This window comes from Haliotis rubra, unplaced genomic scaffold (genome assembly GCF_003918875.1).
Source record: "Haliotis rubra isolate DU_JTF1 unplaced genomic scaffold, ASM391887v1 Scf1688, whole genome shotgun sequence".
Classification (NCBI taxonomy): domain Eukaryota; kingdom Metazoa; phylum Mollusca; class Gastropoda; order Lepetellida; family Haliotidae; genus Haliotis; species Haliotis rubra.
This window is the reverse complement of record NW_025765656.1, coordinates 58,703-128,246: the sequence shown is the minus strand read 5'-3', so window position 1 is coordinate 128,246 and position 69,544 is coordinate 58,703. Positions and strand designations below refer to the sequence as shown.

The following is a 69,544-nucleotide window of genomic DNA, read 5'->3' as shown; positions in this document are numbered from 1 at the left end:
GAAAAAAGAGAAGCAAAGGTTATGTTTTTGGGGGATGTAAGGAATTGTGGCCTCCAACTACAAAAAAATATCCCCAAAATAATCATGAGTACAAACGTTTTTTGTTAGTTATCTGTCTGGCGTGAGTGTGTGAGTAAACACAGTTTAATGCACAGTGAGTGAGTGAGTTTAGTTTTACACACGCTTTTTTTTAGCAATATTCCAGTAATATCACTGCGAGGAAGACATCAGAAAATGGGCTTCAAGGTTCTGGATCACAGGTAATGATTGAAAAAAAGCAAAGGATTATGTTTGGGGGATATGAAATTGTGTGCCTCAACTACAAAAATATCCCCAAAATAATCCCATGAGTACAAGCGTTTTGTTAGTTATCTGTCTGGCGTGAGTGTGTGAGTAAACACAGTTTAATGCACAGTGGTGGTAGTGAGTTTAGTTTTACACAGCTTTTAGCAATATTCCAGTAATATCACTCGCGAGGAAGACATCAGAAATGGGCTTCAAAGACTGTGCCCCATGTGGGGAATCAAACCTGGGTCTTGACTACGAGAAGAAGCGAGCGTTTAACCACTAAGCTACCTCTTTAATGCACAGTGGGTATATACACGCTATTTTGCAATGTCATAATAGATTGATTACCAAGTAATTCCATAGCATTTGATTGCAAAATCTAAATACACAGTAAAGTTTTACATTGGTTTACAGAGTGTAAAGCACACCGTAAATACATTTGGCTCCACATAAAACAAATGCTCCCGAAGTCAATATAACAAGAAGACAAAGTCATCAATATCCCCACTTAACAACCAAAGAAATTTACTCTTTATGAATGTATGCTACTAATTATGATTATGTCAAATGTTTTTGGGTGTATATAGCAGCTAGTGGAAGGAGGTATTAAAAAGGTTTTTAAGATCTGCTTCCAGAAAAGAGCACTACCACCAAATTCAGTTGAAGCCTAACTTGTTGTCATGGAAAGGCAACAAGACTGACATCATCATATACAGCCTAAGTCCGCGTTCCATGGAAACAGCAAAAATAAATATTCATATCTGCGAGTCCTTTCCACATCTAGGGATCGTGGTTGACATGTGTACCAAGTTTGGTTCCGACCTCCACGAATAGGGTTAGGAGATTATGCTTGGACAAAAGTGTGGTGCGGACGCGGATTGGCGAACTCGATTTCCTATATCACCGCCTTGCTTTGTTAGAGGGGATAAAAATATATGGATTTGTGTATGTATTAAGCTGAATGAGTGGCTGATCACAGGCGATGCTTGAGTCATGATGAGGTGAAATTACCATTCATTAATAACAAGACATACAGAGCAGCTCCAGCCAATCCTTATTGTGAGAGTAAGTAACTGAATATTGGATAAGTCAAGTTAACACCTGCAGTTGCAGTATATACAACAGTGATAATGAACTCAATGAAACCACTACTTCTAGTTTGTTATACATAAATCTAAAACAAGTGGCCTGATTCTTATATCCACTGGTTTATTATAAGGTTGTTTGTTACCGTATATGATCGTCTATAAGGCGACCCCCATGGATAAAGACGACCCCCAAACTTGACCCTTAAAATCAGGGTCAAAATGGTATGTTTCATGCATAAGTCAATCCCCAGCGATGGGGTCCTAATCATGACAAACACTGAACCACAGACAACTGGCAGTTACCAATAATTATAACTTTGGTCCACATTATTCAAAGAATTCACTGTCATATATATATTGTGTCTACTCACGCGGATCGAAGCGAAAGTGCCAGACAGAAAATGCATAATATATTTTGCTTCTCTAAATATCATATTTATTGTAGCAACAAACTGGCTTGCTTATTTTACCCCACATTCAACAATCAGACTGATTACCACCTCATTTTCCATTGACTGCTAGTTTACAGTAACATCGGTAAAAATGTGTGAATTTAAATGGCTTCGTATTTTACCCCATTCCATGTGCTTACCACGTTCATGAGGTCCATTATAACCTTAGTGTTGATTATATATATTTTACATAAAACTGTAAATAAAATTACACAATGCTAGGATATATTTCTTTGGGTTAAATAATAGTATTCTGTATTATATTTTACTGGCGACTCTAAGGCCAGAATTCATCCCATTATATTATTGTGCATGTTTGAACTTGTTCACCAGGAAACGTGTGCACAGTTGGATTGCTATTTCCGGCTCAAATGCAAACATAGTTTACTGTACTTCAGTTATGTCATGGCCGTTTTGAGGTGACCTCCCACAAGTTAGACGTCCCAAAAGTTAGACGTGCTAAAACAACAAAGGTTATGGTTGGTTGCACTGAGGTTCACTACACTGTTTCCTTCGTTAATTAATGGACTACTCCAAACATACTAATCCAAACACAAAGAGAAGAGATTAAGGATAATGACAATGACTTTATTTGACATGAAACAAAACAATTTGATTGTATTTTTTTGTTAATATGTTGCTTTACAACCCACCTATGTTTAAAAACATAATTATTAAGTGAATAATGATGAACATAATAAAAGGTTAAAAATGAGTTAAAGTTAAAAGAACATATATACATATTTATAACAATTTTAAAATGGTAAAAGTGGAATTATTGTATTATTGTGTTTTTGTTTCTAGATTGTTTGATATAATTTTGTATGAATAAGATATGTGTAGTGATAGTTTTAATTAATTTGGGCTTTGTAAGAATGTTGAGATCAGAAGAGTTAGCATTGTTGAGGTACTGTTTTAAAGCATTGGTAAATGGGGTTCTTTGTATATTATATTTTTGAGCAGTTAAAGATAGTGTGGGCTATTGTTTCAGGAATTTAGCAAGTGATACATTTGCCGTTTGGATGAAGGTTGATCTTGTGCAGATAGTGTTGAATTTGGTAGAGTGGATAATGTTTTCCTATTATTTGCCAGTTATAATTGAATGTTAACCATACACCCTGTACTTCTTTCTATATTTTATTTGTTTATGCTGGAAAAACAATGCTAGGAAGGAAGTAACTCCTTTAAGTTAATGGAAACTTAACAACATATTGTGAACATTAGAAAACACATTTGAGAACCCAGTGATTGAGTAAACCAGTCAACATTAGCATTCTGATCAAAGTATTTCTGTACAAATGTGAAAACCATCTTGTTAGTGTATGGGGCAGGTTCATTATATGAGTGGGTAAGACAAGGTTGTATTCACAGTCACACCTGATTAATTTGTCTGACTTTTGGGACGTCTAACTTTTGGGAGTAAACCGTTTTGGCAGCTCAGGAGGAAGGACTGAAGTGGATCAGAAGAGGTGAAATTGATTTAACATTTTGTTCAGGATATGTCGTATGTGTGAATGTGTGTGTGGATGTGTGCATGCATTGGAGTGTGTGAGTGTGTGTGCCTGTGTGCCTGTACGTCTGCTTGTCCTAGTGTTGGGAATTGGTGTAAATCTCATATTTGATGATTGGTTCATTACAACCCGATCAATCATCGAAAATAATTGGTTAGCGTCATTTTATCAAATTTTCCTGGTTATGTTTGTTAATGCACAAAAATAAAGAAAAAACATGTAGTTCTCTCGGGTTTTCACAAATTGCACAAAATGCAATTGCAAATTTCACATCTTTAAAGGATAACTAGTGTGTTAGGAACATACATTTCCTGGAGTTGTTAAGATAAATTTAATCATGACTTGGAACGAGCTTGTAGTGCTTATGCAATGTAGAGACAAAATCAACCTTTTGCAATTTATATTGTTATTGCAAACAAGTGTTCCAAAATCGTTTGTGTTCGATTATGAGAAAAAATGATCGATTGCTTGGTCGTTTTGTCATTATTTTTGTCTTCGATTATTTCCAGTTAATCGGACCACCACTAGCTTGTCCTGACAAACACACAGGTTGTATAGTACATGAACTTCACACTACTTGCCTGCTGAGATACCAAAGCCACAGTTTGACTCTCAGCCTTCAAGACCTTGTTTTATCCCTTTAAGCCAACATTAGGCCGAGTCACAACAAGTACAACCATTCAGCATCTTTACACAGGACACAGCCAGGGATTGAACCACTGACCTGAAGATACACAAGATGTATATATCGACCACTTGGTGAATATCCGGTGCATTTCCAAATCACCAACCCGTGAAGATCCGGGTTAGAATATTGATCTTCAGTAACCCATGCTTGTTGTCAGAGCAGACTAACAGGATCAGGTGATCAGGCTCGCCGACTTGGTTGACACATGTCATTGATTCCCAAGTCGCGCAGATCAATGCTCATGCTGTTGATCACTGGATTGTCTGGTCCAGACTCAATTACTTACAGACCTCCGCCATATAGCTGGAATATTGCTGAGTCGCGGTGTAAACTAAACTCACTCACTCCAAATCACCAAGGGTCATAATCATACACTTGGCATCCAGTCCACTAAGAGGTTCAACTAGGAGCACAGTTAGCACAGTTCTGCAAAAGACTCCGCAACCCTATTATCAGAGGATGTTATGTCATACTACGCCCACTGTCTACAAATGGGATGCCACTACATACAATATGACAGGGTAGCAGGGATCAGCTTGTGTTCGGTCAGTGTTACTGAGAGTCTGCCAGTGTTGCAATAGTAACTGGCCTATTGACCATGTTGACATCACACTGAGGACAACACAAAGGAAGAAGATCCGTTTACTGATGTTCCCCTGACAGCCATACCTTATTGGCTCCAGTCACAACAGATTACTTTAACAAAATGGTTTAGGGTCAAGCTTCATTAAGTCTGGTAGGCAGCATGTCTTACATTGATTTGTAAGAATTGAATTCCAGCACAGTTAAGCTGACTAAGAATAGATTCACTGTTTTATGTTTCAAGGTGATAAGCAGAGTGAGTGAGTGAGTGAGTGAGTGGTGAGTGGGTGGGTGGGTGGGTGAGTGAGTGAGTGAGTGAGTGAGTGAGTGAGTGGAGTGAGTGAGTGAGTGAGTGAGTGAGTGAGTGAGTGAGTGAGTGAGTGAGTGAGTGTAAATGATTAATCCAAAGAAGCGGTATTCTCCAGGTCAAAATATATATCGCTTGTCCTGTCATCGCCAGGCTACACACTGTCCAGTACTTTCAAGTATTACAAGCACATATCAATACAGGCTCTTAAAAGCCATTACCGCCTTGCCATGATACCCTGTACCTGCGTGTCACTATCACTACCCTTCCCCACTGACCAGTATGTACCTCTATCCTGCTGGTCAACACTCCATCAAGTGGTCAAACAAAGGCTATACTTATCACATATACCTATCATCGGACCATCCTAACCTTGTAGAATTCTCTGTCCTGTTAAAGCAAGGTGCGAGTGTGATCCCCTAGAGAAGGTCGGTAATCCAGGGGCTCGGGTGCATTGGCTTGGATCAACAGAGCTAATACCCTGGGTGGGAGAGTGGATTTGAGGTGATTGAGACCAGGGTGTGGGATTGTTCAATGGAGAGTTGTCAGATGTGTTTGTTGTAGGAGGTTGGAACACAAACAATACTCACAAGGTGGACGGGAAATTACCATTTCCAATTTTCAGGGGTAGGCTACACAATGAAGTGTGCAATATCCAGATATATCCAACACCTAATATAGGATCCTGAGGGATTATAAGTAGCTTTTATGACTGGTACTTTGGCATGTGAATCAGTGTATCACTGACATGTGAATCAGTGTATCATGTTCCGTCAATTGCTACACAGAAGTTGGTGTGATCCATTTTAAAACTCAACCACCAGGTATATTTTAAGTCCCGTTATACAGACAAGAGTCTACTCGTCATGTGAATCACTTAATCTGTTATGTGAATCACTGTACCATTAATCATGTGAATCAGTATACCACTGTCAGTAATCAGAGTATCCACCACCAGCTGTTATTAGCCCCTGTATACATACATTCCTCGCTCCCTCCGACACACCTATTCTACACTGTTCAGTCACCTATTTACACTCAAGTGTAATAAATCATGTCACTTCAGCCCTACAGTGTTGCCTTCTTTTCTTCAAAACGCACAGTCTTGTCATAAATCATAAAGTCCCCACATCAGAATAGCCATAAACTTCTAATATGCTCCAATCTCACACAGGCTTCTAGTTAACTTTCTTCACAATGGCAAACAAGGTCATTCAACAGAACAATTTATTGTCAGATGCCTATTGTGCCTCCTATGTTGAAGTGTTCTCTCCACAGGCCTGCATTATGTCATTGGTAATAAATCCTCTATGCACACAATCCCTGGATAACAAATACACAAATGTTTTCTCTTTATAATATCATAAAGCTGTTGTTTGCACAATCCCTCCATAGCGTGGAGCCGCCGACCGACGGTGATCTGTAATTATGTATTCCCCTTACAAGTGCACAGCTGACTGATCACTCAATGGAGTATATCGAATCACCACAATTTCCCTTTTATTGCTCCACAGTTATGAATATGTCCTAGAGATTTAAATTCAATGAGTATTCAGAGTACATATAATAAATGCATTTCTTCCTACACAGGACATACAATAATATATCAAACAAACATTTACTTCAAACATTCAGATTCTGCATTTTAAATTGTGACAAGACTAAAAGTAGCCTCCAAGATCATTATTAACTATCATGACCATAGATATGCAACTGATTTTATCTGTTGGAAACAGTCAATTATAAAATACAAAACTTGTTATTTTGTTTTTAAATGTCTACACACCTGTATCTAAACTTAAGCGTCAGTTCACTGTAGCTGTCAGTGTTAATAATGTACAAGTCCTCTTCGTTCAGATAACACTATGAGGTGATACAATGTAATTGTTTTTAATAACGTGTAGAAGAACATCAACACAAATCCATGTAATGATCTCACACACTACAGTATTATGGATCATACTGATGGATGACACACAGGTCAAATACTATGTGTGTGTCATTAGTAAGATCATGTGGCACAATACACGTTATTATTAATTTGATTCCAGAAGAATGTTTTTTTCAAGAAGTTTGTTTCTTTGTTGAATGCTGCACTCAGCAATGTTTCCACAATCTAGAGAGAGATATAGGCATACTCAAGTCTTTGCCAGACAATCTAGTGATTCACATCATGAACACTGATCTACAGAATTGCAATATGATGACAAGCATTAACCATAGCAGCAGTAAGTGTGAAACCCAATCCCATTATAGACATCTGACCACAGTCAAGGGATGTGAAGAAGTATGTGCAATAAAATATAAAGGAAAGACACTGATGTAGGTGTCATAAGATAAGAAAATCTTAAAAATGTTTAACCTTTTAAAACTACAAGTACGTGATGATGCTTTAAATTTAGATATATTATAAAATGGCAGCAAGAACTTATCATTAAAGCAATACAGCATTACACATTAAATAGCAAGCATTTTTCTTGAATACTGTAAATATTTTCATATGTCTTAATAACTGTCTCCATACATAGGTCTCTACCATTTCTGTACTATATTTCTTTCTATATTACATGCATGTTGTTGTATATTTATCATGTTGTAAATACTCGATAGAATAAAATATGTTTAAATCATAGTAAGATCTTGATAAAGACCAACTCTATAAATATAACTTTGAAGAAGTAAATAAATTTGATATTGAAATTACCATTTCCATTGTGGGTCTATACAATAGAGCGCACAATATCCAGCAACGTCCACAACAAACAAAGGATGTTCAATATTACAAGAACCTTCTACCAACTGTGGCTTTGTCAGAGGTCTGTTTCTACAGGAACCTAGTATTATATGTATATGTTTGCCATTACTGTAGATCCAAGACAAGTTGAGATGTCTGCGTGTGCAATGTAATGGCCCATAAATCCACTTAATACTCAACTGATACAACTATCAATACCGCTGATACTCCTACACAAGCCCTTGCACGAGTATCAGTAATGTATATGTTAGTACTTCAGTATCAGAATGTCACTTATTCCAACAATAACACACTTTAATAACAAATCAAATGGTTCCTGCTATGATATCTCACTAGTAAAGCTTTAAAAGAACTGAAAAACAATGGACAAGACCAGACTTGCAAAGCCACACAGAGCATAACTATATCACAGGCCATACTAGTCCTACACTAGTAATGGGATAAGATAGTCATAGTAATAAGATACATATGGCCAAAAGCTGGTCATGCTGACAGTGTATTCTCCTCAGGGGAGTTCAGATAAATATTTGATAAATTGGAATTATAGTAGATAATTATTTAGCAGTGACATGATGAATGTTAATTAATCTTTAACGATGGAGTGTTAGCACCATAAGTGATACACAGTTATTTATGAGGGAGACAGTTACTTTAACTTTGGACATCGTTGTGAGTACAAACAGAAGCTTATCACCAAAGTCAACAGACTGTTATCAAGCTTTCCTCATATCTTACAATACCAACAAAATCTATTTCAGCAACATCTTTAAGCATTCGCTCTGAAAATACAACCACACATTTAACGGCTTGCCTTTTTTGTTTCTGCATGGAAAGCACACATAACCTCTATTTTCCCACCACCAATGCACCAATTCAGTTTTCTCCAAAACTTGAGACTAGTTTGAACATAACAATGTTACGGTGTTGACTTATTATTGACCGGACAGAATTTTACTGGAGACAGGCTCCAAACCAGTGGCTAGGACAGGGATTACAAAATTCGAAATCAAAGAACACAACATTTATGTTATTAATGTCAGGTCATTGAACACGTACAGCATGTAAACAATTGGTGTTAATTACATAGCTGGGGATTAGGACCTTACCTCGTTAGGAATATTCCATCACCTGTGTTACAACTTACATGAACAGACCTGGTTGTGTTGATTGAGTGTATTACATCTATGTCTAACACACACAATTGAGTATTTCATTCATATATGTATTCAAAGGAAAGCCAATAAGCCCATGTCAATATTCTAAGAGTTACAACTCAAAGGTACAATTGCAATATAAAAACTACTAAAAACTATTTTTTTTAAAATAAATGAAAAAATGATATTTAAAAAATGTTATTCAAAGGTATTTTTAATGTCAGATAATATTCTTGTAAAAATGTCAATGCATTCATGTGACATTGAAAATAAGAAATATAAAAGTGTCAAATACCTATTAACTGACATAGAAAACTAACTGACAGCATAATTGAGATGACATGGTACTGCAACAGCCCTGACAAACACCAACGATGCAACAACTCACAGCCACATTAGCTTGTTCAATGGGTTCCTTCCAGGTAACTCTCTTGTTCAGTAGGGGGCTACCACTGGGGCTCCGTACCGGGCTCCGACTCGGACTCCGGAGCCGATACCTGTCCTCTCGATCCATCCCAGTATTTCCTTGTTATCCGACCATCACACCTTCAATTACTCCACTGTTAATTAGCACACCCAGCACAGACCTCCTCCCAGTGTCCAGCCACACTCAAGCCATAATGGACGTTGGCTAATTTTATGTTCCTGGCTTAGTTATTAACCATACCCCACACAAGTAAAGCTATTTACTTTACAGTTCTACCAAGGCAGGCTTCACTGAGCCTCCTTCATACTACAGCTTGGACCCATTGTTGCCACAGGCGACTCGGAATCGCCTATTCAATGCCCATGATAAATAGGCTAAAAGTTGATTCTCTTATCAGGACTTAGCTGTGGAGCGCGAAAGTTTGACTCGGGGAACAGACAGGTCCCCGCACGCACTCCTACAACCGCCAGGGCTGACTGTGTACAGTCTCTACCTTCGTTCAGTGTAATAGACATGTTAACACGGACCATAATGTCAGTATTGTGGTCCTGTATTGTGAAGACCTGTCTCCCCGCTGCCCTAACCTTCAGTTGTTTAATGACCTGTGTGTTATAAGTGTAATTGATGAAGTATCTTACAGTGCTACAGTTTACAGAATGATACATTATGCAACAGCCACTCGCTGACAAGTTGAGTGGAAAAAAACTTAAGGAATGTATAACTTAATGCTTGCATGTCAGATAATATAATCATCCACATCATTCAAGCAGAAAATCTGTGATCGACCAAACGTCTTATTGAAGTAATTACAGGTGACCCGACGCCTTGATGCACCGTGCGACTCTGTCCACATGAGTAGATATCATTGTCCACTAATTTCACAGTTCTATTTTAAAAACAAACAGGTGTTTCCTCTTCATGGATGTGATCAGGGCAATTAACCTGGGGCTCAGTTTTGTACACACAAACGTGTTACCATCCAACTTCTAAATGCCTCTCAAGCATCTGGTCCCTAAATACCCATACTAAAACCTTCACTTGGATATTACAATATAAATTAGATTGATTTGTTTTGAAATTTATCTACAACTAAAGGATTCATGATTTAAATATTAAAAAAATTACATTAATAAAAACCCATAATTTATTTTGATATACTGACATTTTCTTGTGACAGATCTCATAAATGGCTGTAGATATAGTTCTCCATTAGTCTCTTTCCTTTCACACAGTTTGGCACATCTTGACACATAACTTGTATGCCATATTTCGCAAGGTAGATATTTCAGCAGCACCCCACTTCCCTCTCAGTCAGATCTTATAAAATGTGCATACAAAAACCTTTGACAGTTGCTGCAATATAAGAGGACTTTAAGGTTGGAATCCGATGCTCCAACTGCCATCAACATGACATCATCTTGTGGCCTTGTCACATGATCCTACCTAACCATCTTTTCTCATAAATATCATTAAAATATCAAATAAATCCTTCTAAGAAATATCCTTCTGTGTTACACTGTTAAGTCTCACATTTGATTATTGACTAGTACTTCACAGCCATAACAATATCAATTCAAGCATAAATATTGATGATAATCAGGAAATATAACACCAATCTAATCTCATTGTGTTGGTAATTGTTTTTAAAGAATTAAGTTGGGGATAGTAGCTACATTCATTTAAGTGAGGATATCAAAACTTGAATATTTATAAACTGACTAACAGAACTAAGTTTGAGTCGTTGTCAGTGATATCAATACATTTTGAATATCTGTTACCGTGGAGATCATGTAACATATGGTATATTTCATTTATTTGGGATTACACTTTCTTTGTAAAGTAGAGATTCTAGTACTTTTGGGGGTTGGAGTCCCATCTGGGATTCGAACCCACACCCTCAGAGTCAGGCACCTAATCCCCATGGTGATCATGGTCATAGTGAGTGAGTGAGTGAGTTTAGTTTACGCCGCGACTCAGCAATATTCCAGCTATATGGCGGCGGTCTGTAAATAATCGAGTCTGGACCAGACAATCCAGTGATCAACATCATGAGCGATCATGGTCATACCAAGCTGATGTTTACCTCACTAGACATACCAATGACAAATGAGAAAATATTTCCCTGTCTTTCTACTTAATTAAAATTCAGATGAATATCACCTAACCTCAGCACCACCAGCGTGCGGTGCATCATACTTATGACAGTGAATTGATGGCATGGTGCCACTTGTAACAGAAATCCAGTTACGAAGGAGTGAGTTGTGTTTTCGCACGCTTTCAGTAATATTCCAGCAACATCGCGAACGGGGACACCAAATATGGGCTTCACACATTGTACCCATAATGAGGAATCGAACCCGGGTCTTCGTGATGAGCAAACGCTTTAACCACTAGGCTACCCCACCACCACTTTCCATGATGGAGGGAAAGCCTGAAGAGATGTAAGTCTCTGATGTTTATCACCTCGGTGAAACCCGCAAGCATGGGGATGGTGGTGACAGACCTATATCATCAGGCCGAAACAAGATTTGAAAGTTCAGTCATATGTGGCCGGTGTGGCCAAAAATCTCAACCCTTCACAGTAATTGACTGGATCTTAGACCACTGGGCCACCTATGCACCCTCAATGATACTGAAATGATTTGCTTACACTAAAAGATTATGGAACGGTGACAGTAAAGGTACAATTATCAGGTTATCCTTTTTCTACATATCATTAAAAGTATATTCTGAAATAAAATGTTACAGTATTATATTCAACAAATTTCAACAAATTCATTGACAATGTAGAATCTAAACTGTAGCATTGCAATTAAAACAATAAGGCACATGTTAAGTCATGTATATTATTTAAAAAAAAACACTTTTAGCCTAATCCAAACATAAAGAGATCTCACCTCTTGGGTCATCGACCTCAAATTGATCCAAACTCATTGCTAAATATTTCCAATCTGCACATGGCAAAAGCACAGCACTACAAAAATGTCTTGGCAAGCTGCCATTTGTTGTAATCCATTGTTTATTCCCCAGTCATAAAAAATTCAAGTGTAAACTCTCCGCAGCAGTTCTTGACAGTTCCTGGCTGCACCCCTCCAGGGGAGAGTTGTGGGGAGACGGGACTGTTCTGTGTAATTTCTGTGGGTGGTTCAGGGGGAGCATGTAAGAGTCGCCTGCTCAGACCACGAGTTAGACACACAGGGTGGACTCAACCGTCACTTGGAAGATGGTTCATAAGTAGGGCCCGACCGAAGGTTGTGTGAGACTTCCCGTCTCAATATGTCCATGAAATTGATATATCGGGGGCAACATGGAGGAGAGAGAGTGGGCATATTGCAGGTTGTTGTAAGAGAATATTGCAGTATTGCACAACTTGTGTCAGGAAGAAGTACCCTTCTTAACTTCACTTTCAACACTGTTTCAGTTCACGTCAATGCATGGGTGTTAAGCCAGTGTGGCACTGGTCACAGGCATTTTACTACTTTGAAGATCAGGAAGACAGGGTTAGACAAGGCCACAAACAACTTTGCCCAAGATTAGTGAAATCTGGTCACACTGGTTCTTTTCTATCCGAATCTGGTTCTTTGACCTAAACACTTGTCCGAAAGAGCAGCTGGATATGACCAAGCAGTGACCACCCTGGAGGGTATCACGAGGAACCAAGGACAGTAACCTGGACATTATAGACCACTGAACTACCTGTGTCCCCAGTATTGCCTGGATATGGTGGAACACACCTTGTCTGGTTCATGTTGTGACTCTTGAAGCAGTTCTCACATCTAGGATCAGTAAAGCATATTGAAGCTTCTATTCTTCCAGTAGGGAAAGACATGGTGTATGGCAGCTTGAGTACATAATAGGTTTGTACATGACTTACACCAGCACTGGATGAGAGGGAATTAGGAGGTGGCCAGTGTTGTTCAGTTGTAATCAGGACATCAAAAAGTACATGAGGACCCACAAGTTCAAGGAGACACACTGACGGCTTACCTACAGGGAATCCATGCAGGAAGTATGTGACTAAGGACCCACATATTCAAAGGAGACATAAAGGTGGCTTGCCCTCAGTGTACAGGGAGTCAATGCAGGAAGTACAAGACTAAGGACCCACATATTCAAGGAGACATAAAGATGGCTTGTCCTCAGTGTACAAGGAGTCCATGCAGGAAGTACAAGACTTAGGACCCACATATTCAAGGAGACATAAAGATGGCTAGCCCTCCAGTGTACAGGGAGTCCATGCAGGAAGTACAAGACTTAGGACCCACATATTCAAGGAGACATAAAGATGGCTAGCCCTCAGTGTACAGGGAGTCCATGCAGGAAGTACAAGACTTAGGACCCACATGTTCAAGGAGACATAAAGATGGCTAGCCCTCAGTGTACAGGGAGTCCATGCAGGAAGTACAAGACTAAGGACCCACATATTCAAGGAGACATAAAGATGGCTTGTCCTCAGTGTACAAGGAGTCCATGCAGGAAGTACAAGACTTAGGACCCACATATTCAAGGAGACATAAAGATGGCTAGCCCTCAGTGTACAGGGGAGTCCATGCAGGAAGTACAAGACTTAGGACCCACATATTCAAGGAGACATAAAGGTGGCTTGCCCTCAGTGTACAGGAGTCCATGCAGGAAGTACAAGACTAAGGACCCACATGTTCAAGGGAGACATAAAGATGGCTAGCCCCTCAGTGTACAGGGAGTCCAAGCAGGAAGTACAAGACTAAGGACCCACATATTCAAGGAGACATAAAGATGGCTAGCCCTCAGTGTACAAGGAGTCCAAGCAGGAAGTACAAGACTAAGGACCCACATATTCAAGGAGACATAAAGATGGATAGCCCTCAGTGTACAAGGAGTCCAAGCAGGAAGTACAAGACTTAGGACCCACATGTTCAAGGAGACATAAAGATGGCTAGCCCTCAGTGTACAGGAGTCCATGCAGGAAGTACAAGACTTAGGACCCGACATGTTCAAGGAGACATAAAGATGGCTAGCCCTCAGTGTACAAGGGAGTCCAAGCAGGAAGTACAAGACTTAGGACCCACATGTTAAAGGAGACATAAAGATGGCTAGCCCTCAGTGTACAGGGAGAGTCCTAAGCAGGAAGTACAAGACTTAGGACCCACATGTTCAAGGAGACATAAAGATGGCTAGCCCTCAGTGTACAAAGAGTCCAAGCAGGAAGTACAAGACTTAGGACCCACATGTTAAAGGAGACATAAAGATGGCTAGCCCTCAGTGTACAGGGAGTCCAAGCAGGGAAGTACAAGACTTAGGACCCACATGTTCAAGGAGACATAAAGATGGCTAGCCCTCAGTGTACAGTAATATCACAGCGAGGGAACACTGAAAATGGGCTTCAAACCTATATATGGGGCCTCAAACCAGCACAATAAGCAAATGTGTTACCACTAGGCTACACCACTGCATCAGTGTGCCCTTTGGAATTTAGGTAAAATTACATTAATCACATCATGTATACAATGGACTATAAGATTTACCATACAGAAAGGAACATACTTGAATTAAGATTCAAACTAGCAGCTCAAGTGTCCATGATATTCGTACACAGTCTTAAAACCATAAACAGGATAACACACTGCAGTATATGCACCCAACAGTAGACCAGCTGCACCAGTAATAAACTAGTGTTACTATGGTCACCAGACTGTCAAGATAAGATGGCCCAATTCCTGTTGTAAATCAAGTGAGTGAGTGAGTGAGTTTAGTTTTCACGCCCCGCACTCAGCAATATTCCAGCTATATGGCTGGCGGTCTGTAAATAATCGAGTCTGGACCAGACAATCCAGTGATCAACAGCATGAGCATCGATCTACGCAATTGGGAACCCGATGACATTTGTCAATCAAGTCAGCCAAACTGACCACCCGATCCCGTTAGGAAATTAAGCCTCTTCACGACAAGATAGTCGCCTTGTTATGGCAAGCACATGGGTTGCTGAAGACCTATTCTACCCCGGATCTTCAATGGTCGTTTGTAAATCAAGAAAGATAAACACACACATGCAACATGTTTAATCTTGACAGAGTCAACACTAATTAACATCACTGTCTCAGAACTTGATAACAGCAAAATGTATACACACATGATTCCAATGCTTCATCTATACACAAATAATATTCTTTTTGAAATGTATGAAAATATACCCAGTACATCATTTGAAAATTTTCAATACACCATGTTATACCTTATCATTGCTTATGTATCAGAGTTTAAAACTTGGGGATCCCCAAGGTTTGCTACTTTTCAATTTAAATTGAGAAGCCCTTTTACTTTTGATTTATGCATTAGAGAGCCCTTGCATTTTCGCGGCCACATTTTTAACTATTACAAATGACAGTGCAAAATCAACATTAACTAGAAGCACTCATACAATCTCTACAACTAGAGAGTGGTTCAGTGAGTTGTTTCAGTTCTGTCAGCATTAGGTTTACCCAAAGATTAAGGAACAACTTGGTGCAGTGAAGTCTAAAAACTCTGAAGGGCATGCATATCACACAAGGCTGGTTAACTGTTATGTGTTGAACATCACAACATTGAAGCAACATTTTCATTTTATAATATCACCTTTTAAGCCAATTAAAAATGCACAACAAAATGTTCGTTTCGATAAGATCATACTGACACAGTTGTTGCAATTCAAAAATTTCAGTCTCAAACAATTTCCGCTTTCTCCAAATATATCTCAAATGAAAATGTAGATTGAATGTTCATCTTTTATGCATGGAACCTTTAGTGTAAATGACAGACCAGAAGGTTTTCACACAAAACATGTAACTAAAATCTACCTGATGTTTTGCCTCTGTAAGCTGGAAATCAACAAGCACAACACTGCAACACACTACACCAAGTCAAAATGACAGATTCACAAGATTTTTTTTTTTGCAGCTGGGATTTATCTTGATTCCAAACCAAGTGCCTCAGACTGGCAAATTTTTTTAAAAACATTAAATTTCATTTAACACGAGTGTGTTTGATTCTCTTTCAGCCAAGAGGACATCATATGTGGAGAAGATGTACAACTGACCTTGACACTGCCAGAAGTCTTGGCCAGTTTAGACTTCGAGGATGGCAACTCTCCGTTGGCTTCTTTCTCCAGCTCCTCCACTGTCTGCACCAGCACCTCATTCCTGTTCACTCAGGGTCATTCCACGTAAGACTGCAGGATCACGACACTCGTGTCTGTCAGGAGGTAATTGGGTGTTAGCTGTGATCAGAGACACATGACAAACTCTGACATACAGTTGTAATTCAAGAACAAAAGGAACAGGACAAAATATAAGATATTTTTAGGGATTACATCCTTTTCTAAATCCCTAAATTAAAATGTTACTAAAACCGGTCAGGTTTACAAAGCAACATAATCTGACTCTTCACATCACCTCTCCATGGACCTTCAGAACTGCATATCATACCGTATTCACATTAGCTAAGCAGATTACTGAAATCCAAATCGGAGTTTCACTTGTAGGTGTCATCATCTGCAAGATTTCACTACCCCAGTTTTCATGATTACACCTGTACAAGGAGTGTGAATGTTGCAACAAACAACTTCTCATTCTCATTGATATTTGTTTTGAGCTTTTGCAGGTAGTGTATCCGCAAAAGCACAAAACAAATATACTTGGTTAGGGTATCTTTGAAATTTTCATGAGTCTTTTTTACTTCTTTATCTCTGGGATCACATAACAAACAGGTGCCCCTTTGCCGTTATGTTTTCCTGTTTAAGTCTTAACCTGAACAAGCAGAGTTCATAATTATTTTGTCAAAATGATTATCTATAGACTATTTGTAAGGTTTAATAAGAGATATAGTTCAAGTACTGCAGCTGAAAAGCGCCCTGGGAGTTGTGACAACTATGCTAAAAAAAATAAAATTAATAATATTCCAATCGGGCATTTCATAGATAAAGATGGTGGGAACAGTTTCATATGGCACTAATCTCCAATGGTTATGAAATTCTTCTTTAATCTGAATAACCATATGTATGATACTTGGTAACTGAAAAAACATAACAGATCTCTGCTAATTCATAAAATAATATTATTGAAATCATACACACCACCTATGATATATCTATATTAACCCCTGATGCCACAGGGACATATATATGTCCTTCCCCTTCAACCCTTCAATTTCAAGTCAAACTAAAAGAATCAAAATATCCCACGCACAAATACACTTCACAGTTTCGAATTCTTCGAAATTTCCTGTTTCTTGATACCATCCACTATTATTTTAGACAAAGTTCAAGTGCTGAAAATGACCTTTCAAAATAGGCTTCATCGAAAATGTCGCCATTTTTGACACAGTACGAAAATCGCGATTCACAGCTGCTATTTGCTGTATGTTTTGAAATGTGAAAACCGGATAATTACTGGGAGTATTGAATTTCAAAATAACATATTCATGATCACTCATATCAGTTTTACATGAAATCTTAAGTAAAATTCTGAAACGCTGCGGTGAATCTAGAATCGGTTGGGATGTTTTCAAAATGCACTTACACACGCTAACGCCGAGAGCTTTCCGCCATATTAGATAGTGTTTACAAAAAAATCACGCTTCGCTAAGGCGGTATTGAGACGATATTACATCAATGATATTTCATATTCAGCTTCAAAAATACATCAATAAACTCCCCATACATTTTAGGACTCAAACTGCAAGTGGTCTTTGTCACCAATGCCAACCGCCTAGATAAAATGAGACGTAAACATATTTGGTGTGAAAACTTAACGCTGTGCTCGAAGACTTCGGCTGGTTCAAATGTAAACAAAGACAAAACCTATTTTACACTGTGTAGCATTTTCTGAAATTTTCCAACATTCATCCGTCTATTCATTGCTTGCAATGGCTCAATACCTTTGGAATATGCATGGAAAGAGTATCGTGAGCAAGAAATAGGAAATTATAAATAGATACAATGCAATGATTTGATAATTCATAAGAAATTGTAAAGTTTCCGCAGCTGACGCCATGACTGACGGAAAATCACGCAGAAACGACAACGGTAATTATCTGGATTTCTGTCTTTTCTCTTACTTTTAGTGAAAAACGATAAAACATATAACAATACACAGATAGTCAGAATCATTCTGATTACTTACATCTCATATTTATGGACAAACGATCCCTGAATCAATGGAAGGGTCCTCGAAAAATCCTGTGTACCCTTGTCAGCAAAGCCGCCATTTTGTAAGAAATCGGGTCAGCGGTAGTAGTGATGTCATACGTCAACATTGTTGTACATATTAGGCAATTTCTTTGAGGTGAAGGTCGGTTGAACAAGAGTAAACACAATCGCCCAATCCTTCCGATTACACTGTCAGTATTATGGTGTATATTTTATGCGATAGTTCAGATACTTTTTCATGAAACTGACTGTCAGTATCCACATTTAGCCTTGTTCAATATCATATCATCATACGTATGCGATAGGGTTTACGTGTTTTATTCTTTGAAAGTTTTTGATTGTTTGAATCATATTTACATAGGAAATTGACATATTTAGTGCAATACACCATATTCTAAACCTTTACACAAGTGTTAGAAGATCAAACGAGCCATAACTGCAATTGCGTTAGTTCCGATGATGTACAATATTCAATGCATTTGATTCAATATTGCAGTTTCACATGAACAGGTTAATGAACGGCGATTTAATTCAACCTTATAAGTAAAACTGATAATATTAATAAAAATGATTTATATATGGTATGAAATGTATATGCACACATATTTAAAGGAATTGTCTTGTTTTTTGGCGCATTTGTGTGTCGGTTTATAGAGAAAACAATGATGTAAATTGATTGGCGGAAAACGTTTTATGATTCACTATCATTGTTTTCGATAATATAATCAATTCATATTCGATTTAAAAAATATTGTGATGACAGGATATCAAACTCTAACTATATTTATACTGAAATTGTTTAAAAAATATATATAAACCATGTCATGTCTTAATTTGGACAAATCTTACATCCATATTCTAATATATAGTAATGCATTACTAGTTCCATATATATAAAAGCTATCTTTTTGCATCTTTCATTGCATACTTATGAAGAGAAATAGCTACATAATCATAAACAAAGAAAATTCTTATCCTAAACAAAATATTCGGGTGTTGTGAAATGTTATTTTCCATTTACTGCTAAATTGATGCCAAACAGGTGCTGTGGTTTCACAAAAAAGATACACAGTCAAACTGTCTAATTGTTGATATATTCAGGACACTATTTAAATGGAAAAATCAGTCATTTTATGTTTTGTCTAAAGAGTCTTAAATTCTGACATAGAAGCCGGTGACCTTCACACAATTAAAGGAAATTAGGTGAGATATGTACTAAACAGCATACCAGTGTCGCTCTTTTCCGACGCCGCAAAATGCATAAAACAAGCAATGACGCCAACTAAAATGGTGTATTATTTTCAGCAATTTCATTACATTTGAAGATATGGCTAGTACTCTGGTAATAACGATGCAAAATTAGTCAAAAATACATCTACACAAAACAGGACAATATGGGAATCTAAGAACTAACTTATATATCGGATAGGGGCCATCCAAATCGCTATTACGTGCTTTCACATGTAATACGTTGTCATTTTTCTTGTAAATTGTGAAACTACCAAACTGCATCCGCCACATTGGGGTACTTTGAATTGGGATAGTTTGGTTCACTCATGAACATAAAATAACGAAAATATAGCGTCCGTATCCACAACAAATTCCTCTCCAAGTGATCTGAGTTACATGGACATAGTGTTACGCATAACGGAGTTATGCCCCTTATCATTATATGTGTATGACCTCTCTGTCGTCAGTTTGGACGCCATAGAAGAAAATCCATTTTGACATTTATTGCGAGTCATTTTTAATGTTGAGCGATACCGCTATGCACAAGCACATAAACCCAATTCATATACACTTATGTCGCTCAGATATCAAGCTGTATTTTCTTCGCTAACACTTTCCGTAAAGATGCCACATTAAAAATTTCGTGAGTAGCACAGTGCTTTTATCGGTGCTTATAAAAAGCGGATAAAATTACTGTTTTTAACGATAAAAAATTGGACAACATTTGGAAGTGTCTATTTCTCAAACCGCCGAGGTAGTTGCACTTATATTAATACCAACGGATAGGAAATTTAATATTCTACATTTCTGTGTAATTTTATAGCCGTACGTAGATCCAGGACCACGCCGCGAGCGCAATTCTCTCACAACGATCACTTTTCAAACCGTATGAAAATGTGCCTGAAAAAAAACTCGCAGCCAGGGGTTAATGTGCATATAACATCTATTTAGAAAATGCCCTTACATTGTAAACGTCCATCAGATAATGACCATGATTATCATGTTTCTAGAGGCACACAGCTGTACACATGGTTCAAGTGGAGACAAGTACAAACACAGGTGATATATTATACAGTCTACCATGTAGGTTTCTATAAATACTAATTTGCTGACCTTAACTCAAATGCTGGTAACAGAAGTACATAATTTAACTTTCAGTAACATTAACAAGTCAACAAATGTTAACGTTTACAACGAAATGGACACAGGTAAAACAATCAAGATTGAATCATGGTAATCTGTCATGTTTGTTGACAAGCGATGAATGAAAGATGCACCGTGTACAACTATAGGCTGTCTCAGTGGCAATTAATACGTATAAATGTACCTATTCATATATGCATTATACTGACCTTTGATGTTTCCTCTCCTGTTTTTTCGGCTTCCTCGAGTCTCCTCAATTTTCCCTCATACAGACCCCTGAACTCGCCGAGCAAACTCTGCATTTGGCCACGATTAGCTCCGCCACTTCTTCCATATCTTCTGGTCACCACAGACGTTTCCGAGCTGTATCTTTCCGACATTGTGATCTAAGTCTAATTCGTTGTCCGCACATAAATTTGTGGAGGGTATTTCTAAGACTGTAAACTACATGCTCAATTTCAAACATCACCCTGTACCGACTCCATTTGTAAACATCAACGTCGCCATGATAGATTTTCTTGATAATATGTTACGACTATTCTGGTTGGTCAATTTGTCAGACCGACCCCAGTTAAGGAACATTGCGATTGGTCCACTTAATCGGATCTCTATCTTGGCCTTGGGGGCGCGTTCGAAGGATCAGACCATGTCAGATTTCAACAAGAAGATACCGGTTTATAAATCGTATTTCCCTACAAAAATAAATGAAAAGATTAAAGGAAACACACCTTTAAACAATCGTATGGTTTGAAATTAAATATTATTCTCGTCTACATGGTAAGCCGTCGATTACAGACCACAACACCAGACCGCGAAACAAGACGCAACACGCTAATCGACTGTTTATCGACAGGTGGTACTGATACTGGAACTCTATTGAATTTGCATGGCACATATTCAGTCATTGGTATTTAGGTTAAAACGAGTTAAGTAGGGATATTTATTATCTGTTATCATAATGAATAATCTTTCTATGAAGCTTGATCAAAAAAACTAAGTGTGAAGCCTATTTCTGGTGTTCCCGCCGTGATATTGCTGGAAAGCGGCGTAAAACTAAACTCACTCACTCCCTCACTCAATTGATCAAAACTGAAAAATTACTTTGCAGATACATAGTTTAACCTTAAATATTAATAATTCAGTAATTCCCACATTTTGAAGTTCTTTTATATAAACGAACTGAAATGAAACTGAAATGAAAAAAATCAAAAATTCTAACAGTTTATAAAGCAATGTTTTACAAACATTTTGTACTTTTCAAATATGAATTTTTCCCTACGTCAGATATCGTCATTATGCGAAATCCCACGCATATCTTCAAGAGCTGACCTGGGTATACTAATACCACTATATATATGTGTGAAGCCCATTTCTGGTGTCTCCCCGCCGTGATATTACTGGAATATTGCTAAAAGCGGCGTAAAACAACACTCACTCACTCACTCAAGAGCTGACCCAAGCAGGAATCTCGCGTTTAAAAGATGTACATCTGTATATATCCGATTGTGATATCGTACATCGACGTTTAAGGGCGGTGGGTAGCCATGTAGTTAAAGCGTTCGCTCGTCACGCCGAAAACCCGGGTTCGATTTCCCACATGAGTACAATATGTGTGAAGCCCATTTCTGGTGTCTCCCCGCTGTGATAATGCTTGAATATTGCCAAAAGCGGCGTGAAACTAAACTCACAGACACATCGACGTTTAATTCTAGTTCTACTTTCAAAGTCTTCGTTCAATACACTTTGTCTGTGTCACGCTCAGGTACTTGTGCCGCGTCACAAGGCAGCGTTCATTCACTCATTTATTCATTTTGCAACTGACAAATCAACATGACAAGTATATATTTTACGACCGCTTCTGATGAATCTAACCACTGGAACGTGAGGTGAAATTGGGTTTACGTCGTGCTTGAGAATATTTCGCTCATATGACGACGTGCATGCGTGTGTATGTGCACGTGCGGCTGCTTGTACTAGCCCAGACTTAAGCTGGTTTTATAGTGCTAGCCCACTGGGATACCATGCCGCAGTGAAGCATGAATAACCCACTCCAGACACATTATACTGACTCCGAGCCGACCAGTCCTTGTTGTACCCATTAATGCCGAGCGCCAGGCTGCAGGGACCAATAAGTACCATATTTTAATGTCTTTTGGTATGACGCGGTCGGGGATCGAACCCGCGACCTTCCGCTCTCCGGGCGGACGCTCTAACCACTAAACCACGGAGGCGGTCCCCACTGAACGTAACTTGCCAGGTGACAGTGTACACCTGTTTGAATGGTTGAAATGAAACAACCCGTGAAGATCCGGGTTAGAACTGATCTTCAGCAACCCATGTTTGTCGAGGCGACTAACGGGATCGGGTGGTCAGGCCTGCTGACTTGGTAGACACATGCCATCGTATCCCAATAGACCGATTGCTGTTGATCACTGGATTGTCTGGTCCAGACTCGATTGTTTACAGACTGCAATATATCTGGAATATTGCTGAGTGCGGCGTAAAACTACAGTCACTCACTAAAATGAAACAACAATAAATTATTATTGGTTGTTGCTGTATCTGATATACGTATACAGTTATGTTCTGACTTCATTTGCACTGTGAAATCCAAGGAATTCTAAACAGGTGAGGTGAGGTGAAATTGGGTTTTACGTCGCGCTGGAGAATATTTCGCTCGTATGACGACGTGAATGCGTGTGTATGTGTATGTGCGGCTGCTTGTACTAGTCCAGACTGAAGCTGGTTTTATAGTGCTAGCCCACTGAGATACCATACCGCAGTGAAGCATGAATACCTCACTCAGACACATTATACTGACTCCGAGCCGACCAGTCCTTGTTAATGTCCCCATTAATGCTGAGCGCCAGGCAGGGACCAATAAGTACCATATTTTAACGTCTTTGGTATGACGCGGTCGGGGATCGAACCCGCGACCTTCCGCTCTCCGGGCGGACGCTCTAACCACTACACCACGGAGGCGGTCAAAATTTAATCAGATAAAAGTGAGTACAAACATATAAGAAGTGGGTTTTTTCACTATACGGGTCTGCTTTGCTAGAATTCACTATACCTTCCCTTTGCCCATCAATGTTTGAGTATTGTATTAGTGCAGCAGCGAATAATACTATTGAGTGCAACTACCTCTATTCAAAGACTACCCATTCATGATTTACTCAAGTTAAAAATGAAATCCGAATCTGAATTTTTGGTGTCCCCCGCCTTGATATTGCTGGAATATTGCTAAAATCGGCGTAAAACTCAACTCACTCACTCACTATAAACAATGGTTCCTAATAAACAGTACCCTGTAAAAAATGATTCCTCACTAACAAAGCCCTATCCACAATAGTTCCTAGTACCCAATGTGATGTAAAGAATGGTTCCTAGTAAACAATACCATGAAAGCAATGGTTCGTAGTACCTAATATTTCATAAACAATGGTTCCTAGTAAACAATACCATGAAAACAATGGTTCCTAGTACCTAATGCTCTGTAAAATGGTTCCTAGTAAACATTACCATGTAAAGAATTATTCCTAGTAGACAATATCCTAAACAATGGTTCCAAATAAATAATGCCCTGTAAAAATGATTCCTCGTAAACAAAGCCCAATCAACAATGGTTCCTGGTACCTAATGTCCCATGAACAATGCATGTTTTAGTTCCTGCAAGTTTTACTGACCACCTAACGAATCCTATACGACGTGTGGACCGCCTCCGTGGTTAGAGCGTCTGCCCGGAGAGCGGAAGGTGGCGGGTTCGATCCCCGACCGCGTCATACCAAAAGACGTTACAATATGGTACTTGTTGGTCCCTGCCTGGCGCTCGGCATTAATGGGTACAACAAGGACTGGTCGGCTCGGAGTCAGTATAATGTGTCTGAGTGAGGTATTCATGCTTCACTGCGGCATGGTATCTCAGTGGGCTAGCTTCAGTCTGGGCTAGTACAAGCAGCCGTACATAAACATACACATACACACGCATGCATCGTCGTCATATGAGCGACATATTCTCCAGCGCGACGTTAAACCCAATTTCACCTCACCTCACCTCACCTCACCTCACCTCACCTCACCTCACCTATACGACGTTTGCTATACTATCGACCCTCACCTTGGTGAACTGTTTATTTGTTTCACGTGCAGAATTAGCCTGCTCAATTTTAGAAGGGATGATGTCCATGCGAATGTGTATGACGTCACTTCCTGTGAAGAGGATCCTGTGAAGATGATTTAGATTTGCCAAGTCAGTAATCATTACAAAGATGAAACCCAACACAAGATGCTTCAGTTTTTATTTCAGATTACCCGACAGAGAAACTCACACTACAGGACAAATTCTGTTACAAATACAATTTGAACAGACAACTTCCAAGTAATACGTTACATATTAAATAGACATATCTCATCGGGATGGTTACTGTTTTCGCATTATATAATTAAAACAGTTGACAGAAAAGACACGAAACCTTAAGTCATTGTGAATTTGGAAAGTGCATGAAAGGTTTTGTTGGCAAGTTGAAAAAATGCATTGTACAGCATTTTGCAATCAATAAGTTGATTTTAGAAGGAATAGTGATTAAAACAAATATAATTTATCGTTGGAAAACGTGTTTTAGTCGTATAAAAATCCCTTTAGATTATTGTTATAGTCAAAGTAATTTTAACCGTCAGAGGTATGGGAAAAACAATTGATACAATGAGTATTTTACTTCTGAATTTTCTATTTTAAGGCCAGCGGATCGATAAACGGCGGAAAAACAAGTGTAAGGTTAAAGAAAGTTTTTACAATCAACGTTGAAAAACGACAATATTAGATATTCATGATCACCCGTTCACGTAAATGGCTAGACAATGCATTACTGTAATACAAACTACATGTATATTTACAAAAATAGGGGAACTGATGAAATTATGCGTAATTATTAATGACTATAAGCAGTGTGCGAAATAGTTTCCAAATTTGCCAGCCAGTCGGGCTAGCTGTGCCTGAAAGTTACTAGCCCACAAGATAATTCACGAGCCCGAAATTTGAATGTAGAAACTAAGCAAAAGATTACAAAAAATATATGAGAATAAGATATTGTCGGCATGACACAGGTTTCATCATTAAACTGCTTATATGATGAACATTTTATCAGGCTCTAATCTTGCATGATTTAAAAGTGTATTATAACTTAACAGTCGGAGAGAGTGATATATTTACAACATGACCCCATGAAAATTCATTACCCATTCGGGCAGGTAACTGTCGAGATTTACTTGCCCGACTGGACGTTTACTAGCCACGGGCTAGCGGGCCAGTGGCTATTTCGCACATTGACTATAAATGTCTGTAAAATTAATTGACACAAGCACTTCGTCTCATGCAATGGCACATCGTCAACTGACTTGCGTATGGTTGCTCTTTGTACTGCCCGCCATACCGACTGAAGAGCTCCTCAAGACTGGGTCACGTTGGGGCGTGATTGGTTTCTGGTGCACACTCTCCGGCCGAGCACATCCCGCAGGTGCTTGACTGGGGACGTGAGAGCACAGAGCAAAACCAGTCCCCGCCTTCTCGTCGGAGATAATCGGTGACGACCTGAGTACTATCTGGTCTGGCTTTGTCATCTACAGTACAACATTTGCCGATGTTTTTAGCGAACTGAACAACCACAGGACGTAAAATCGTTCATATATCGCTAGCCACGTCAAATATATATCCACACCAGTGAAATCAGACCGCTTGTAAGATGCAATACCACCCCCACCATACTGGGATCCAGAGGAGGGGGTGCAGGGTGCGTACCCCACCATACTCGGATCCAGAGGAGGGGTGCGCACCCCACTTTGTCCTGGAAGTTTATTTGACCATTGAAACTCGCGTGAAAATGAAGTATGATGTACAACATGTGACACTTTAATAAACAATTTTCTTCTTCTTCTACTTCTTCTTTATTCCAAAATTATGAGACAAATCATCAGAGTTGGTCTGTCGATTTCATTTGATTGTGCAAAATTTGGTTTTGTTGCAATTATTAGATTTTGTGTTGGTGAGCAATTCATCGGTCTCAAATTAAATCAAACGGACTGTAGATGGCGTGTTCATATGCAACTCCGTGGTATTCTAAGTACACCCCAAAGACAGCCTGCATTCGAATCATTAGTTCCCCATCGTCAGAAGTATATATATATATAAGTTATACTTTGGTGAGAAAAACTTCGCAAGCACTATATTGAAGCCACGAAACGTTGACAAACATCACACAAATATATCGCGCAAAATGTTGCATAATTTGTTTGTTTGTTGTCTTAGCCGCACTCTGCAATATTCCAGCTAAATGGTGGCGGTCTTTAAATAATTGAGTCTGGACTCAACCGCATGAGTATCGATGTACGATGACAGCGAGTCAGACCACCCGTTCCCGTACGTCGCCGTTTACGACAAGCATGGATTGCTGACGACCAATTCTAACCTGGATCTTGAGGTGACATCAACTGACATATGAAGTTGGCGAGACGCTGTGCCAAGTTAGTTGGTATTCAAGCTGTCACCGTGCTTTGAATATTGTATTTGGCACACTGAAGCCAGTATTTCAGTGTGGACATCCATTTTATGGCAAAACGTGACAAATGATTTATCTCAAAGCTTATGTGCACGCATGATCGTGACTTCTAGTGACAGTTCCAGCCTGCTTGTACCAGAAGTAGGTTTTGATTGGCCGTAATGGCAAGTAATTAAATACTGACGGTTCAGGATAGAGATTATACTTTGTGTCTTCTCACACGTACACACGCAGTTGTGTAAGTAATTTGATATTTTGTAAAACAGAAAAATAGTTAAGTTAATAACACACGACAAAAGTGAACCTATTCTAATTACTGACCAGGAACAATACCGCGGTATCACACTCCCGTTATATCGTTGTATATATACTCTTCAAAAAGAAGAAACGTACAGGCGTTTTCAGCAGTTCATTTCGGTATATGTTGAATGCAGTCGTCATTAAGACAATTACTATGTTTGAATCCCGTTAATCATGTCGTGGTTGGTGTGTACACCATCCCAAAATGTGTTTGTAAACGTTTGTCATAAAAATGAAAACGATACATGAAAAGTGCATGAGGAAAGAGTTTTCCACGTAATGCACGTGCAATGTGTTGAAAATATGAGTAGAGACATCGACTATAAAAAGGATAAACCAAATTCACCATTTCATTACGAAATTTACGTCGTAAACGAAGAAAAAATAATGCTACTGACCGAAATATCGCCACTAGATGTTTGGAAGCAGGGGAGTCTCAGCCTGCCGTTGCGAGACACTTCAACGTCCACCCCAGCACCATATCGCGATTACGACATCGATATACCCGCTTCAATTCGACCCAAAATCGCCCCAGAGGTGGAAGACCAAGAGTGACCACTCCTGCTCAGGACCGATTCATCCGGGTGTTTAACCTACGTCACCGATTTGCTACAGCAACGGACACTGCAGGATAGGTGATTGGTCTTCGAAGAATTTCTGTCCAAACTATCAGAAATCATCTGAGAGAATTTCCTTCATATATGCTCAAGCTTAATCGATTTGTCCTTATCTTTGGCCGGCGCATTTCATTTTTGAAGAGTTTATCTGATATTGACCAGGACCAATACCGCGGTATCACGCCCCCTTATGTTGTTGTATATATCTGATATTGACCAGGACCAATACCGCGGAATCACGCCCCTTTATATTTTTGTATGTATCTGATACTGACCAGGTACAATACCGCGGTATCACGCTCCCCTTATATTGTTGTATATATCTGATATTGACAAGGTACAATACCGCAGTATCACGCTCCCCTTATATTGTTGTATATATCTGATATTGGCCAGGTACAATACCGCGGTATCACGCTCCCCTTATATTGTTGTATATATCTGATATTGACCAGACATGGGGTAATTGTAATTTGTAATTGTAATTGAATGTAATTTATTACAAAAATCTATGTAATTGCATGTAATTTGTAATTGAATGTTTAAAATGTAATTTGTAATTGTAATTTAATTAATTAATATCTCAATGTAATTGAATTTTTCAATTACTTTTCAATTACATCTCACTTTTTATTTTGGTGGTCATCGGGCAACCCTTGCAATTATATTATGTACAATAAGGAGGACAAAGCATTGTTTTTCAATAAGATGCTTGTTGTCGGTATATACTCTAGCAGGTGTTAAGTTTTGAAAGAGTTTTGAATGTCTAAGCCTTTGTAACTATCACCATCTGCACATTTGTGAAACAAAGGGAAGCACTAACACATGACTGAATGTAGGTTGGTATTTGAAGAAAATGGGGATTAACAGTACTATTAGTCATGTTCCTATCAAAATGGCCTCTTTGTTTATTTCTCACAGGATATGATATTCAAAATCTTACTGAACTGTAGTCCTATTTTTATAATCATGAAAGGTAATAAGCCATAAATCCAAGTTGACAAATCCTTTAGTATGTTAATGTGGATTATGTCAGATAGAGAGACCGGCTGATTATATATTGTAATGTAGGCCTGTAATGATGTCATGATACAGTACACCTTAGGTAACAGTGGTGGACAAAGTGTTTTTGCAACAAGAGATGATAGAGGTGTGTATTTGATAATAAGCCCCAAAAATATGCAAAATACAAATTTGATCAAATAGTGTACATTGTAGATATAATCTAATTTTGCATTTCACTTTTTGATGACAAAAATATGAATCGGATTTAGTGACCACTCTTTACCAACATCGATATCTTGTTGATTAAAGGAATACAGAAATATATTTGTTTTGTTTTTTTAACAAAGTAATTTGTAATGTAATTAATTACATTGGTAATGTAATTGTAATTTAATTAATTACATATTAATTTAAGGTGTAATTGTATTTGTAATTGTAATTGAGGAAAATCAAAGTAATTGTAATTCAATTATTTACATTTCAAAGTAATTGAACCCATGACTGATATTGACGAGGTACAATACCGCGGTATCACGGCCCCCTTATGTTGTATATATCTGATACTGACCAGGTACAATACCGCGGTATCATGCTCCCCTTATATTGTTGTATACATGTATATCTGATATTGACGAGGTACAATACCGCGGTATCACGGCCCCCTTATGTTGTATATATCTGATACTGACCAGGTACAATACCGCGGTATCCTGCTCCCCTTATATTGTTGTATACATGTATATCTGATACTGACCAGGTACAATACCGCGGTATCACATTCCCTTGATGGCGCTGTATATGGCTGTAGTCACACTGACCACGTCTGGTATGACCACTGCTCCGAATATAATACACATGAGTGATATGGCCAGATACCCCATGTTGGTAGAGGAAGACCGTTGGTCTTTAGTGCTCTTCTTCTTCTGGACAGACTTGCTCAAAGTCTTAATCTCCACTTTCAGTTCCTTCTGTATCGACAGCGCCACTTCTTTCACTTGTTTGGTATCCGAGGGAAGGGACAAGTCCTTGCATCGACAGGCACACCTCACCACAACCTTGCGCACTGGAAAAGGGTTGTACGAAGTGGTCGTTGGTGTAGTCGTAGTCGTGGTCGTGGTTGTGGTTGTGGTCGTGGGGGTTGTTGCTGCTGTAGATGGTGTTGCCGTGTTTGTGGTAGACTGTGTGGTATCACCTGTCGATATGTCAGTTATGGGTGCTGAAGGTGTTGTACTGGAGGTTGGTGTAACGGTCATTGTTGTAGTCGTGGTTGTGGTTGTGGTCGCGGGGGTTGTTGCTGCTGTAGATGTTGTTGCCGTGTTTGTGGTAGACTGTGTGGTATCACCTGTCGATATGTCAGTTATGAGTGCTGAAGGTGTCGTACTGGAGGTTGATGTAACGGTCGTTGTTGTAGTCGTGGTTGTGGTCGTGGTTGTGGTTGTGGTCGTGGTCGTTGGGGTTGTTGCTGCTGTAGATGTTGTTGCCGTGTTTGTGGTAGACTGTGTGGTATCACCTGTCGATATGTCATAGACTGTCGATATGTCAGTTATGAGTGCTGAAGGTGTTGTACTGGAGGTTGATGTACCGGTCGTTGTATCTGTGGTTGTTGCCGTTGTTGCCGTGTTTGTGGTAGACTGTGTGGTATCACCTGTCGATATGTCAGTTATGAGTGCTGAAGATGTTGTACTGGAGGTTGATGTGACGGTCGTTGTTGTATCTGTAACAGAACGTCTATACGGTTTGCAATATTTCAGAAAAGTTTATACTGTCAGTCCATGGGATACAGCTAATATGGAAAATTACCTTATCTCGTGCCGGATAGACTGTAGTTCAGGGCCTAGATTTTCGAAGCTCTCTTAGCGCTAAGGTGGTCGTAAGTTAATGTTAAGGCATGGCATTTATGTCTACCTTAGTTCTAAGAGAACTTCGAAAATCTAGGCCCTGTTTTATTCACTTATCATATCCCATGCGACCATGTGCCGGTTTCACTGTACTTCCCTTGTATTCGCTTACTACACCCCGTGATATGTTGCCTATTGGATTGTAGTGCCGTTATTTTCACATACCTCACCCTGTTATCTTTCTTGATTGTAGTGCCGTTATCTTCATATACCACACCATGTTATCCCACTGGATTACAGTGCAGCCATCTGCACTTACCACACCCTGTTATCCCACTGGATTGTAATGCTGTTATCTTCACATACCACGACCTGTAATCCCACTGGATTGTAGTGCCGTAATCTTTACATACCACACCCTGTTATCCCACTGGATTGCAGAGCCGTTATTTTCACATAACTCACCCTGTTTTCCTACTGGATCGTAGTGACGTTATTTTCACTTACGTGGCCCTGTTATCCCACTGGATTGTAATGTCGTTATCTTCACATACCTCACACCGTTATCCAAGTGGATTGTAGTGCCTTAATTTTCATTTACCACACCCTGGTATCCTACTGGATTGTAGTGCCTTTATTTTCACTTGCCACACCCTGTTATCCTCCTGGATTGTAATGTCGTTATATTCACATACCTCACCCCGTTATCCAACTGGATTGTAGTGCCGTTATCTTCACATACCACACCCTGTTATCCCACTGGATTGTAATGTCGTTAACTTCACATACCTCACCCCGTTTTCCAACTGGATTGTAGTGCTTTAATTTTCACTTACCACACCCTGGTATCCTACTGGATAGTAGTGCCTTTATTTTCACTTGCCACACCCTGTTATCCTACTGGATTGTATAGTCGTTATATTCACATACCTCACCCCGTTATCCAACTGGATTGTAGTGCCGTTATCTTCACATACCACGCCCTGTTATCCTACTGGATTGTAATGTTGTTATATTCACATACCACATCCTGTTATCCAACTGGATTGTAATCTCGTTATTTTCACATACCACACCCTGTTATCCTACTGGATTGTAATGTCGTTATATTCACATACCACACCCTGTTATCCAACTGGATTGTAGTGCCTTTATGTTCACTTACCACACCCTGTTATCCCACTGGATTGTAGAGCCGTTAGCTTCACATACCACACCCTGGTATCCCACTGGATTTGTAATGTCGTTATCTTCACATACCATACCCTGTTATCCTACTGGATTGTAGTGCCTTTATTTCACTTCCCTCACCCTGTTACCCTCTCTGGATTGTAATGCTGCTATCTTCACATACCTCACCCCGTTATCAAACTGGATTGTAGTGCCGTTATCTTCACATACCACACCCTGTTATCCCACTGGATTGTAATGTCGTTATCTTCACATACTACAACCTGGTATCCCACTGGATTTGTAATGTCGTTATCTTCACATACCATACCCTGTTATCCTACTGGATTGTAGTGCCTTTATTTCACTTCCCTCACCCTGTTATCCAACTGGATTGTAATGCTGCTATCTTGACATACCTCACCCCGTTATCCAACTGGATTGTAGTGCCGTTATCTTCACATACCACACCCTGTTATCCCACTGGATTGTAATGTCGTCATCTTCACATACTACAACCTGTTATCCCACTGGATTGTAATGTTGTTATCTTCACTTGCCACACCCTGTTATCCCACTGGATTGTAATGTTGTTATCTTCACTTGCCACACCCTGTTATCCTACTGGATTGTAATGTTGTTATCTTCACTTGCCACACCCTGTTATCACACTGGATTGTAATGTCGTTATCTTCACATACCTCACCCCGTTATCCAACTGGATTGTAGTGCCGTTATCTTCACATACCACACCCTGTTAACCCACTGATTGTAGTGCCTTAATTTTCATTTCCCACACCCTGGTATCCTACTGGATTGTAGTGCCTTTATTTTCACTTACCACACCCTGTTATCCTACTGGATTGTAATGTCGTTATCTTCACATACGTCACCCAGTTTTCCAACTGGATTATAGTGCCTTAATTTTCATTTCCCACACCCTGGTATCCTACTGGATTGTAGTGCCTTTATTTTCACTTGCCACACCCTGTTATCCTACTAGATAGTAATGTCGTTATCTTCACATACCTCACCCCGTTATCCAACTGGATTGTAGTGCCTTTATTTCGACTTACCACACCCGGTTATCCTACTGGATTGTAGAGTCGTTATATTCACATACTTCATGTGATAAGTGAAAATAAAGGCACTACAATCCAGTTGGATTATCCAACTGGATTGTAGTGCCTTTATTTTCACTTATCCCACTGGATTTGTAATGTCGTTATCTTCACATACCATACCCTGTTATCCTTCTGGATTGTAGTGCCTTTAAGTGAAAATAAAGTTATCCCACTGGATTGTAATGCTGTTATTTTCACATACCACACCCTGTTATCCTACTGGATTGTAATGTCGTTATTTTCACATACCACACCCTGTTATCCAACTGGACTGTAGTGCCTTTATTTTCACTTACCACACCCTGTTATCCAACTGGATTGTAGAACCGTTATCTTCACTTACCACACCCTGTTATCCCACTGGATTGTAGAGCCGTTATCTTCACTTACCACACCCTGTTATCTTACTGGATTGTAATGTCGTTATCTTCACATACCTCACCCCTTTATCCAAATGGATTGTAGTGCCTTAATTTTCATTTACCACACCCTGGTATCCTACTGGGTTGTAGTGTCTTTATTTTCACTTGCCACACCCTGTTATCCTACTTGATTGTAATGTCGTTATCTTCACATACCTCACCCCGTTATCCAACTTGATTGTAACGCCGTTATCTTCACATACCACACCCTGTTATCCCACTGGATTGTAATGTTGTTATCTTCACATACCGCACCCCGTTTTCCAACTGGATTGTAGTGCCTTAATTTTCACTTACCACACCCTGGTATCCTACTGGATTGTAGTGCCTTTATTTTCACATACCTCACCCTGTTATCCTACTGGATTGTAGTGTCGTTATCTTCACATACCTCACCCCGTTATCTTACTGGATTGTAATGTCGTTATCTTCACATACCACCCCGTTATCCAACTGGATTGTAGTGCCTTTATTTTGATTACCGCACCCTGGTATGCTACCGGATTGCTGTGCCGTTATCTTCACGTACTACATCCTGTTATTCTACTGGATTGTAGTGCTTTTATTTTAACTTACCTCACCCTGTTATCCCAGTGGATTGTAGAGCCGTTATCTTCACTTACCACATGCCATGTTACCGTACGTCCAATTGATTGATGTCAGCTTGTTTTCACTACACCAGAACGTCACTGACCGGTTGTCGTTACAGAGGTGTGTGAAAATGGAATCGACGCCAATGTCTTGAGTCCATCTTTGCACGACCCAAGGTTGTGTGGCTTCCGTATTCCAGAAGAAACACTCGACGATGTTTGCAACGACGTTGTTGGGCCGATTGAAGAACACCTCCCCCGTCGTCACGGCTGGCGGCGAGGTGGCTGTAATATCAATCAGGTTTGGGTCAGCTATATATGTACTGTAAGCCGCCCCGTTCAACCAGACGGAACGTTACAGAAGTTACAGAAGTTACAGCACCTGGAAATAAACACACACACCCGGGCCTTCGGCGTGACGACCGACCGCTTTAACCACTAGGCTACCCCACCGTCTCCACCATGTTGGAGGATTCTTAGCATTTTGTTTGTCAATGCTAAACTGTACATCAGCTAACGTCTAATTATATTTCTCCACCTCATTCATCTACCTGTCCTCCTCCCTGAGCATTTATCTCTCTGCCCCCCCCCCCCTCCCCCCCTCCCTGTATCTAAGCATATGTCTCTCCCCTTCTCTATCCTCCCTCGTGCACGTGAGCATCAATCGAACACCACCCATTTCTTACCAGATACATTTGGTGAGTGAGTGAGTTTACTTTTACGTCACACTCAGCAATGTTCCAGCTATATGGCGGCGGTCTGTAAATAATCGGATCTAAACCATATAATCTAGTGATCAACAGCATGAACATCGATCATCGCAATTGGGATACGATGACATGGTCAACCCAGCCAGCGAGCCTGACCACCCGATCCCGTTAGTCATGGGTTACTGAAGACCAATACTAACCCGGTTCTTCACGGGTAAGATATATTTGGCAACAATTGTACTCAAAAACATGAATATCAACAATGTCGGAAAGAATGGTCACCATGACTACGCCACTTATCCAATCGTCACACAGTTCTCAAATTATGTCCGTCGGCAATTCTGGCAATAAGGTGTCGAATTCTCAGCATCGGACTAATCTGCCATTCCTCGTCCAGAATTACAGATTTTTAATAACGGTTCCAAACATGGGAAAGTATAATCCCAAACATAACATAAGTTACAGCAGTATCTCCAGTTCAAACGTGGCGTCCAAGACCGTCAGGATGATGGGGTTCAAATCGGGGCTCCCTGTGGGCCATGGTCAAATGTTTCGATGACGTTGTTCTGCGAATGTCAGATGCCGAATCAGGAACCGTGAGATCTAGCGTTGTCATTCATGAGTATCGTTCGACTGCTAGGGGATGGTTATCAAAATGTGGCACGACGGCGGTAATATATCATTCCTGTTGATATCGTTGACCATTAATTGCCCCAGGTACTCTAATGAGATCCAACTTGCAGTCATACGATACGCAACCCCATGTCGTCTCTGAGCCACCACTGAAGGGTTAGCTGCTTCGATCTCCTCCTGGCAATATGCCTCATTACGACGTCTCCATACGAAACAACGGTCGTTGGTAACCTTTACAAGACTTTCAGACCAAGAACCCTACGCCACATCCTCAAGTTGCGGTTTTCTCGGAGCTCAGACGGTACCGCCAGATGTAACGCACCACGCCAGATGATGTTGCTCGTGCCTGTCTGCGAGAACAGGACGTCTGATTGGACGCTGTTACCTCAGACCGACAACCCGCAGCCTCCTACTGATGGTAGAGACGGAGTGCCGGATACCCACTTTCTACTGCTGATTGCGTCTTGCCAGACGAATTAGAATTTGGTCATCACGGTCATTCATTGGTCTTCCTCGGTCTTTTGGACCATCCTTGATATAACCTTCTAGAATCATCCCAGCACCCATAACAGCAAGTATGAGAGATCCACACATGAGTCGATTTGCGATGTCCATACCCGGCGTCCATATTCATGTCGGCTGGTAGGGTAGCACATTTTCAATCTGATTTACACCTCTAGGATGCACAAACTTTCCGACTCTTGCACGCCAGACCTCTATAGATATCCCCATAATGGAGTATATCTAGTTCATACATGTGATTTTTTTCAAGGATAATTATAAGTTTTGCTGATGAGCAAAGTGAGAAAGACTTGACTACTCAAGGGAGATAATCAACGGATCCTTTACTTCAAGCGCTTCCTCGCAAGACGACTAATAACCGTGTGGTACAGTGTGCAGTCGTATAAAAATCCCTTAAATTATAGTTATAGTCAAAGTAATTTCAACCGTCAGAGGTATGGGAAAAAACAATTGATACAATGAGTATTTTACTTCTGAATTTTCTATTTTTAAGGCCAGCGGATCCATAAACGGCGCAAAACAAGTGTAAGGTTAAAGAAAGTTTTTACAATAAACGTTGAAAAACGACAATATTAGATATTCATGATCACCCGTTCACGTAAATGGCTAGACAATGCGTTACTGTAATACAGACTACATGTATATTTACAAAAATAGGGGAACTGATGAAATCATGCTTAATTATTAATGACTATAAACAGTGTGCGAAATAGTTTCCAAATTTTGCTAGCCAGTCGGGTTAGCTATTCCTGAAAGTTACTACCCCACAAAATAATTCACTAGCCCGAAATTTGAATGTAGACCCGGGTTTCACCATTAAGCTGCTAATATGATGAGCATATCTATTTTGCATGATTTCAAAGTGTATTATGATTTAACAAGTCGGAGAGAGTGATATATTTACAAAATGACCTCAAGAAAATTCACTAGCCAGTCGGGCCAGCGACTGTGGAGATTTACTGGCCCGACTGGATATTTACTAGACACCGGCAAGCGGGCCAGTGGCTATTTCGCATACTGCTGGTACATGTTTAAGTTAGCCCCGCTGTTGCGACAGGAAATCGCTGCGTCATGCATGTCATTTGTTTACTGAAGGTCTTCGTCTCGCCATGTAGTACAGTCGTCTGGTCAGTCGGTTCAGAATCGTGTAGTGTACATACTGCCAATATTAACATTTATATAATTTGGCGCCTTGGCAGAACGTGAACATGCGGCTCCTACGTTATGGGATATTGTATGGTGTTTGAACTAAAATGCAAAAAAAAAGCCATTGGATTACGGTGGTGTCAAATTACTGCGCATGTGTATATGTCCCTAACCGAATTAAATCCGGATCTGGCTGGACTAGTGAACGCTTGACCCCAAGACCTCACAAGCTATGGTTTACGAATCACTTACGGCATTTGCTGATCATACAGACTTCAGCTTCAAGAGGGTGGACTCTTGTATAGCACCAGGGTTTCGTCATGGACTCGCCAGGGTTGCGACAGTGATTGTGATCACGTCCACGGTCGGGGAACGTCGTCGGCATCTGGAACGGCACTGCATCCAACTTCCAAGACCGACAACTCTTGCCGGACGCTGTGACGTCAATCATCCCCGTATACTGTATGTCTGAAGAGTCTTCCACACATCCGCCGCCTGAATATTCAAATAAATATATGCTACAAAAAACCCTTTCAACATGGATAAGAAGTTGACAAGTCTCTGCAGACAGCAGAGTCGATTGTACACTTCCGACTATATTATGGACATGTGTTTGTTTATTTGCTTGTTTGTTTGGCACAAACAGCAATATTTCAGTTGTATAACGACTGTCTGCAAAAAATCGAGTCTGATAATATAGTGCTTCATATCTTGGTTGATTTGGGCGGTGGGGTAGCCTAGTGGTTAAAGCATTGGCTCGTCACGCCGAAGACCCGGGTTCGATTCCCCACATGGGCACAATGTGTTAAGCCTATTTCTGGTGTCCCCCGCCGTGATATTGCTGGAATATTGCTAAAAGCGGCGTAAAACTAAACTCAGTCAGTCAGTCTTGGTTGATTTATTTGTTGTTTAACGCCGCACTCAGCAATATTCCAGCTATATGGCGGCGGTCTGTAAATAATCGAGTCTGGACCAGACAACTCAGTGATCAACAGCATGAGCATCGATCTGCGCAATTGGGAAACGATTACATGTGTCAACCAAGTCAGCGAGCCTGACCACCCGATCCCGTTAGTCGCCTCTTACGACAAGCATGGGTTGCTGAAGATCAATTCTAACCCGGATCTCCACGGGTCCTTGACACCTTGAGACACGATGACAGAGCATGTGTTTATGAATCACTCTCAGATAGTTATGACAGCAGGTGTTCCCATGTTATGTTGGAATAAGTATTGGTGTTAATCTCACGGCACTGATACATACGTCATGTAACTGAATCTAGCCCGCTGTCAGAATGGACATCATAATACCAAACATGTTTTACAATTTAACATTATATACCTTAAGGCCATTCTTTTAATGATGGTACATGCTGGGTTTGGGACCTACGTGTCTGTGGGACCACATGAGGTTGCCAAGCGCTGGTCCCAGGAGTGGACCTCGTGGATCCTCGATGTCCAGTTCCTACGGATCGACTGACTGACTGACTGAGTTTGGTTTTACGCCGCTTTTAGCAATATTCCAGCAACATCACGGCGGGGGGACACCAGAAATGGGCTTCACACATTGTGCCCATGTGGGGATTCGAACCCGGGTCTTTGGCGTGACGAGCCAACGCTTTCACCATTAGGCTACCCCACCGCCCCCCTACGGATCGAATGTGTGTTTGTTTTGTTTATTGTTTCACGCCGCACTCAGCAATATTCCAGCTATATCACGGCGGTCTGTATCCCAATTACGTAGACCGATGCTCATGATGTTGATCACTGGGTTGTCTGGTCCAGATTCTATTAATGACAGACCGTCGCCATATACCGGGAATAATTGCCCCAGTTAAAAAACAACCAAACCAAATCCTTCTGTAAGGTCCAGTTGCAAATTACAAACTGCTCCCGATGAACTAACGTATGTAAAGACCAGTAGACTATAGACAACACGTGACTCACTGCAAAGTCCGACCGGGCAGTATTCCCACTTGACATTGCTGTCGGTCGTGTAGCACCAAGGGCGGACAACTGTGCCCGTCACAGATTCGGAGCCTTCTGGGGAGCGGCAGTAATTCTCCGGTGCACCTGCACTGAACTTTTCCTCGGGGATGGCCGTGGCGGATGACACACTGTCCCACCGCCGGCAGGCTAATCCCGACACCGTCATGTTGACCCTGCCCTTGTAGTCCCACCCTTCCTTCGTCAGCATGCATTCCAGAGCTAGGGGGAAGACAGTCAGCAATCAACAGGACATCATTTTTCTATGCTACTCAAAAGAACTAAGTCCTAAGAGGTGACTTACGGGGTCGGGTGGTCAGGCTAAGCTGGTTCCCGACTCCCTTTGCGCGCGCCACCTTGCGCCAGGCGTATATTGCAATATGCGAGACGGGGCCCAGGACTTCGTTGACATATGTCATCGTATCCCAATTGCGTAGATAGATGCTCATGATGTTGATCATTGGATTGTCTAGTCCAGACTCGCTTATATACAGACTGCTCGAATATTGCTGTGTGCAGCGTTAAATAACAACCATCCAGCCAACCAACCACCCGAGTCTTATATTACTGGATGTGAAATGGCGATTTGATAACATTTTAGAGGATCATATTTTGTTGACATTCAAGTCAATCGCACAGATTCCAGTAAATGCAGTTGAGAGGTTTACTAGTTATGATTTAGTTTATATTGTTTTTAGTTTTGTTCCGAAGGATGAGGAAGTAGTATTGTTTGGTTGTTGTTTAACGCCGCACTCAGCAATATTCCAGATATATGGCGGCGGTCTGCAAATAATCGAGTCCAGGCAATCCAGTGATCAACATCATGAGCATCGATCTACGATAGTGGGATACGATGACAACCAAGTCAGCGAGCCTGACCACCTGATCCTGTTAGTCGCCTCTTACGACAAGCATTGATTGCTGTCAGCTTGCTGAAGACCAATTTTAACACGGATCTTCACGGATCTAAAGTACTAGTGGAACTAGATGCAGTCCACGTGGCTGGTGAATTTCGCACGAAAACACCGTAAACCCCACTTGGACATTCCGGGACGGTGGGGTAGCCTAGTGGTTACAGCGTTCGCCCTTCACGTCGAATGCCCGGGTTCGATTCTCCACATGGGTGCAGTGTGTGAAGCCCATTTCTGGTGTCCCCCGCCGTGATGTTGCTGGAATATTGCTAAAAGGGGCGTAAAACCATACTCACTCACTCACTGGGACATTCCGGGACTGAACAGCGCCCCAGCGACCCCTGTCGTCGTACGGGGCTGCGTAATGTGGCAGAAGGGTTAGATGACTCCATATGACGTGGTTGATAGCGTGTCATGGTGACCCGAAATCAAGTGCGTGACTGAGTATGGTATGCGTGAATGAGTTCGGTCTCTTTTAGCAATATTCCAGCAAAATCACGGCGGATTACACCAGAAATGGAATTAACACACTGTAGCCATGTGGGGAATCGAACACGGAGCTTCGGCGTGACGAGCTTGCGCATAACCACTAGGCTACCCCACCGCCTCCTCACAGCAAGGCTCGCTGCACATAATATCAGTGACTTGTTTGTTGGTCTGGATATGCTATTTAGGTATACTGCTGAGTTCGGCATTCAACAACAAACACACGAACACACCCACACACGGGCACGTACGCACACAAGCACAAGCACAAACGCACACTCATACACACCAAAACAAGGACGTAAGCGGCGTTCAAGTCGAACAAAGAATGAAATGGGGAGACAAAGGTTTACAAACACCGTTGTCTCGAAGTTTGATGTATCGAAGTAAATGCATGGTCATTATGTCTTCCTTACGACGTACCCATTTTGCAGTTGTGCCGGGAATCCGGTAATTTTGGGAATATTTACGTTGTTCCCTTCGATTTCGACATAACGGTGTTCGACTTTATCCATATCATTCATCGTAATGTACATGTAAATACTGTATAGTACACCCCACCCACCCCAGCCACTCACTCACTTGGCCACTGACTCGCTGACTCACTTACTCAACCACTCAACCACTCACTCTAACACTCACTCAACCACCCACAAACCCACTCAACCACCCACCAAACTCCACCCAAAACTCACTCACTCACTCGCTCAACCACACCCACCTCTCACACTCACTCAAACCACCCACCCATCAACTCACTCACTCACTTACCCACCCATCCATCTCGCTCAACCACCCGTCCATCATCTCACTCCACTCACTCACCCACCACCCAACCACCCCACCAACTCACTCACTCACTCACTCGCTCAACCACCCAACCGACAACTCACTCACTCACTCACTCACCCTCACTCACTCACCACTCACACACTCACTCACTCACCCACCCAACCACCCACCCAAAACTCACTCACCCATTGTGTCTACAAGTGACATATCAGTTATTTGTACCCACCTCCCGTGTATCGACGTCCAGTGGCGCGTACCTCCAGGGACCCGGGGATAGAGTTGTTGAACTGAAGATGAAGGAACTGCCCCAGGGGTCGTTTTTCACAGTAGAGAGTAAGCGGACTAGGAGTAGGGGCGGCTGACGTTGAAGAGCTTTCATAAACTGCACACTCTCTGCTCGAGTTCTGCATGATGTCAATAACCGCGACCTCGACTTTGAAATTTGATGTCTCGGAATCTGTAAACATATAGGTCCCCAGACTTGTGGAAACGTGTTTGTCCTAACGTACACACGGAAATAGAAATAAAATGTTTATTGGCGTTTATTTGTTTACGGGTAGTTTTAACAAATATCAAAATAACTAATCATCATCAAAAGTACCATTTTACAGGTAAATATAACACAAATTTGCCTGTAATCAACAAAGTTAGAAACATGTTATAATTTACGTCACAATCAACAATGGTGGTAGCAACAACCTGCAGCACTGTTTGGACGGAAAGATGCATTTGCGCGTGCGTTGCCATAGCGATTGTGCAATTGCCACTCAAGGCTTTGAATGAACTCGTAAAAATAGTAAACAAGAGTACAGGCATGAAAAATGTACTGAGAAAATCCCCAACCCAATTATTTTTATATCAATTAGGATAAAAGAACTAAAGGCTGAACGGTATTTGACGTTTATCATAAAATATATTATGTACGCGTACCTATGGAGAGTACATCTCTCATTAGCATACTATACCTTGCATTAGAAACGTTCATTTTGACTTGAATGAAATTTCATGACTGAGGTAAAAATGACACGATTTGCTCTCCTGTAAACTCATCTATTTCGGTTGATTTTACAAAAAGTGTTAAAAACAAAAGTTGGGAAAAACGATAGTTATAGAATATTTATCAATCAAACTTTAATTGTGTTCAAAACTACAAAATAAACGCCAAAAAACATTTTAGGTACTTTATCTCGGTGTTTCTGACAGATATGCGAAGAACGGGGTATTATACATGAACATTAAGCTCTTTTATGACCCAAGGCATAAATGTAAATTTGTTTTGAACTAATTATGAAAGTTACCGGACATATGCAGGTTATAAATGACATAAACAAGAACGACAAATGCTTAGTTTTAGGTAAACACAATTCGGTATCGGTTTCCTTCATACATTCAAGCCAATTCTTGACTGTAACAGATTTTGATCTTAAGAGAACAATAAACACAGTAAATAGACGCGGCAACGACCTTTCGAGAAAAGTAAAGCCGTTGAACAGTTGAACATAAACTATATACATGTATTCATCTGCGGACAGGATTGTAACGTTGATGGTCATCCGTAAAAAGCACTTAAATCGTAACATTGACAGTACTCCATACATCACATTTACTGTTGTAGACGATCGTAACACTGACAGTACTCCATACATCACACTTACTGTTGTAGACGATCGTAACACTGACACTACTCCATACATCACACTTACTGTTGTAGACGATCGTAACACTGACAGTACTCCATACATCACACTTACTGTTGTAGACGATCGTAACACTGACAGTACTCCATACATCACACTTACTGTTGTAGACGATCGTAACACTGACAGTACTCCATACATCACACTTACTGTTGTAGACGATCGTAACACTGACAGTACTCCATACATCACACTTACTGTTGTAGACGATCGTAACACTAACACAGTACTCCATACACACTTACTGTTGTAGACGATCGTAACACTGACAAGTACTCCATACTCACACTTACTGTTGTAGACGATCGTAACACTGACAGTACTCCATACATCACACTTACTGTTGTAGACGATCGTAACACTGACAGTACTCCATACATCACACTTACTGTTGTAGACGATCGTAACACTGACAGTACTCCATACATCACACTTACTGTTGTAGACGATCGTAACACTGACAGTACCCATACATCACAGTACTTACTGTTGTAGACGATCGTAACACTGACAGTACCCCATACATCACACTTTTACTGTTGTAGACGATCGTAATACTGACTGTACTCCATACATCACACTTACTGTTGTAGACGATCGTAACACGGACAGTACCCCATCATACATCACACTTACTGTTGTAGACGATCGTAACACTGACAGTACTCCATACATCACACTTACTGTTGTAGACGATCGTAACACTGACAGTACTCCATACATCACACTTACTGTTGTAGACGATCGTAACACTGACACTACTCCATACATCACACTTACTGTTGTAGACGATCGTAACACTGACAGTACTCATACATCACTGTTGTTACTGTTGTAGACGATCGTAACACTGACAGTACTCCATACATCACACTTACTGTTGTAGACGATCGTAACACTGACAGTACTCCATACATCACACTTACTGTTGTAGACGATCGTAACACTGACAGTACTCCATACATCACACTTACTGTTGTAGACGATCGTAACACTGACTGTACTCCATACATCACACTTACTGTTGTAGACGATCGTAACACTGACAGTACTCCATACATCACACTTACTGTTGTAGAAGATCGTAACACTGACAGTACTCCATACATCACACTTACTGTTGTAGACGATCGTAACACTGACTGTACTCCATACATCACACTTACTGTTGTAGAAGATCGTAACACTGACAGTACTCCATACATCACACTTACTGTTGTAGACGATCGTAACACTGACAGTACTCCATACATCACACTTACTGTTGTAGACGATCGTAACACTGACTGTACTCCATACATCACACTTACTGTTGTAGAAGATCGTAACACTGACAGTACTCCATACATCACACTTACTGTTGTAGAAGATCGTAACACTGACAGTACCCATACCATCACACTTACTGTTGTAGACGATCGTAACACTAACAGTACTCCATACATCACACTTACTGTTGTTGTAGACGATCGTAACACTGACAGTACTCCATACATCACACACTTACCGTTGTAGACGATCGTAACACTGACAGTACTCCATACATCACACTTACTGTTGTAGACGATCGTAACACTGATCACACTTTACGTACTCCATACATCACACTTACCGTTGTAGACGATCGTAACACTGACACTACTCCATACATCACACTTACCGTTGTAGACGATCGTAACACTGACACTACTCCATACATCACACTTACCGTTGTAGACGATCGTAACACTGACACTACTCCATACATCACACTTACTGTTGTAGGAGATCGTAACACTGACACTACTCTATACATCACACTTACCGTTGTAGACGATCGTAACACTGACACTACTCCATATATCACACTTACTGTTGAAGGAGATTGTAACGCTGCTCAACTCATAGGTGCTTGTGTTGAGAAACTCAAAGATTACTGAATCATCCGGGCAGGTAGGGGGGTCCCGGTCTACATACAGCTCGCCTTTGTCGATGAGTATATTATCTTCGTCTGGAAATAGACGATCATGGTAACATCATTCAATTTTCTATCAACATTTGCATGTAAATTCACAAGTACAAGCATGAAAATACCTTGGTTTGATGAACAGATCAGACAAGGCCAAGCTGCCATGTTGATCTCAACAAACTTTGTTTACGGGCCTAAACCATGACTGTAATAATCCATCCAGTTCGTTATAAGTAAATTATTCGTAATAAACACGAATGACATGTCCAATAATGAATTAACGCGCCCTCTATTTTGTTAACGTCATTCAAACAATTATTGCCGTGACGTCTTTTGACGTCGACGTCATAGTATATGCGGGTATATATTCCTGTCAAGGGGGAAAATCCGGCAACACGACAATGTCCCTTCTAGGGTGAGTAGGTTGGGCTTTTGCACCACCTTTAGCAATACTGCAATACTGCAGCAATACTGCAGCAATACTGCAGCAATACCACGGCGGGGAACACCATAAATGGGTTTCACATATTGTACCCACGTGGGGAATCGAACCTGAGCCTTTGGCGTGATGAGCGGACGCTTTAACCACTGGGTTACCTTACCGCCCCTCCCTTTTCAGGATCCATATGTGTATTGCCATTGCGTTTGAGTGCCATGGGTTTAATTTTATCGGACTGGTTGTTATCATAATATTCAGAGCCAAAATTACACATTGACTTACTGGAGCAGGTGGTTGCGGGAAAAGACCATGTGCCATTCTCATTGCAGTTTACTTGACCCGACCCCGACTGGTGATAGAATTCCAGGTCACATGCATACACAGCCGTACTGGAGGCCGAAGAAAAGTCCACGGAATCCACGCGAAGTCCGTAAAGGGTCGGCGGATGTCCACACCGCTCTGTACCAATACAAGATAAGACATTCAAACGGCAGAGATATCCTTCATTCTGTACCTGGCAAATAGCAGGGTCAATATATACACGATAGGACATTCAATCGTCAATCTCACAGATATATCCTTCATTCTCTATCTGGGCCCCGTTTCACCAAGCTACCGTAGCGCTACGACTGTCGTACCTCCTATACTGTAACATAGACTTACGACAGTCGTAGCGCTACGATAGCTTGGTGAAACGGGGCCCTGGCACACAGCGTTGTATCAGCACAAGACCTCAGTCTCAAAGATATATATACTACTGGACTAAAAGATAAAAACAAAGACATATGTGAGATAGATGATAATTGTTTTACAAACAAAAATCATATTCCAACAATTTGACTGAAAATTCATTGTAATGCTGGTCTTGCATTTGCTGCAGTTCGTTAAGAAAGAGTCAAGGGGTCAAAATAAAGAATTACATAAATCACTGACACCAGAGTACACTGTGCGTACAGAGTCACATTATGAGACAGGAGTCCTGAGACACGACATCAATAGCGAGTGTGACAGCCCTGGGCATTCAACGAGTACACGCCTAAGAGAGTCTGTTTAAGTTCCTGTCGGGTCGCTGGAGGTGGTACACGCTGTCTCAGCTGACGATCAAGATGAGCCCAGATGTACAACGGGGTTCCTGTCTGGAGAACGCGCTGGCCACGGCAATGCTTTGACGCTAACGCCGTGCGGGTATTCCGGCGGCGTGAGGCCATGAGTTGTAGTGCTGTGACTCCTCTTGGCTCTTGTTAAATACAAGGCTCCACAAAAGGTCTCAGTACTTAATACCCCTATCGCTGGGCATTCAGATTTCCTCGGATGATAACCAGTCGTGTTGTTCTCTGACACCTCAATCGAACGTGTGAACGCAGTTTGGCGCCTGTTGCTCTCCTCTCCATCGAAAAACTCGAACTATGCCATCGTTTCTGAACAGACTGAAGCGACTTTCATCTGTCAAGAGCATAATCCCAGTCACATAGCTGCTACCGACCTACAGTTCGGGTCCATTGCAGTCCGAGTTGAAAACGGGTCAAGGCCATTCAAAGGCCAGGCTCGTATACCACCCATACCAAGTCATCGAAGGACTGTTCGCCTGCTGATGGCGTGTCCTAGTGCCTTTGTCGTCGCCGTCACGAAATTGTTCCGGGGGTGGATCTACCGAATGCAGCGCCCTTTGGCTAGTGTCGTGACCCATCGTCTTCCCGATCTTGGGCGGTCTCGGGTCTAACCTGTTTGCTGGTAGCGGTTTATCAGTTAACTGGGGTTTTTTTGGTTGTTTTTTTTGTTACTGCATGTTTGCTCTGTCTAAAATCAGCATCTTTGCCACATATCGTGCACGTGCATTTGGACGAGGCAGTAACGGTACACCGAATGCACCATATGGTCAGATTGACTTAGCGTTAACGTCGGGTCCTTGGCCCTGTCGTAAGCGTCGTTCAGTTCGTGCATTCAGACATGTTCTCCGAGGAAAAAGTTTAGAAGTCGGCCATGCCTGTACAACAATGCTGAGGCCTACCATACAAACGGTGAACAAATCATCACAACTGAACTCATATACACCAAAACAGGACAAAAATCACCAAAATAGAAAAAAACCTTCCAAAACTGCAACAATATCCTCTAAAACCGAAACAATACATCTGTAATGGAAGACTAATCGTTTGAAATGGAAACAAAACTCGCATATCAGCTATAAAAGAGCGCGCGAGAACGGTCGCCGAGCGTACAAAACGGCATTCATAGCATCCCAACACGGCAGTCATAGCATTTCGAAATGGCATACAAATCGTCAAAGATGTCGGCGAGGGGAGACGAACAGACTTTGGTACATAATGTTTTTCGTCACTATGAGTCTAATCTTGAAAACTTGATATCGGGATGTCAACCCCCTATTGTAGTAAGCTTCAAACCTATGTCCATACTACTCAGTGTCAGGCTTGCAATTCTGCACAATGTGGTCCCTCGTTCACCCGAATAGGATTTGTTGTCAACATGTCGTGCTACTGTTTCTCTTCAGTTTTGTAAATAAAGTATTCATAGCGTCACATTCAACCTTACTATATTTCAGTGATTTAAAAAGCTTACAAAAACTTGTTCATTCTCAGTGAATTGCATATCTAAGTGATCATTTTTAAAGTGTACGAGTGCAAACTCAATCCACTGATTAGGGCAGGGATTTCTGTTTCAAGTCCACAGGAGGCGACTTCCTGAGACTTGCAAGAAAAAAGACGGACGTATGTTTGTACCTCAAGTTGAACTTATTTTCTGTTAATTGATTCAACGATGCGGAGTTGTGTTCCCACCAGCTGACGACGTCACCAACTGTTGACGTCACAAACTGACGACATCACCAACGTCACCAACTGAGTTACGCAAGCGTCGCTATTAATTCAACATTCTCTTGAACGCCTGTAGCCCTTGCGCGACCACCAGATCTGGCCAGATGAGGTGAGGACTCAACAGTGTATTGCCCCCGTCATGTTATTCTGAACCTTAGGCGATGTCTACACCAAGCAAAGCATATCTGACGGTGACGTGGAATCATATTTGGGTGTGTCGCTGGACGTTGGGCCGGAAGTTTTGCCCCCTCAGTCGGTTGTGTGCAGTGTTGCCACTATTTGGTCTCAACCAGGAATTTCTCCTAGCTGTTAATATGGCAGTTTGCATCGATTCCTAATGATGCACCAACCAAATATGGTTGTCTTGTTGGTGTGACGACACAAGTGGATGACAGTCCCTTGTAAAGTTATAAGTGTTAACGTGTTGTAGGTGCTGTGTTTCGAAGACCATGAAGTGTCCTTCAGGTTTGTTTTGTGTCGTTCCTGTTTACAGCATACTTACGGCGCGTAGACGTTCGCTGGTTTACACCGAACAATTACACTCCGTAGGCGTTATTAACGACTTAACAAAAGTGTTGCTATGGGCACCTGGGTGCCGTTCTGCAAAACAACCTTAGCGCTAAGTCTACCGTAGGTCTATGTTGAGGCATGGAAATACGATCATCTTAGCGCTAAGGTTGTTTTGTACAACGGTACCCTGACCAAACACACTCCTTGTGAGCTGTTCACGTATTTTAAAAAAGACCCGCAAATCCCAAGGCAGTTATTTTAGCATGGCGTGGAACTGCGTAAACTCTATTTTTGGTTAAAGAAAACGTTTTTACTTGTTTCCTGAACAAATTTAACCGAATAACTCTAAATATAAAAAATATAAAACGAACACAACTGACCTGCTGATGCCAAGATCTCCCGGCCATGCACCTGTAAGTCACATAGCCTTGGTGTTCCTTCTGACCATTCCCCACCTATTTTGATGATGATGGTGTTACCCATGGGCTTGGCACTTCCTCCCTGGCAGTCAATGGTGATCTCTTGTTCCAGATTTCCAATCTCAGTTTCACGACACAGCGAGCTGGTTACCGGGGGTAAGCCCTCCACAGTCACCTCGACCCCAAGGGTATTCAGTATTGGTTCACCTGAAAGAAGAACTGAGATGTCAATACATATTGACCTTGGTGTGAGCACTACAAGCATGTCTACACGTGTGTATATTTCATGTGTGTATAAATATACACACGTAAGTATATTTGACAAGTGATAACGTTTACTCGTGTGTGTACATTTACACCAGGACCGGTGGTGGGGTAGCCTAGTTGTTAAAGCGTTCGCTTGTCATGCCGTAGATCCGGGTTCGATTCCCCACGTTGGTACAATGAGTCAGGCCCATTTCGGTGTCTCCCGCCGCGATATTGCTATATGCGGTGTAAAACAATACTCACTCTCTCACTGCACCAGGAGCAAATTTGCGCCATGTAGCCTTGTTAAGGTTAAGTAATAGGGGGTGGGTATTGCAGAGAATTTTCATATTGCGATATATTGCGATGCGAAAGTATATATTGCGATGTGTACTGCAATATATTGCAATAAGTTGTTTTTGACAAAATACTACTTATAATCGAGTTAATTTCGATTTATAAAGGAAAACCACAACAAAATCACTATGCTTGATTAAGCTTTAAAAAATCCCTTTTAATCATGAAAAAAAATGTGAATAACATTTGGCACAAATGAAACAAGGAAATATCCGAAGATTTCCGAGTGTTACGAAGTTTTCCGAATGCATGTCAAAATACCGGTTTTCCATCAGCGTATCGCAATACGTATCGTTTTTACGTCTGAACCGGTAAATACCGGTAAACCGGTTATATTGCGCAGCCCTATTAAGTAAGGGGTTGGTGATTGAATCACTATTGTTGTGACACATTGGTCTGTCGTTCAGACCCTGAAGCAAATATATCCAAAAAAAGCCCACGCAAGTATAGAAAATGTGGCAAGTCTAGATTTCCTCAGCTTCTGAAAATGAAGAAAGTCTCAGGGCTCCTTTTCATTATATTATATTTTCTTTTACTATGAACTTTTTTCAGTAAAATATGTTCATTTCAGAGACTAGTTGTTAGTCTAGTGACACATGTACCCATATAGATATCTATTTCCTAGCTTTTTCATTCACCTGATGAAGGAGTATAAGAACATACTCTAAATGATCGTGTTCCTCAAACTAAAGAAGGTGACATCCATAAATCATCGCCTGTAAACTGACCACAGCTCTGTAAACTGACCACAGCTGACGATGAAGTTGACGATGTTCCGTTAACAGCATTACGATCTTTTATGTAGACATTCTCACCTGACCAGACCGTGTCTTCACTGTGTTTTAAGAAGTTTATTCTTTTATATGACCTTATTTGGAGAACGACATTGTCATGTTGAAAAAAGGACAATAATATGTGTGCCTTGCAGCCTTTACATACCCTATTTACACATCTTAGTTAATTGTCAAACGAACACAGTACAATTTCATAACACACCAGGCGCGAAGCAAGCCAAATTCTTTTTCAGAGAGTCGTCCTTGGGGTTCATAATATGCATTTTCTGCGGCTGAAAATGTCATGTGACAGTTGTATCAATGTTTTATAACAATATTGTGCAATAAATAAAATATTTTTTTATCTATTATACGGCCCCCACCACGTGGAGTTACCCCCTGCTACGCATGCGCAGCCAACCAGGTAAGCACCTAGGCCCGTATCACCATTCCTTCTGCTGTCACTCTAGCGTTCACATGTGTTCCCTGAGAGATTATAAGCTGAGTTACTTCTTTTGAAGAATGTCTGAGACTTCAACTACTGTATGTGTGGTCTTTATTCGTTCTTGAGATACGTTTTATTGACTTTGCAGTCAGTTATTTCTCATTTATGTGACTTTGTATCAAACTTTTATGCTAGCCATCCCGTGGTTTACGCACGTGTTGCTATTCCCTGGCGGGAAGTTTAGCGTGCAACGTGGTGGAAATATTAACCAAGTATTTCATATCCCGTTGTCGCATTCACGTAATTTTCAATGTTTTGTACGTATATTTTATGCTGTTGTGTCGCCGTTAGCTACATGCTTGCGTGTTTGCCTGCTGGCAAAATATCCCTCGCTCAGATAAGCATGACAAGTGCTTATGCTGCCTGGAGAAGGCAGGGCATAACCCTGACATCTGTGAATTGTGTATTGGCTTTTTCCCCGGGCCCAGAAGAGACGGGCGGCTGACTTCATTTTTTATAAGGAATTGCGTGAGGCGGGAGGGGACTTGACCCAGGAGGTTCAACCGTCCAGGGCCAAAAGGCCAAATCTAGGGCGTCTTCGCATAAATCACACACTAGTGCACAATCTACTGGTTTTGATATGTCCGTTATCACACAATTGTTTCAACAGCATATGGACACCGTGAAGTCCCTAGTTCATGAGTCGGTTGGAGGTCTCCGGCAGAAGTTCCTCACCCACTCTGAACGGGGGGCCGAGAGTCCGGGGGTAGGATCGCCGAGCTCAGCTCGATCCCTGGGCCTGGAGGCATCTGTCGATCCTTTGCCTTTGGCTTCGGGTCCGGACGCTTGGCTACCCCGTAGGGGGAGGGTTCGCTCCCAGTCCCTCTCTCGGTGTTGGCCCAGGGTCCGTTGAGGATTCCTGGGATTCCGGTCCCTGCGCCACCCCGCCCCATGAGAGCAGAAGACCTGGTTTTGCCCAGGCTTCCTCCTGTGTCTCAGGAACCGGGGTTCGAGTGTTGTGTCGGTTACCGGAGCTGAGAGTTCCTTCGGCTCTTCCCTTCCCGAAGCGTCCATGGCTCGGCATCCCACCGGGTCGGGGCTCGGCTCCTCTTCACGTGGAGATCCGAATTCTGACTCGGGCTCGGGTGCCGAGTCTATGGAGGTTGGGGAGGTAGAGGACTCGGAGGGTGCTGTGCGTTTTTCGACGGCTCTACGGGAGGTTCGGCAACGTATTGCCTTGTGTCTTCCCCAAGCCGTGGTGCTGACATGTAGCTCGGACTCGACAGAGTTCCGCCTGCCGGGAGAGTCGTTTGCTCCTAGGCAGCCCTCTCAGACACAGCTCCTCATCTTGCCCTCCCTGGTGCTGGACGTGATGGATCCGCTCCGGGTTGGTTCTCACCTCCGGTTCGATCTACCCAAACTCGTTAAGAGATATCAGCTAGGTGAGGATTCTCTGTTCTTTCTGCCGGTGGTGGACGAGTGTGTTTTCACTTCGGTCGCCCTCGGGGGAGGCCCGGCTTCCTCAGGAGCAGCCCCGGCTGCCATGCAAGGGCGGTTAGTACCCCATTGCAGCAGGCTTACCGGACTTACAAGGGAGTCTACTGGAATGCCATGCAGCAGGTGAGGGTAGTGGTCCATGAGGCGTACCTTTCCTCCATTCAAAGGTCGGCTCTGGAGGCAGAAGGGAGCACTGGTGACATTTCCCCGCATGTTGTTCTTCTTCGCCAGCTATCTGAAGTTCAGGCCCACCTGACGCGCGACTCTTTACGGTCGACTGCGTCCACGGTGATGTGCGCAGTACTCGGCAGCAACACAGCAGGCCTTGCTGGCCCTTCCATTTCAGCTGGGAGCGACGTTTCCGGGGGCACAGCAGGTCATTCGGGAGGGCTGCTGCAGCAGCAACATCCTTCAAGGACTCTAAAGCCTTGTTGGAGCAACTGCGGGCTTCTTGCTCCCGCGCTCCCGTAGCGGGTTCTTCCTCCGGGGCGCAGCCTATGCCTGAGTCTGCCGGCTGGTTTCAGCCACTGGGTAGAGGGAGGAGGAGGAGCCGTGCCACCAAAGGTAAGGGCAATGAGCAGGCCTCTTCGTCTGGCTCCTATCTGCCCCGACCCCCCGTTAGATCTGCCGGCTGTCGGCGTGGGTCCGTCCCAGCCAGTTCATCTGCAGGGGACCACTCATGCGCTCTTACCACACGTCCCAGTGGGAGGACGCCTCTTTCTATTCCTACCGGGGTGGGAGAAGGCTACCAGCATCAGAATTCACCATCAGTGTTGGCCATCTACCACTGTGGAAGCGAGGCCCTCCAGAGTTCACCGGCATAAGGCGCACTCCGGTGCCGTCATGTCTGGTCAGGGCGGGTATACTACGCGACGAAATCCATGCTTTGCTGGACAAGTCCACAATAGAGTGCATACCACCGGGTGAGGAACAGGCGGGATTTTATTCCACGTACTTCCTCGTTCCGAAGAAGGACGACGGGTTCCGTCCCATTATCAACCTCAAGGAGCTAAATCGCATGTTAGAGGTTCCATCCTTCAAGATGGAGACACTTCGCTCGGTGATCTCCTCTGTTCAGCTCGGCGATTTGCTTACGTCAATCGACCTGAAGAATGCGTATCTCCATGTGTCAATTCATCCCTCGTTCAAGCAGTGCCTCCGGTTCTCTTATGACGGGATGTGTTACTAATTCACGGTGCTCCCCTTCGGCATATCCACTGCCCCCCAGTGTGTTCGCCAAGCTCATGTTAGTGCCAGCTACCGTCGCAAGGTTGCAAGGAAGGCGTTGTTACCCTTACCTCGACGACTGGTTGCTCAGTGCTCTAACTCAGCTACACGGTGATAGACATTCTAGTTCGACTGGGGTGGATCATCAACCTCAATCCTGTTTGTTTTGGGCAGCCAGTCGGAGGCCTGCCTTCACATCAATGTCTTAGAACTGAGAGCTGTGCGGTTGGTTTTCGAGCGCTTCCGGGAGCATGTTCAGGGCCAGGTGGTTCGTCTTCAGTTAAACAACCGTACGGCCATGATGTACACCCTGAAGCAAGGCGGCACGGTGTCTCTAGCGCTCCTTCTGGAGACGTGGGAATTTCTACTCTGGTGCGACCAGTGCGACTGTCAGGTGCTTCCTGTTTATCTCCCGGGGCTGGAGAACGTGCGAGCAGACACCCTCTCGCCGGATCCTGGCACCGCACGAGTAGATGCTCGACCGGTAGATATTCGGAGTTATCTCCCAGTTGTACGGATCGTTCCAGGTGGATCTGTTTGCGTCCGGCGGGACGAATCAGATACCCATGTTCTGCTCTCGAATGCCGGACCAGGGGGGCGTTGGCTTCCGACCCCTTCCTGCTGGATTGGACGGGGAAGGTGCTGTGGGCGTTTCCGCCTCTACCCCTCATTCCCCTGGTCCTCTCCTAGCTGTCCACCCAGCCAGCTCGGCTACTTGTGCCGCTGGCACCACTTTGGCCGTCACACAGCTGGTTTCCGGTAATTCCAAGGTTCTGGCTCAGCCTCCTGTTCTATCACCTTTGCGACCGGACATTCTCACTCAGAACGTCGCACCACACCCCAATCCAAGGATTCAGTGGGTGGCTTGGCCTCTGTCAGGTCTACCCTCGAGGCACGAGGAATTCCGGCAGCAGTTGCAGACACAATTCTGGCTTCGAGGCAGAATTCGACAAACGTTCAATATGAGGATAGGTGGTCCGCTATGCACGCTGGTGTTCAGATGCGGGGATTGCAGATCCCTTTTCTGCGGAATTAGTCCGAGTATTGGAGTTTCTGCAAGCTCGTTTGGAAGAAGGCTTGGCGGCTTCGACCATTCGTGGCTACTCCACTGCTATTTCCACTTTTCACACCCCTGTCGATGGTGCTCTTCTGGGGTAGCACCCTCTTCTGCAGCGCTTTTTAGCTGGCGTGGATCGGGTTCGACCTGGTTTCAGGCGTACCAGCCCACCTTGGGATTTGTCAATCATGCTAGATTGGCTGTCCGGTCCTACGTTCTCACGTCTATCGGCTATTTCCATTCAGTTGTTAACATGGAAGGCCGTATTTCTGGTGGCGGTAACATCTGGGCACAGGGTTGGCGACTTACATGCTATGTCGGCAGACCCAGCGCTGACTGTGTTCCATCCAGATCGTGTCAGTATTCGCCTCTCGGATAGTTACCGTCCGAAGATCGATCACACTTTCCATGTGACAGCTCCTATCGAACTTCCTACTCTTACCCAGCCTTCCACATCAGGGACCTCTGCAACGAGCACTCACCCGTTGGATGTCCGTAAGACTCTCAAGGTCTATATCAAACAAACAGAAGGGGTCCGTACAGTTACCCATCTGTTCTGCTGTTACGGTGTCGGGAAGGCTGGGATGCTGGCTAGCAAACAGACCCTATCTCGCTGGCTTGTTTCGGTCATTTGTAGTGCTTATCAGGCTAAGTACAAGCCTCCCCCTGAGGGGTTGAAGGCTCACTCGGTCAGGGCAGTGGCCACTTCAAAGGCTTTTGCATCGGCACTGCCCATTGAAGAGATATGCTCTGCCGCTATTTGGAGCAGGCCTAGCTCTTTTATAAAGCACTATCAGCTCGATTCACATTCCCGTGATCGAGCGCATTTTGGCCGTTCTGTTCTCTCCAGTGGACAGTGTCCTGCCACCCTGACCGGGTGAGTCTTGGTAATCTGGACAGTTGATGCTGTTTTTCAATTGTGTATAATTGATATATTCACTGTTGACAAATCTAACTACTTTCGATTCTCTCATGCGATACTGGTCGGTTGTACGTTAGTTTTCCATCTTACGGTGCTCTTATATAGATTCACGAAGTGGGCGGGGTTTCTTACTTTCGCACTGTGTGCGTACGGTATTGCTTAACTTGTGAGGTCGGGTCTCGGTACGATCCTCCCTGTCGGTTCCCCTCCCATCATGCCTCTTGCGGAAGCTTCGGGACACGTGACAGATGAGTGTTATGGCGTCAGTTACTTTCTCAAGAACGATCGCTATTTTTGGGAGTCTGAGTTAATTAGCTAAACCTGTAGAGGGTTCCAATTCTTTGAGGAGAATCGTCCTTGGGGTAGGGCCACCCACCTCCCCGCAATTCTGTTCACTGATTTATTCAGCAGAAGGAATGGCGATACGGGCCTAGGTGCTTACCTGGTTGGCTGCGCATGCGTAGCAGGGGGGTAACTCAACGTGGTGGGGGCCGTATAATAGATAAACAAGATTTTTATTTATTGTACAATATTTTTATTAAAACATTGATACCACTGCCATATGACATTTTCAGCCGCAGAAAATGCATATATGTACCCCAAGGACGATTCTCTTCAAAGATTTGGAAACCTCTACAGGTTTAGCTAAGTTTTCGTGTAAGCCCGATAGGTTGCAAAGCTTCATATTCAGATATTGAGGGCTTGTCCAACTTTTTTAGCAACAATCAGGTGTAAGCCCGGGCTTTTTTTTATAATGATAGCTACACCCCTGCACACGTACGTATAGAATATACGTGCGTAGTTACGTGACGTTTAGTGCATGTGAACGGAGCGTTAGGTAAAACATCCCTGTGTGCAGCGATCCAATATCACGGGTCAGCATACCGTGGGAGATGAGTCTTGGTAACGTCATCACGTTGGTTAAACCCACGAGCGTGGATATGAAGCGGACAAACCATGAAAAGTTACCTGACTTTGAACCCATGAAACGGGGGCATGCCAAAGGGACGCAACTCTTCACGGTAAATCGCAACACGTCAGTCTACCGGGCCTCCCGGGCCCAAGCTAGCGTAGGAGGATACAGTTACATTAACGTTGCCAACACACCGTGGACCAATTGCACAAAGCGATTTTACATGGCACTGTCGTCGCTTCTATATTTTATGATAGTTTCACGATAACCTTAGTGTTAAGATCACGTGATCAACCTTGGTTCTAAGATTTAAGGATGAAAAGATACGTACCACGTGTTTTACGGGTTAAAGTGCGGGAACTACTCTCTATGTGTTCTGCTTAATCGATCGGGAAATATGTACCGAGTATTGTACAGGATAAGAAATACATATTACAGACACTTGAAATTTCGAGGCTCTGAAAGAAACTTAAAGTAACGAGAAAATATTCAAACCAATTAGTAAATACTTGCAATTTCCACCTTTTGAAAGAAACTTGAAGTAACGAGAAAATTTTCAAACCAATCAGTAAATACTTGAAATTTCGACCCTTTGAAAGAAACTTGAAGTAACGAGAAATTTCAAACAAAAACGCATTGCTGTAAAAGTGGCAATGTTAAGCCTTCGTACATTAACGCTCAGGTTAGGGTATAAACGAAATCGTACTTTCACTGTATCTTGTTAAGGTGCGGGGCGGTAGCGTAGCCTAGTAGTTAAAGCGTTCGCTCGTCACGCCGAAGACCCGGGTTCGATTCCCCACATGGGTACATTGTGTGAAACCCATTTCTGGTGTCCCTCGCCGCGATATTGATGGAATATTGTTAAAATCGGTGTAAAACCAAACTCACTCACTCAATTATTAAGGTGAATACAACGTGCTCCCGGCAATGTATTAAAACGTCAACGCCAGAACTTAACCAGTCTCGATTATCCGCCGATATAAATTCCATCGGGCGTACAAGGAAAAGTAGCCATACAATTTATGCATACCTCCGCTCGTTATCGTGAAAGATAACTTATGAATCTCCCAATTCCCGTTTCCAAGAGAGACGTTGATGACCCCGAATGCATCACATGTTCCATTCTTGTCCTTGATGACTGTCACAGGTTCCTGCAGATTCTCAACTGAGCCTGAAGGAAGGGGGATCAGTTGAAGTCAAACTTTATATACTCATCATAGAAATAAACGCATTTATTGCGCTACAGAAATGGGCGAGATTAATTCCAACTGACTATCAAAGCCTCCAGTGTTCAGATGTATAGCCCATTATGTTGTATGGCCTTGAAGCCTTAAAATTCAATAAATTCTGTCTGTCTGTCTGTCTGTCTGTCTGTACAGCCGATAGAGCGAGAGACGAACGATAGTTTGAGGGATTCAGAGGTACAGCCCGTAGCTGTCGTTCGGAATACCTCGTGTTAAACTTTTAGGAAGTGTATGCCGACTTTCCGACTGTCACTGTCCAGGCCCCAATTTCTCGAAACAAACTTAAGTCTGAGTTTTTCTCAAATTTGAGAAAACACAGAAAAATGCATTTCCCAGAAAAAACTGAAATCAATATTAAACTCAAACATAGTAGACAATTTGAGTTTGGTAGATAGATTACAAGTTGTTTGGGCTTTTTTATTTTAAAAATGCAGTTGAGTTAAAATTCAGCTGTTTCAAATTGTCAAACTGAGTTTGAAATTTGAGTAAAAACTTAAGTTCATTTCGAGAAATCGGGGCCTGATTTGAAAAAGCGACGTTCTAATCGGTTGAGAGAAAGTACGTGTTGTCGTGACTGGTAATAGGATGTCCACAGATCTTTGTTTTGCGGTAGAGAGAAAAAATGACTGTTTTAAAGGGGGCTGGGTTTCAAGATAAGTTTTCTCAATGGAACTCATTTTATACATACGAAAGACAAATGACTCAAAACGTGAAAAGATATACATCCATGCATCTATCCATCCATCCATCCAAAGGCACGCACGGACGCACGTACGGACACACGCACGCACACACACGCACATACACACACACACACACACACACACACACACACATACATACATACATACATACAGTACTAGAAACCTACAAACAGGTAGCTGCACTTCATCCAAAGTGGAGTCCAGTGTCACTGTGAGGTTGCCAGAGATGTGGATGTAGCCGTCGTAGCACAGGTAGGTGACGAGTTCGCCCTCAACTGTTCTGTAGGCGAACGGTACTGGCTGGAGGTCATCAGCTACATGAGCACAATCAAAGAGCTAGTGAGTCCGTTAGTGCATGCTTGTGTTAGGCGAGTTGATGAGTGCGTTAGTGCATGCTTGTGTTAGGCGAGTTGGTGAGTGCGTTAGTGCATGCTTGAATTGGGCTAGTTGGTGAGTGCGTTAGTGCATGCTTGTGTTAGGTGAGTGCGTTAGAGCATGCTTGTGTTAGGCGAGTTGGTGAGTGCGTTAGTGCATGCTTGAATTGGGCTAGTTGGTGAGTCCCTTAGTGCATGCTTGTGTTAGGTGAGTGCGTTAGAGCATGCTTGTGTTAGGCGAGTTGGTGAATTTGTTAGTGCATGCTTGAATTAGGCGAGTTGGTGAGTGCGTTAGTGCATGCTTGTGTTAGACGAGTTGGTGAGTCCGTTAGTACATGCTTGTGTTACGTGAGTGCGTTGGTGCATGCTTGTGTTAGGCGAGTTGATGAGTGCGTTGGTGCATGCTTGAATTAGGCGAGTTGGTGAGTGCGTTAGTGCATGTTTGTGTTAGGCGAGTTGGTGAGTCCCTTAGTGCATGCTTGTGTTAGGTGAGTGCGTTAGTGCATGCTTGTGTTAGGCGAGTTGGTGAATTTGTTAGTGCATGCTTGAATTAGGCGAGTTGGTGAGTGCGTTAGTGCATGCTTGTGTTAGTCGAGTTGGTGAGTGCGTTAGTGCATGCTTGTGTTAGGCGACTTGGTGAGCGCGTTAGTGCATGCTTGTGTTAGGCGAGTTGGTGAGTGCGTTAGTGCAGGCTTGAATTGGACGAGTTGGTGAGTTCGTTGGTGCATTCTTGAATTAGGCAAGTTGGTGAGTCCGTTAGTGCATGCTTGTGTTAGTCGAGTTGGTGAGTGCCTTAGTGCATGCTTGTGTTAGGCGACTTGGTGAGTCCGTTAGTGCAGGCTTGAATTAGGCGAGTTGGTGAGTGCGTTAGTGCATGCTTGTGTTAGACGAGTTGGTGAGTTCGTTGGTGCATTCTTGAATTAGGCAAGTTGGTGAGTGCGTTAGTGCATGCTTGTGTTAGGCGAGTTGTTGAGTGCGTTAGTGCAAGCTTGTGTTAGGTGAGTGCGTAAGTGCATGCTTGTGTTAGGCGAGTTGGAGAGTGCGTTAGTGCATGCTTGAATTAGGCAAGTTGGTGAGTTGATGAGTGCGTTAGTGCATGCTTGAATTAGGCGATTTGGTGAGTGCGTAAGTGCATGCTTGTGTTAGGCGAGTTGGTGAGTCAGTTAGTGCATGCATGTGTTAGGTGAGTGCGTAAGTGCATGCTTGTGTGAGCGAGTTGGTCAGTGCGTTAGTGCATGCTTGAATTAGGCTAGTTGGTGAGTGCGTTGGTGCATGTTTGTGTTAGGTGAGTTGGTGATTGCGTTTGTGCGTGCTTGTGTTAGGCGAGTTGTTGAGTGCGTTAGTGCATGCTTGTGTTAGGCTAGTTGGTGAGTGCGTTAGTGCATGCTTGTGTTAGGTGAGTTGGTGATTGCGTTTGTGCGTGCTTGTGTTAGGTGAGTTGGTGAGTGCGTTAGTGCATGCTTGTGTTAGGTGAGTGCGTTAGTGGATGCTCGTGTTAGACGAGTTGGTGAGTGCATAGGTGCATGCTTGTGTTAGGCGAGTTGGTGTGTGCGTTGGTGCATGCTTGTGTTAGGCGTGTTGGTGAGTGCGTTGGTGCATGGTTGAATTAGGCAAGTTGATGAGTGCGTTGGTGCGTGCTTCTGTTAGGCGAGTTGGTAAGTCAGTTAGTGCATGCTTGTGTAAGGTGAGTGCGTTGGTGCATGCTTGTGTTAGGCGAGTTGATGGGTGTGTTAGTGCATGCTTGTGTTAGGCGAGTTGGTGAGTCAGCTAGTGCATACATGTGTTAGGTGAGTGCGTAAGTGCATGCTTGTGTGAGCGAGTTGGTCAGTGCGTTAGTGCATGCTTGAATTAGGCTAGTTGGTGAGTGCGTTGGTGCATGTTTGTGTTAGGCGAGTTTGTGAGTGCGTTAGTGCATGCTTGAATTAGGCTAGTTGGTGAGTGCGTTGGTGCATGTTTGTGTTAGGCGTGTTGTTAAGTGCGTTAGTGCATGCTTGAATTAGGTGAGTTGGTGAGTGCGTTAGTGCATGCTTGTGTTAGTCGAGTTGGTGAGTCCGTTAGTGCATGCTTGAATTAGACGAGTTGGTGAGTGTGTTGGTGCATGTTTGTGTTAGGCGATTTGGTGAGTGCGTTAGTGCATGTTTGTGTTAGGCGTGTTGTTGAGTGCGTTAGTGCATGCTTGAATTAGGCGAGTTGTTGAGTGCGTTGGTGCATGCTTGTGGTAGGCGAGTTGGTGAGTGCGTTGGTACGTGCTTGTGTTAGGCGTGTTGTTGAGTGCGTTAGTGCATGCTTGAATTAGGCGAGTTGTTGAGTGCGTTGGTGCATGCTTGAATTAGGCTAGTTGGTGAGTGTGTTGGTGCGTGCTTGTGTTAGGCATGTTGTTGAGTGCGTTGGTGCATGCTTGTGTTAGGCGAGTTGTTGAGTGCGTTGGTGCATGTTTGTGTTAGGCGAGTTGTTGAGTGCGTTTGTTCATGTTTGTGTTGGGCGAGTTGTTGAGTGCGTTAGTGCATGTTTGTGTTAGGCGTGTTGTTGAGTGCGTTGGTGCTTGTTTGTGTTAGGCGAGTTGTTGAGTGCGTTAGTGCATGCTTGTGTGCTGGGCGAGTTGATGAGGGCGTTTAAGTATGAGTTTGGGTTTTTTGACGAGCACCTGTGGTATTGACTTTAGTGAGTGCTCTCATTCGGCTAATTGATACCCATTTATATCATAAACGCCAAACAGAACCTTTCGTCAGATAATCCCGTACTTATTTAAATGAATATGAAACGGTTAACCCTCATTATCGGACACGTGTCATATGGTTCATACAACATCGATGTTCCATGTAAATAACCCTCAAGTTACGATTCGATGTAGAACTTACTAGAGAGCAAGCCATGATTTTGTAAATGCTTTAGATGGACGAATCTTATTGGTTTTCCGTCTATTAACTAGATAATACCGCGTATATGCATCTTCTACAACTCAAAACGTCAAGGCCAATGGACGAATATCGATTATCTGCCGAAACTGAGAAAATTGTCAAAGAATATAGCAATAAAAGCTATGCTATGAATTAGTCAATGACGCCAGGCAATTTGCATCTACATATATAAAATATCCTACCTGTAATGTTTGAGGTCCTAACACTGGATGAAGGTGTACTGGGTGAGACGAGACTGGGTGAGTCGCCTGCCGATACAGAGAAAATTGTAAAAGAATATAGTCATAAAAACTATGATATGAATTAGTCAATGACGCCAGGCAATTTGCATCTATAAAATATCCTACCTGTAATGTTTGAGGTCCTAACACTGGAAGAAGGTGTACTGGGTGGGACGACAGTGGGTGAGTTGCCTGCCGATACAGAGAAAATTGTAAAAGAATATAGTAATATAAGCTATGCTATGAATTACTCAATGGCTCAAGGCTTTTGCGTAAAGGCAGGGAATTTGCGTCTATGAAATATCCTACCTGGACTGAGTGATGTCATACCAAGCACGCCTAGCGCTAGAAGGAAGGCACAGTGAGACAGCATGCTGGAAACAAAGTCTACACATTATTTATAATAAAAATGAACATTACCCAGAAAAAGTCAAACTACAAGAGGGTTTCAAGAAGCATATCTACACTGTTAGGGGCGAGTGAGTCCATATTGTGAATTATACTGGTCAAAAACAATAGTCGGTTGTTGTTTAACGCCGCACTCAGCAGTATTCCAACTATTTCGGGCGGTCTGTAAATAATCCAGTCTAAACCAGACAATCCAGTGATCAACAGCAGGAGTATAGTTCTACGCAACTGAATACGATGACATGTGACCACCCGATCCCGTTAGTCGCCTCTTACGACAAGTATGGGTTACTGAAGATCAATTCTAACTCGGAATTCACGGGTCCTTCGTCTCATTTTGGCAACTTCACGTTGATAGAGCCAATTTAGCCAGGGATTGTAAAGGATGACATGATTTGTTGGTCGAATGCATATTTCTGGACGAGGGATTGTGACAGGTGGCATGCCACTAAGGTAACGTTCTCCGACGTGGTTGTCCTGCTGTCGATAACGTCGTCTTGGGCGTCTGCTGCGGCGAATCAGTTTCAAGTAACCCCATGGCTTGCAATTAATCATTTACACATTGGCAAAGCATGGTGAAATCTCAGCAAAACTATAACAAGTGGTGCTCTTCTGAACTCTACAGAATTGACAGAGAGTGGACATGATATTATGGTTGATATCTGACGTTTATAGAGACTATTTGAAGCCATTTATCCCGAAAATTCGCCAGACAAGTTGTTGTCAAAAAGTACACTCCCATCGACATCGGCTGGTTATACCTGTTTAGGGTGAACAACAGACAAACCTGTCAATTTCTTTAGGGTGACCAAGAAAATTCCCTGTCTTCAACAATCTTGCCTTTTGCCTTAGTTTCAACAATCCTACCTTTGTGGGTTAACCACAGATATCCCTATTTTCAACGTCCTTACCAACTTTGTGGGTGAAGAGCAAACATCCATGTTTTCAACAATCCTACCTTTTGCCTTAAGTTCACTATTCCTACATTTTGCCTTCAGACTTCCCTGGTTTTGACAATCTCACTTTTTGGTAGACAAACAGACTCGATTTCAACAACCGTGTCTGTAAACAACAAAGACCCCTGTTTTCAACAACCTTACCTCTTTCTGAACAATACGACCCCTGTTTTCAACAACCTAACCTTTTCCTGAACAACAACCCCTGATTTCAACAACCTTACCTTTTTCTGAACAACAGACACCCCTGTTTTCAACAACTTTGCCTTTTTCTGAACAACAGACACCCCTGTTTTCAACAAGCTTATCTTTTTCTGAACAACGGACACCCCTGTTTTCAACAACCTTACCTTTTTCTGAACAACAGACACCCCTGTTTTCAACAACTTTGCCTTTTTCTGAACAACAGACACCCCTGTTTTCAACAACCTTAACTTTTTCTGAACAACAGACACCCCTGTTTTCAACAAGCTTATCTTTTTCTGAACAACAGACACCCCTGATTTCAACAACCTAACTTTTTTCTGAACAACAGACACCCCTGATTTCAACAACCTAACTTTTTTCTGAACAACGGACACTCCTGTTTTCAACAACCTAACTTTTTTCTGAACAACAGACAACCCTGATTTCAACAACCTAACTTTTTTCTGAACAACAGACACCCCTGATTTCAACAACTTAACTTTTTTCTGAACAACGGACACCCTCGTTTTCAACAAGCTGATCTTTTCTGAAACACAGACCCCTCTGTTGTCAACAACCTACCTTTTTCTGAACAACAGACACCCCTGTTTTCAACAAACAACAGACACCCCTATCTTTTCTGAACAACAGACACCCCTGTTTTCAACAACCTTACCTTTCTCTGAACAACAGACACCCCTGTTTTCAACAACCTTACCTTTTTCTGAACAACAGACACCCCTGTTTTCAACAACCTTACCTTTTCTGAACAACAGACACCCCTGTTTTCAACAACCTTTACCTTTTTCTGAACAACAGACACCCCTGTTTTCAACAAGCTTATCTTTTTCTGAACAACGGACACCTCTGTTTTCAACAACTTTGACCTTTTTCTGAACAACGGACACCTCTGTTTTCAACAACCTTACCTTTTTCTGAACAACGGACACCCCTGTTTTCTGAACAACAGACACCCCTTTTTCAACAACCTTACCTTTTTCTGAACAACAGACACCTCTGTTTTCAACGACTTTGCCTTTTATTGAACAACAGACACCACTGTTTTCAACAAGCTTATCTTTTTCTGAACAACAGACACCCCTGATTTCAACAACCTTACCTTTTTCTGAACAACAGACACCTCTGTTTTCAACGACTTTGCCTTTTATTGAACAACAGACACCCCTGATTTCAACAACCTTACCTTTTTCTGAACAACAGACACCCCTGATTTCAACAACCTTACCTTTTTCTGAACAACAGACACCCCTGTTTTCAACAACCTTTCCTTTTTCTGAACAACAGACAACCCTCTTTTCAACAACTTTACCTTTTTCTGAACAACAAACACCCCTGTTTGCAACAAGCTTATCTTTTTCTGAACATCAGACACCCCTGTTTTCAACAACCTTACCTTTTTCTGAACAACAGACACCCCTGTTTTCAACAACCTTACCTTTTTTCTGAACAACAGACACCCCTGTTTTCAACAACTTAACTTTTTTCTGAACAACAGACACCCCTGTTTTCAACAAGCTTATCTTTTCTGAAACACAGACACCTCTGTTGTCAACAACCTTACCTTTTTCTGAACAACGGACACCCCTGTTTTCAACAACCTTACCTTTTTCTGAACAACAGACACCCCTGTTTTCAACAACCTTACTCTTTTCTGAACAACAGACACCCCTGTTTTCAACAAGCTTATCTTTTCTGAACAACAGACACCTCTGTTGTCAACAACCTTACCTTTTTCTGAACAACGGACACCCCTGTTTTCAACAACCTTACCTTTTTCTGAACAACAGACACCCCTGATTTCAACAACCTAACTTTTTTCTGAACAACGGACAACCCTCTTTTCAACAACTTTACCTTTTTCTGAACAACAAACACCCCTGTTTTCAACAAGCTTATCTTTTTCTGAACATCAGACACCCCTGTTTTCAACATCTTTACCTTTTTCTGAACAAAAGACAACCCCGTTTTCAACAAGCTTATATGTTTCTGAACAACAGACACCCCTGATTTCAACAACTTAACTTTTTTCTGAACAACAGACACCCCTGTTTTCAACAAGCTTATCTTTTCTGAAACACAGACACCTCTGTTGTCAACAACCTAACCTTTTTCTGAACAACGGACACGACTGTTTTCAACAACCTTACCTTTTTCTGAACAACAGACACCCCTGTTTTCAAAAACCTTACTCTTTTCTGATCAACAGACACCCCTGCTTTCAACAAGCCTATCTTTTCTGAACCACAGACACCTCTGTTGTCAACAACCTTACCTCTTTCTGAACAACAGACACCCGTTTTCAACAACCTTACCTTTCTCTGAACAACAGACACCCCTGTTTTCAACAAGCTTACCTTTTTCTGAACAACAGACACCCCTGATTTCAACAACCTAACTTTTTTCTGAACAACAGACACCTCTGTTTTCAACAACTTTACCTTTTCCTGAACAAGAGACACCCCTGATTTCAACAACCTAACTTTTTTCTGAACAACGGACACCCCTGTTTTCAACAAGATTATCTTTTTCTGAACAACAGACACCCCTGTTTTCAACAACCTTACTTTTTTCTGAACAACAGACACCCCTGTTTTCAACAAGCTTATCTTTTCTGAACAACAGACACCTCTGTCGTCAACAACCTTACCTCTTTCTGACCAACAGACACCCGTTTACAACAACCTTACCTCTCTCTGAACAACAGACACCTCTGTTTTCAACAACCTTACCTTTCTCTGAACAACAGACACCCCTGTTTTCAACAACATTACCTTTCTCTGAACAACAGACACCCCTGTTTTCAACAACCTTACCTTTTTCTGAACACCGACCACCCTGTTTTCAACAAACTTATCTTTTTCTGAACAACGGACACCACTGATTTCAACAACCTAACTTTTTTCTGAACAACGGACACTCCTGTTTTCAACAAGCTTATCTTTTCCTGAACAAGAGACACCTCTGTTTTCAACAACCTGACCTTTTTCTGAACAACAGACACCCCTGTTTTCAACAAGATTATCTGAACAACTGAACAACAGACACCCCTGTTTTGACCAACAAGCCTATCTTTTCTGAACCACAGACACCTCTGTTGTCAACAACCTTACGTCTCTCTGAACAACAGACACCTCTGTTTTCAACAAGCTTATCTTCTCTGAACAACAGACACCTCTATTGTCAACAACCTTACCTCTGTCTGAACAACAGACACCTCTGTTGTCAACAACCTTACCTTTCTCTGAACAACAGACACCTCTGTTTTCAACAACCTTACCTTTCTCTCAACAACAGACACCTCTGTTGTCAACAACCTTACCTCTCTCTGAACAACAGACACCTCTGTTTTCAACAAGCTTACCTTTCTCTCAACAACAGAAACCTCTGTTGTCAACAACCTTACCTCTCTCTGAACAACAGACACCTCTGTTTTCAACAACCTTACCTTTCGGGTGACCAAGAAACATCACTGTGTTCAGCAACGTACACAAAAGCTCTAGGCCAGTTTGTGTCGTGGAACAGAGTAGAAACAGTTTGAATCGTTTGAAGTAAGTTCTAAGGATGCTTTTGGTTAATTATGAATATGCGTGAAAACCATGTAAGAGAAGCACTCAAGTCACCTGTACATCAATCCATCAAACACCTAGACATGGACCAGAACCATGAGAAGGTCACAGGATGAAAGCCCTTCACAAAAGTTCGTACATATTTTAAAACTCTTTCGTGTTTGCATTAAAGAAAACGCTTGGCAGTTATAGGTCATGGTGCTTTCGTTCGACTTCTACATGTTACAGGCGATATAGCCTTCATAGGCTTCCATACATTACAGGTGATATAGCCTGCATATACTTTTATACGCTACAGTTGATAAAGCCTTCTCATATTTCTACACGTTACAGGTGATATAGCCTTCACATATTTCTACACGTTACAGGTGATATAGCCTTCACACACTTCTACGCGTTACAGGCGATATAGCCTTCACACACTTCTATACGCTACAGTTGATAAAGCCTTCACACACTTCTATACGTAACAGGTGATATAGCCTTCACATATTTCTACACGTTACAGGTGATATAGCCTTCACACACTTCTATACGTTACAGGTGATATAGCCTTCACATATTTCTACATGTTACAGGTGATATAGCCTTCACACACTTCTACACGTTACAGGTGATATAGCCTTCACACACTTCTATACGTTACAGGTGATATAGCCTTCACACACTTCTACACGTTACAGGTGATATAGCCTTCACACACTTCTACACGTTACAGGTGATATAGCCTTCACACACTTCTACACGTTACAGGTGATATAGCCTTCACACACTTCTATACGTTACAGGTGATATAGCCTTCACACACTTCTACACGTTACAGGTGATATAGCCTTCACACACTTCTATACGTTACAGGCGATATAGCCTTCACACACTTCTACACGTTACAGGTGATATAGCCTTCACACACTTCTATACGTTACAGGTGATATAGCCTTCACACACTTCTACATGTTACAGGTGATATAGCCTTCACACACTTCTACACGTTACAGGTGATATAGCCTTCACACACTTCTATAAGTTACAGTTGATATAGCCTTCACACACTTCTATACGCTACAGGTGATATAGCCTTCACACACTTCTACACGTTACAGGTGATATAGCTTTCACATACTTCTATACGTTACTGGTGATATAGCCTTCACACACTTCTATACGTTACAGGTGATATAGCTTTCACACACTTCTACACGTTACAGGTGATATAGCCTTCACACACTTCTATACGTTACAGGTGATATAGCCTTCACACACTTCTACACGTTACAGGTGATATAGCCTTCACACACTTCTACACGTTACAGGTGATATAGCCTTCACACACTTCTACACGTTACAGGTGATATAGCCTTCACACACTTCTACACGTTACAGGTGATATAGCCTTCACACTTCTACACGTTACAGGTGATACAGTTTCACACACTTCTACGTTACAGGTGATATAGCCTTCACACACTTCTACACGTTACTGGTGATATAGCCTTCACACACTTCTACACGTTACAGGTGATATAGCCTTCACACACTTCTATACGTTACAGGTGATATAGCCTTCACACACTTCTACACGTTACAGGTGATATAGCCTTCACACACTTCTATACGTTACAGGTGATATAGCCTTCACACACTTCTATACGTTACAGGTGATATAGCCTTCACACACTTCTACACGTTACAGGTGATATACCCTGTGTTCCATGGCTATACAACTTCTTTATATTCTTTACTGAAAGCGACGTTTCGGTGCAGATTCTAACACCGTCACCATCAACTGATCGATAACGGTGTTAACATGTGCACTGAAAAGTCGCTTACATCAATAATAAAGAAGTTGTATGTATAGAACTTTCCCTGTTGTTCAGCACACCAACTTCTAAATGCCACTCAAGGAAGATATAGCCTTCATTATATTTCTAGATTAAAGTATGTGCCCACCATATCAACCTCTGTAGTCAGGACCAGCAAGATGCCCGACTAATTGAACTACCTGCTTCAAAGGACACAGAACGAGTGAGTTCAGTTTTACGCCGCACTCAGCAATAATCCAGCTATATGGCGGTGGT

At 42.1% G+C, this 69,544-nt stretch overlaps 3 protein-coding genes across 3 annotated transcripts; all 3 read right to left on the bottom strand.

Annotated features, from left to right (window-relative positions):
* Positions 1 to 29,930: 29,930 nt before the first annotated feature.
* On the bottom strand, positions 29,931 to 30,735 carry LOC124272329 (cell wall protein DAN4-like). The gene has a single exon (XM_046707503.1). The coding sequence runs from the start codon at positions 30,509 to 30,511 to the stop codon at positions 30,032 to 30,034; it is 480 nt and encodes a 159-aa protein (XP_046563459.1). The 5' UTR covers positions 30,512 to 30,735; the 3' UTR covers positions 29,931 to 30,031.
* LOC124272332 lies at positions 30,612 to 52,061 on the bottom strand. The gene is made up of 10 exons (XM_046707506.1): positions 51,992 to 52,061; positions 49,393 to 49,638; positions 45,954 to 46,130; positions 45,137 to 45,274; positions 41,814 to 42,044; positions 39,360 to 39,620; positions 37,666 to 37,908; positions 34,436 to 34,687; positions 30,740 to 30,972; positions 30,612 to 30,638 (listed from the first exon to the last, which is right to left on the bottom strand). The coding sequence occupies exons 1-10, from the start codon at positions 52,059 to 52,061 to the stop codon at positions 30,612 to 30,614; spliced, it is 1,878 nt and encodes a 625-aa protein (XP_046563462.1).
* Positions 52,062 to 56,997: 4,936 nt separating this feature from the next.
* Positions 56,998 to 62,702, bottom strand: LOC124272331. Its single transcript, XM_046707505.1, has 5 exons — positions 62,639 to 62,702; positions 62,291 to 62,356; positions 58,984 to 59,130; positions 57,899 to 58,039; positions 56,998 to 57,020 (listed from the first exon to the last, which is right to left on the bottom strand). Exons 1-5 carry the CDS (start codon positions 62,700 to 62,702, stop codon positions 56,998 to 57,000), a joined length of 441 nt encoding a protein of 146 aa, XP_046563461.1.
* Between the last annotated feature and the right edge of the window lie 6,842 nt (positions 62,703 to 69,544).

Excerpts from the sequence above, each read along its gene's own strand:
- LOC124272331 (XM_046707505.1), bottom strand. The coding sequence starts at position 62,702 with ATGCTGTCTCACTGTGCCTTCCTTCTAGCGCTAGGCGTGCTTGGTATG. Across the intron at positions 58,040-58,983 it reads TGAAGTGCAGCTACCTGTTT|GCTCAGTTGAGAATCTGCAG; the intron begins GTAGGTTTCTAG and ends CCCTTCCTTCAG. Across the intron at positions 57,021-57,898 it reads TTTCACGATAACGAGCGGAG|CTTGGGCCCGGGAGGCCCGG; the intron begins GTATGCATAAAT and ends CTCCTACGCTAG.
- LOC124272332 (XM_046707506.1), bottom strand. The coding sequence starts at position 52,061 with ATGCCTCCAGGCCCAGGGATCGAGCTGAGCTCGGCGATCCTACCCCCG. Across the intron at positions 46,131-49,392 it reads GGAGATCTTGGCATCAGCAG|AGCGGTGTGGACATCCGCCG; the intron begins GTCAGTTGTGTT and ends GTATTGGTACAG. Across the intron at positions 30,639-30,739 it reads CACAGTCTACCACAAACACG|TACGACACCTTCAGCACTCA; the intron begins GCAACAACATCT and ends ATCAACCTCCAG.
- LOC124272329 (XM_046707503.1), bottom strand. The coding sequence starts at position 30,511 with ATGACCGTTACACCAACCTCCAGTACAACACCTTCAGCACCCATAACT.